The sequence below is a fragment of the Emydura macquarii genome, unplaced genomic scaffold (assembly GCF_026122565.2).
Source record: "Emydura macquarii macquarii isolate MOO-44397 ecotype Brisbane River unplaced genomic scaffold, CSIRO-AGI_Emac_v2 contig_2897, whole genome shotgun sequence".
Taxonomy (NCBI): domain Eukaryota; kingdom Metazoa; phylum Chordata; order Testudines; family Chelidae; genus Emydura; species Emydura macquarii.
The window spans coordinates 52583091-52655179 of record NW_027133034.1 but is presented as its reverse complement, the minus strand read 5'-3'; the positions used below and the strand labels follow the sequence as shown (position 1 = coordinate 52655179).

General features: G+C 40.3%; 1 long non-coding RNA gene across 1 annotated transcript; it reads left to right on the top strand.

Moving 5' to 3' along the window:
* The first annotated feature begins 32779 nt into the window (after positions 1-32779).
* Positions 32780-40873, top strand: LOC137166749 (uncharacterized). Its single transcript, XR_010923790.1, has 3 exons — positions 32780-32803; positions 32971-33030; positions 40808-40873. It is a non-coding gene; the product is annotated as an uncharacterized lncRNA (long non-coding RNA).
* Positions 40874-72089: the final 31216 nt, after the last annotated feature.

The following is a 72089-nucleotide window of genomic DNA, read 5'->3' as shown; positions in this document are numbered from 1 at the left end:
TGTACTCACAATTGTGTTGGGAAAGTTCTGCTGAATATCAGACTAATCTTCATCTGCAATTTCTTCATTGTTTGTAATGATTCTTCTTAAATAATGATGTAGTTTTATTCTTGATTACAGAACAGTATGTAAGCTTATTGTATAAATTAGAGAATTGTATAAACCAGAGAATTATTCATGCAGTCATCTTGGAAATGGTTTGTATTGAAAATCATAGATTAATGTTTACATAAAAATTCAGAAATTTGAATTATAGTAGGTATTGTATGTATATATAGGAAATGGTGTTATATGGCTTGTCCTGACATTAGGTGAGGTGGGTTGCAAAATGTAAGTGAGATAGAACATAACCACTCAGGTCTTTTTCCACCTCTTGTATGGTATTAGTGCAAAAACATAGTGGATTCTGTGTTTAAAGTATGTGAACCAAGGGCAAACAGGAACAGTGCCAAGGATCCCAGCAATGAAAGAATTGAAATATTAAATTAAAGTACAGATTCATAGCTTTTAAGTCCAGAAGGGACCATCATGATCATCTAGTCTGACCTCCTGCACTTTATAGGCCATAGAACCTGACTCACCTGCTCCTGCAATAACCTCTGGCTGAGTTACTGAAGTAATCAAATCTTGATTTAAATCTTGATCTTGATCCTGTCAAGTTGCAAAGAACCCACCATTTACTCTAGTTCAAACCAGCAATTGACCTGTGCCCCACTCTGCAGAGAAAGGTGAAAAAATCCCAGGGTCTCTGCCAATATGACCTGGAAAAAATTTCTTCCCAACTGAAAATATGGAGATCTGTTACCCTTAGCATGTGGGAAAGACCAGACAGACAGACAGACACCTGGGAAAGAATTCTCTGTAGTAACTCAGAACCCTCCCCATCTAGTATCCCACCTCCAGCCATTTGAGATATCTGCTAATAACAGACGAGGATGGGCCATGTGCCATTGTAGGCAACCTTATCCTACCTTCTACTCCATAAACTTATCAAACTCAATCTTGAAACACATTAGGTTTTTTTGCCTCCTCTACTCTCCTTGGAAGGCTGTTCTAGAACTTCACTCCTCTGATAGTTAGAAACCTTTGTCTAATTTCATGCCTAAACATGTTGATGATCAGTTTATACATATTTGTTCTTGTGCCAACATTGGCCTTTAACTTAAATAACTCCACTCCTTCCCTGGTGTTTATCCCTCTGATGTATTAATAGAGTGCAATCAGATCTCTCCTTGTTTTGTTCGGCTAAACAAGCTAAGTACACTTACTTCCAATACAGAGCACACTGGTTAATTTCAAACTGGGGCATGAGACAAACTTACTTAATTTTGTTTGCACAGCATGGAACCTTTTCACTCCTGAGAAGTGGCTGCACTCATATGAGGAGGGCGAAATGATTGTGCTGAACTAGTTTGGAAAATGCCTTGAGGTCTTGTGCAGATTCAAATTCCATTTCATTCCACTTTTTAAAAAAACATACACCAAATGTTATGTGAACCCTTTGGATGATATTCCAAACACACTTACCCACATGTACTCCTTCCTGGGCTTAAATAATAAATGGGCTGGATACCCCTAGGTTTGAAACGGACTGTTTTAACATTGCTTCAGATCACAAGATTTTTTACTGATCTGTTTTAAATGTCTAAACAAAATAAGTGCACAGCACATGCACACAAAATGACACAGGGTGCAAGTTATCCATCATTTAACAAAACAAAGATGACAGAGCTCATTATGGCACTTGGCAGTGCAAATATTTAACGGCTGCATTCAATCGTCTGTATGTAGTCCGAGTTTCTCAGCAATAAGCATCTTGGGTGAAAATCTGGCCCCACTGAAGTCTATGGCAAAACTCCCATTGACTTGAATGAGACCATGATTTCATCTTTATATTTATATGTTTGACAAACATAATTGAACTGAAGGGCAAATTTGACCTATTTTTTCCACTTAAGCATATTTTGTGCAATTGTTGGGAGCACATCTAAGTATTTTTTTAACTTATTTGGTCACAGTCAGGAAGAACATAATTAACTGCCTAGAAAACTGAGTGAAGGAAAATTCAAGTCTTTGAGCCTATGACTTGTTGAAAGAAATAAAGTTGAAAGATTTTTTAAGAGCATAAACATTAACAGTGAATGAATGAATGAATGCCTGTGAACATGTTGCAAAACAGCCTTGAATTTACTAGTTATTCCAAATTTGTCATGAATTCCTTCAGTGAATTATTCTTGGTCTGCAAATATGTTATCAGACATGTTATATGGTATTATTTCTATTATCTCAGTAGATGATTCACGTAACTTGGTACTAACTTAAAACATGTAATATGTTATAACAACGAGAGTCCTGTAGCACCTTAAAGACTAACAAATTTCTGCGGGCATAAGCTTTCGTGGGCTGCAACCCACTTCATCAGATGCATGAAGTGGAAATCGCAGATATGAAGTATATATATACATACAAGGTAAGAAACAACAATGGGGAGGGCAAGTGCTAACAAAGTCAGTTCAGTTAGAGAAGATGAGGCCTATTCACAACCGTTGATTAGAGGGTGAGAATGTGTGAACAGTGACAATTACTTCTTGTAATGAGATAACCATTCCAAGTCCCTATTCAGACCCAGTCTGATTGTTTCAAGTTTGCATAGGAGTTCCAGCTCTGCAGTTTCTCTCTGAAGTCTGTTTTTGAAGTTTTTTGTTGAAATATGGCAACTTTCAAGTCAGCTACAGAGTGTCCTGGGAGATTGAAGTGCTATCCTACTGGCTTATGGATGTTACCATTTTTTATGTCTGATTTGTGTCCATTTATTCTTTTTTCATAGTGACAGTCCGGTTTGGCCAATGTACATGGCAGAGGGGCATTGCTGGCACATGATAGCATATATTACATTAGTAGATGTGCAGGTGAATGAACTCCTGATCGTGTGGCTGATGTGGTTAGGGCCTGTGATGGTGTCACTAGAGTCGATGTGCAGGCAGAGTTGGCAATGGGGTTTGTTGGAGGGATAGGTTCCTGGGTTAGAGTTCATGTTGTATGGTGTACGGTTGCTGGTGAGTATTTGCTTCAGGTTGGGGGGGCTGTCTGTAAACAAGGATAGGCCTGCCTCCCAGGGCTTGAGCAAGTAAGGGATCATCTTCTAGGATAGGTTGTAGATCCTTAATGATGTGTTGGAGAGATTTTAGCTGGGGTCTTTAGGTGATGGCCAGTGGTGTTGTGTTGTTGTCTTTGTTGGGTCTGTCCTGTAGTAGGTGATTTCTGGGTAACTGTCTGGCTCTGTCAATTTGTTTCTTCACCTCCCCAGGTGCATACTGTAGTTTTAAGATTGTTTTATGGAGATCCTGTGGGTGTTTGTCTCTGTCTGAGGTCGGAGCAAATTCAGTTGTATCTTAGGGCTTGGATATAGACAATGTATCGTGTAATGTGTCCAGGATGGAAACTGGAGGCATGAAAGTATGTATTGCAGTCAGTTGGTTTTTGGTATAGGGTAATATTAATGTGACTTACTTCAACAAAAAAACTTCAGAAACAGACTTCAGAGAGAAACTGCAGAGCTGGAACTTATATGCAAACTTGACACAATCAGACTGGGTCTGAATAGGAACTTGGAATGGTTATCTCATTACAAGAAGTAATTGACACTGTTCACACATTCTCACCCTCTAATCAATGGTTGTGAATAGGCCTCATCTACCCTAACTGAACTGACTTTGTTAGCATTTGCCCTCCCCATTGTTGTTTCTTACCCTTGGATGTATGTATATACTTTCTATCTGTGATTTCCACTTCATGCATCTGAGGAAAGGGTTGCAGCCCACGAAAGCTTATTCCCCTCAGAAATTTGTTAGTTTTTAAGGTGCTACAGGACTCTCATTTTTGCTGTATACAGACTAACACGGCTACTCCTCTGGAACATTTCATGATGAAAGGTAATACGTTATGGGTTTCTTACATCTTCCTCTGAACCATGTGATACTGGCCACAGGATATTAGAGACAGGATATTAGATTAGATACACCTTGGATCTAATCCAGTGTGGCATTTTATTCCTATGTTCCTAATTAATCAGCAAGAAGTGAATCACAAATTATATATTTCATCAATCCTGCAAAATGCTGAACATTTGGACGCTGCCCCCCAGCAAAGACTCTCATAAACTTCAATGGGCATTGGAGCAGGCCTCTGATGAGTCATGGTTGCAGGTACAAGGACCTAGTTAGAACTAACTATAAAATGTATATCACTAAGAAACATAGCATGAACTGCAAATGAAGAATTTCAAATTATGCAGTCAAAGCTCCAATTCAGAACCTGTATTTATGCAAGATCTGCATAGTCCTCCTGGATATTGTACTTTGCTAAAATAGTAGAAAAAGTTTTGGACAATTTTCTGCAATGACATTTCACCTGTTTCGTAATATTTAAATTTTGCTTTTTTGGGTGGGATGGGAGTGAAATCTCAAAATTGGTAATTTTTTGGGGGAAAGTTTGCAAAGTCACACATTTTCACTGTGCAGCCAAGTACAAGAACAAATGGATTATATTTTACTGAGTTCATTGTACTGCATTAGGATACGGGAGAGGAGTTGTTCAGAAGTTTTGAAGTGAAGGAAAGGAAAATATTCTTAGTATTTCTCTCCCCTTCTTCTGGTCATTGAAATTTAGATTTTGTAGAGGTTTTATCATTTTTTGTCAGTTTTGACTTGTTCCTGTATCACAAACTCAGTGGACACAGTTCCTTATGGTTATTACTGTAGATATATTTGTCACTGTTTACATTTATCTGACATATCCTTAAATTGAACATTACTGAGGTTAGTTTTAGATACTGATGAATGACAATCAGAATTCAGAGCTTCCAAACAGAGGAAGACAGTGATCAATAGAACTCTTTAATATGAACTAACAGGAAATGGCTTTGTTGGAGCTAGAAGTTTATTAATGAACAGAACAAATAAAATGGATCCTATGCCTGAGGGTGGGGTGATTGCATCTCGTTTCCATAACCATACACATTTCACTCATTTTCTGACAGTTTTTCTTTTCAGCCCTTGTATGGGTAAGTTGCAGCTGCAGCATATCTCTGTTTATAAGAGATGGGAAACCATAACTCATATCAGTGGTGACCCTGCTGAGAGCAGAAATATATAGACAAGTCTTTTATATAAAAACAGGCTTGACAACTTGTCAGATGACAGGTTTTGGAAAATAATTACATGAATTATTCAGAGCCTAATTAAAATCATACAGACTAAAATTGATTGACAAACAGCTAATAGAAAATCACAACAGAATCATTCACTACATTTGTCTTCAGTGGCCGAACTGCTAAAAGCTGTTGTGAAGGTTCATTTTTGGATCTATTCCAGAAAACACTGTGCTGAAATGGTTTTTCCACCAAATAAGTCTTTTCATGAAAAGGTAACCAAGGGACACAGTACCACAGCAGACGCATCCAGGATGTCTTGTTTAATTTTGGTTCCCTCTTTTCTTCACTGCTGTACAGTGAGGCTTGGATCCAGGGATGTTACTATTTTATGTCTGTCCATGGACAAATTATTCTTAGCTCAGTCCGCTTTTTAGCAAATGTTTGATATTGGTCCTGGCTGAAAGGATTGCTATTGCTGTGTCTGCACAGGCCCTGGAGAGCAGCTAAGCTCCTGTTTGAACCATTCTTAGTTGTATTCTGAGGGTGAGATGTTCAAAAGCGCTCGGCATTGACCAATGGGAAAATTTGACCTTTGACCTTGATGGGAACAGAGTTAGGCCATTGTTGAGTGCTTTTGAGAACCCCACCCAAAATGTTTCTAAGATATGCATTTGTGTGAATTTCTGTTGACTTAATTCTGGCAGGCATTGTTCAAATGTGATATTTCACATTCAGTTGTTCATACAATGGTTGCTTCTGTGAAAGGAGATGATCGTGAGTTAAGAGGTGCTGAATTCCTCAAACTGCAAGCCTTATTTTTCTTCCCCTAAATTGACTGTGATGGGAGTTTTGCCAGAGTAAGGACTGAATAATGACTTCAGAATTAGGCCCCATATGCAGTATTCATAAGGAAGCTCAGGATGTGATTGCACCAGTTTACAATTGTTCTGAACATCTTCCAAGAGGCTTTCAGTGTAACATAATCTGGTAATGAGTTTCAAAATGCAGGTGAAAAATATGTAAACAAACAGCTTCTAATCTACAACTGCTGTCTATATTCATCAGAGACACAGGTTGTTCACTGATCGGGGAAAAGGGGTACAATGAGAGTAGCTGGAACAAGGTACCTATAATTACTCAATGTGTCTCTGATTTAAAAATGGAAAAATAGTAACAATGATCAGTGGTTAATTCCTCTGTTTTTGTTTCTCTCTCATTAGCTTTCCAAGGAATTGCGTTAAGTGGAGATAATAGGAAAAACAGGACATTTTAAAGTTGTATTTATGGTAAACGCAGAGTGAGCTGGGTCCATTGCCACATGTGCATGGTCAACAGAACTGTAATGAAGTCTAAGAGAGTTGCACCAGTATGCACCCACTGAAAGCTGTGGGATTTTGCACAGGAGTCATTGAGAGTCCCATTCGACATGCAGAACCTTATCTAAGAAGGAAAGAATCCTTTTTGACTGAGTCCCCAGGCTTAGTTTTCAGTTTTGGCAGTTCTACAAAATGCAGTTTTACTCATAAATGGAACACATTTTATCTGGAAAAAAAGAGAGCGCAAACATGGAAACCCATGGGACTGTGTGCTGGGCAGCTCTGCTGCCATGGTGCCCTATAGTCCAGAGTGCACTGTGGTGAGGTCCAGGGTGGGGGGACTCTCAATTTTGTAGTGCCTCTGGATATTCTCTTCAGTAGAGTGGTTGGCATAGCAACTGCAGGAGCTACTGCAATTCTGAAGGGTCAGTAGTGCATCCTCGCTATGGCCTCCTGACTTCTAGCCCTGTGGATTGGGTGGTGAGATATCTTTTAGCTCAGTCTCTGTGGGAATCCCCAGAGCACTTTGTGGTATATTGAGGACTGTGCTGGAATTGTAAGCTATCACCAGTTGCATATGTGTGTGTGTGTGTGTATGTGTGTATTGCGGTGGGAGCAGTCAGTCTGGTCACAGCCAGCTTAAAGCAAGGTGGAGTGAATTGTTCCTCTCTGTTTTAGGGAGCAGCCTGTTTCCTTTCTCTGTTTTGGGGGTTTTGTGTGTATTCATTCTGAATTCTAAGAAATAAAGTAGTGTTACATTGCAAACTTCCAGCCAGAGGATTTATGTTTTTAACCAACTTCTCTCTGTGTCTTTTTTTAACATAACACACTTGGGCTATGCATCATTTCCAGGAGTTGTCCTAAAATACAGGCATATATTTTGGGTGTCTAGAAGAGGATGAATGCCAGATTTGGTATCTGTCAGTAATACTTTCTCACATGTCTTATACTGAAAAGCTTTTTATTCCTTAGAGAAATGCTTTACTTTGCAAATGAAAAATGTGGAGGCTAGAAATCAGTAAATGTGGAGTTAGGTGAATATTTACAATGAAATTAGAAGTGATGGAAATTTGAATGTTGCCAGTTCAGATCTGATCTCGTTTTTGAAAAAGAAATTGAGCTAAAATGGGCTACTTTTTGACTGAAAGCACCTTCATTTCAAGAACATGCAAAAATGCATGATTCTGCATGCATGTTTTTCCCAAGGTATTAGATTCTTGATGACATTTCCAAGGCATGAGAACAGGAAAATAACATTTCAGAAAATTTCCCCAAAGAATTAGTGAAAAAAACATTGCCAGTTTTGTATAGCCTTATAAACTGGGGTGACCTGACCTGATGCTTTTAACCATCATCTGCCGCTGGATTAATGAGTAACTGCATAATTATCATTTTACCACAACTAGTAAATTATCATTGTTAGTAACTAGCTGCCATCTGTTCACCAGAGATTCATTATAAAGGCATAGAGAAATTAAAAGAGGGGAAAGCAGAATGAAAAATGCATCTCCTGATTATGGGATGCTTTGAATACAAAGCAACCACATCTGCAATTTCCATGAGAAAATGTCTCCTCAGAGTATCATGACAGGCACTGTAATGAAGAATATTTCAGTAAAGGCCCTTGCCATACCAAGTGCACAGTCCAGGGGAGTATATCTATGCTTGGCAGAATTTGATTTTTTAAATAATTTCAACAGATAATATTGATGTTTATTTTGAAGCATTTTTTTAAATTTTATCAATTTAAATTTTCACACATGCAAAATTACGGTTTTTAAGCATTTTTTCTATTTGTATTTATTTAATGCTTTACAGGAGTGGAGGTCAGACAATGGGTGGTCAATAATTATTCAATGACAGTAGACATAGTGATTCAAAAATTAAAGCTTCATTACAATTAAAAACACAAATTGTCAACATTGCATGTCAAAATGTGTATAGTAAATATCCTTAGCTCTAACTCTAATAAGTTCTCAAACAGCATTTTTCTAACTGTGCCTATCTGTAATTTTTTATCATTATTAATGGAAATATTTTTTCATGAGTTTGTGTGTGTGTAGTGAAATCAATGTTTACTGACATTTACAGATGAAAATCTAATCCTTCCAAGCATAAGTATATCACAGACAAACAGCAACCTTTTCCTCCCTGAATGTGATGTCACTGGTAAGGAGTTGGGGAGAGTGTCTAAAGTTTTCCACCAGGGTTTAACATTAATTTTGCAGAAAGACAAACATCATCTTGTAAAATATGGTTTTAGTCATTGCAACTAAGTGCCTTTACAACCTGAGACTGGCATAAAGTGACCACAGGGCATTCAAAAAATAGTTATTTAGTGCTTCCCAAACTTTTCTCTAAAATAGATGGAATCCACCTTTAGGCAGCTCTTCCCCCTCTTTCTCCTCCCCCACCTCCCCAGGTAGCATTCTCCTACCTGCTTACAGATGCTTTAATGATGTCACATAAAATATGCCCTCAAAAGGGAAACAGACGTAATGATGTGCTATCTATAAAATGAATTCATCACCTTAGGTAAAGTTTGTTTTGGTTCTATTCTGCTCAGCTATGCTTTCTATTAATAATCAGATAGGATCAAAACAAAGGTTCATACTGCCCACAAACATCACTTGTACCTAAAGAATGACATCCAAGAACATCAGCAGTTATTACTGACAATTACAATGCACCAGCAAGCCTGATTAATGAATCAGTTATTAGAGTAGAAATCAGACAGTGGTAATCTCTTTACCAGCTAGTCAGCACTTTGTCAGGCCATGGAGGGGGCAGATGCTGTTTACCTAAAACAGATTTCCCAGTTAATCTTTAGTGAAGCCGGGAACCAAAAAGTCACATTGATCTCTCTTTTATTAGGAAAAGAACCTAAAAATTTCCAGCTTTGCAACTTGTGTCTCTTTACTTTCCATTTGTATTTGTGAACAGATCTCATTTCTGACATTTTCCAGGTTTCTCTTTCTTCTATATTCTTTTTACTTTGGTTCTTTGTTTCTTTCTTTTTTTTTTAAACAAACATTTCCACAAAGACCTCTCTTTGGCCTTGTCTACACTAGATGGAGAAAGAGTTGCTACAAACTATCATTTGGAATACTGTGATCTTTCGATGCCTGTATGATGCTTTGTGCCAACACACAGCAGCTGACCCTTAGCACAGTTTGTAGGGCCATGAGGTGGCAATGTTTGGAACAAGGTCTGATTTGACTATGAAACAGGGTTTCGCCTCATTGTGGACAGGCAGCCACAGACGTGTGACTGCACCTGTTCGGTCGTTTCTCTTAAACCCATCCCATCATGCAATGCGTTGTGTCTGGAAATTACTCATCACAGCAACACTGTTGGGCACCTTGGCATAATTATGTTAGGATTCCCAGAATGCACTAGTACAATTCTGGTTAAAAGGTGTACCATTTCAGAGATTCAAAGATTCCAAGGCCAGAAGGACCCATTGTGAGCATCTAGTCTGATCTCTTGTAGAACGCAAGGCATAGAACTTCCCCAAATAATTCCTACTGTGTGTGGACATGCTAAAATGAGTTCCTGGCTGTTTTTGTGAACATGAAAGTAACCGTTGTAGAACAAGTGAAACAACCAACCACTACGTCCAGCTGAGGATGTCAATACAATGCTTTCCTTGTTTGGAGCTAGACTGTGCTGTTTCCCTAGTCTCGGGTTGTGTAGAAGCTAGTGCACAGGAGCATCAGCACAGACTGGGAATCAGGAGGCGCAATGACTCTCAGGCCTGCTCACTACTCATTACATTATACAGCGGATTGGTGCAGATTGCTCCTCTTGTTGCGCTGGCCTTGCTTCATGGGCTGGTGCATATGGGGCAGGGTCAGGATCCTGGTTCCGCCTCATGATCCCTCCCCTTTCTGGACAATCTGCTACCAAGCGGGAGCAAGGAAGGGGTAGATCTTGCCCACGGAGTTACTATTATGTTCAGTCCTTGCGCAAGTTGTAGAGAGGGGGGTGGATTTTGAGGAAGCTTTTTAAAATGGACACACAATCTTGCAAAAGGGCCAATTACAGTCTAGCTCTTAATGAAAAGACACCATCTGATTTGGAGGTGGGGCAAAATGAAAAGCAATGCTTCCTGATTGGGCAAATAATTAAAAGCAGGAATATCAGTACATTGTTTTGCTTTTGTTTTAATTAGACGAGAATTTACAAGCAGATGGCATAGAGACAATCCTCCCTCTATTATCATCCTTTCTGTCCTTTTACCCACAGGGAATTCCATTCTAGGGATATAGCCTTGCAGTCGGTCAACGCACTAAACTCCTCAGCTACGGAAATCTGAGTTTATTTATTTATTTACTCATATTACGATAGCACTCCGAGACCCCAGTCACAGTCTGGGGCCCCAGTGTGCTAGGCATTGTACTCTCACGGCTTCAAAGAGCTTACAATCTAAATAATTCATTCAAATCCTGGCTTAAATCAGGCATGAAAATGAATGTGTAGCTTGTATGTGCACGTCACAAAACTATTACTTACTTCTCTGCTTCATAAGGCCCAGGACTGGACTAGCAGCCGGGTCAACATGCAGGAGTGACTATGCCTGGCTCAAGACATTACAATTGCCCCTCAGCTTTAGAGACACTAAATTAATCCGTAAATTATTTTTTTAAAGTTCCTTAACATTTCTAATGGTGCTTTAAAGGTATTTTAATTTTGTTTGAGACACCAGAGAAATTAATGTTTAAAAATGAAACAGAGACAATATGGCCGCTAAAAGATTATCACCTGAGCAAGAGCACTGTAAACTTGCTTCTCTCTCTCTAAGCACCTATCCCCTTGGAAATGGGTACCAGAGGATTTCTACTGATTCTTTTAAAGTGATCCAATGTAGAATGAGCTGGTCTTGAATGAGACTGGTAGCAAAATATATCCAAAACTATGTATCTGTTTAGATACGAGTTAAATGGCCTTGTGAAGAGGAAAGCCACACACACATTGGCCCTAGACCAGTTTCAGTCAGCACACCTCCAGTTCAAAGGTTTAGTCAGCTGAGTCAGAGCAACTTGGGTTACAGATATTGGTGAGGCTTTTGGAATTAAGATCCTATATAAGCTTAAGACCTTCACTGTACTTAAATCCATGTACATTTCATTAAAAATAATAGCTGCATTAAGCTGTAGTCCAGAGGGAGATATAATATTGGAAAATGGAATCTTTTCCAACATGTTGCCTGTACATTTATTACTATCATTGAAACAGCGTAACCATTCAATATATTATTTTATAAACCAAAATAAAGCTATTTTATTGGAATGCATATTTAAGATTTGGCTGCTTATTTGAAGCAGTATAAACTCTTGGGTATGCAAAATATCATAACTTTCCTTTCCATTTCGAGCTGGAAAAGTCAGAGACGTGAAAAACATGGTATAATGCATGATTTGTTTTGGAGTCCGATTGTGCTGTAGTTACGAACACCAGAGTTATGAACTGACCAGTCAACCACACATCTCATTTGGAAACGGAAGTACACAATCAGGCAACAGCAGAGGGGGGAAAAAAAAAAAAGCAAATACAGTACAGTACTGTATTAAACATAAATTACTTAAAAAATAAAGGGAAAGCAATGTTTTTCTTCTGAATAGTAAAGTTTCAAAGTGGTATTAAGTCAATGTTCAGTTGTAAATTTTTTAAAGAACAACCATAACGTTTTGTTCAGAGTTACGAACATTTCAGAATTATGAACAAACCTCCTTTCCAGACATGTTCATAACTCTGAGGTTCCACTGTATCACACTCAAAAGAATGCATATGTCATATATAAAACACAGACACAGCGCCATTTATGACCAACATTTTTTTCTATTTTTTTTCAAAATTTCAGTGAAATGGCCATTTTTACATTAAATGATGTGGAATTAAGATTTTTTTCTTTCTTTCAATTCTAACCTATGTATGTCCAAAACAAACGTTAGTATTTTGTCCAAATCTAAAATTTCTAAAACATCAGGGCTTTTATTGTTTGAAAACATGACCATATTAGAGTGAAAAGCTATGCATGACTACATTCTGTGGATTTAAAAAAAAAAAATTTATTTGTGAAATTGTTTTATGAATCAAAATGTAAACAACTTCCATTGCCAAGCCACTGTAGCTTCATACTGATGTAGTTTTGTGTCACGTGTTTGTGAGTTTCTATGGGGCGCTCATCACCATGGGATCTGATAAAGAACATATTAAGTAATTACACATCCCTGTACCTTTAAGACCATTTTCCTTCTTTTGTGTACCAGATGGCACACAATGTGCTGTCTCTACAGATTTATCCATGGGAATACCCCCATCAAACTGCTGCTGGTTTGGCATGACTGTGCATACAATTCAAAGCATCCTCTCTATTCAATTTTGAATTGTCTAAGTAACAGTGTATCCATGTGAGTCAGATAATATCTATTATTGGACCGGCATCTGTCCGTGAGAGAGACAAGCTTTCGAGCCACATAGAGCTCTTCTTCAGGTGTGGGAAAAGTACTCCCAGTGTCACAGCAAAATGCAAGGTAGAACAGAGTGTTTAGTATAAGTAGTTAGCACATATTGTAAGGGATCATTCAAGGGATGTTCCAGAAATTACCTCACCCAGCTTGTCTCTCTAATATCCTGGGACCCATGCAGTGTATCCATGTATTATGAATGGATAGAAAACCATATTTTGTAGCAGTTGACCCTTTCATCCATAATATTACTGAATAATATTGGAGTTAGAGAGGGATTTAGGGATTTAGTAAATGGCAAACCCCTCTGACCTTAATTATTCTAATGCCTTCTCTAATCCTATCAGAGCTATGCAAATGAAATGCACTTCCACTATCCAGCATAAAGATTACTTTGTGATGTATAAGCTGCAACTGGGGCACATGATGTTAAAAATTCAAAAAGAATGTAATACGAGCCACCTGTTGCCCGGATACCCTGGTATCAGAGAGCACAGAGACATGGTGACCCCTATTAATCAGCCATGAAGAAGGTGGAAATACACCACATGACAAATCCATGTGTGTCCTTCTTGCTGCATTCAGAAGGAAGAGTTCTGTGAAGGGGTTGTCAAAGCGGGAAGCCTGTTATTTGACTTTTTTTGACCTACTCTCACACAAATATTCAGGGCTAACTTCACAAGCTGGTAAAGCATAAGGCAAAGGCTATGAAAAGACGACAATAATTGCACTCATCAAAGAATACAAGCTTTTGGATAGTTCAGGCTTTTCCCTTCCCTTATGCCCCCTATAGATGGGATCCCAAACATTGACTGTGTGTGTCTTTTCTTCTTTAAAAACATGTGATTATCTTTATATATAGGATGACTGAGAAGTTTACATTTGAGATTTGAAAATGACCCTGTTCTTGTTGCTATCACCTTATCTTTAATGCTGACAGAGGATCAATTAGTTGGGACTCCTGCATGGTACTGAGCATTCTGGCCCTGATCCAGCAAAGCATTTCAGTACATGCTTAACTTTAATCTTGACTTCAGTACATGTTTAACTTTAGTCTTGACCCTGACGTCAGTAGGATTATGTACATGCTTAATTTTAAGCATGTGCATAATCCTACTGACGTCAGGATCAAGACCACAATGGGACAGATTCATTCTGGCTGGCACAAGAAGTTGCAAATTGCACTTTCCTGCCCAAGAACATGTTACCAGTGCTTTCACAAAGGGGGCTCAAATTTGGTTTCCCCTTTATTCTGTGATAAACCATTCAGAAACAGGACTGCCTATGTGTGTATGAGTAGTATTAGTCAGGGACTTTAGAGCATCTTACCCTGCGACATTATATATTTTAAACACCTGGCACTTATTCAATCTAGTGCCTTCCAAAGGCAAAGCATATTGCTGTTCAGCAGTATTAAGTCCTATGGCCAAATCTTTGCTGGCAGGGAAGACTTACCTATACACAGAGCAGCAGGTGAACTTTTTGAGAGCAGAAAAATCCCCCTCAAGCCTCCCTTCAGTCTTACGCTAGAATTTTAATAAGAGTCTCAAGGAGCCCCCTAGATCCCTCTCCACCACATCACAGCATCAGCCTTGCTCTTTGAGATTCACTTTAGGGTTTCTGACAGAGGTGAGAGCTTTAATCTCCACCAGGGGCTACCAAGAAAGCGAGCCAACAGAGGCTGCAGGAGGAATACAATGAATCATCACACTACTCAGTCTCCCTAACAATGCCCCCTGCCCGACATGTGCTATTCGCTTTTGGGGGGCTGTGCTGAGCATAGTAGCAAGAACTTTGTGTGCACTTTGTGCCGTTGCATCTGTAAGATTTATCACTGCTATAGGTTGGGTGCCAGGATCTGACCTGGCTTTCATTAGACTCTGTTGTGACTCTGGCCCAATGTCTGGAAGCATTTGAAAATGAAAAGCACGACATAAATGGTAAGGCTCTCAATTATTATTTCACTTCATTGCTGATTCACCAATGTGATGATATGAGAGAGTGCTGGGACTATCTACCCATAACCCCCACATTTTGTTAAGAAAGTTTAGTCTATTATATATGAAATTACACACCAATACTTCAATCCACTCTATACATGGAAAACTGGACATGCCCTTGTCTTGTGGGCTTTTTAAGGATAAATAAATTTATTGTCCTTATGAGAAAAGAGATGAGGAAGCAGGTGGATAGAAGTAATATTTCTTTCTTGGCATACTGAGAATTTCTGGTTTATTTAAATGATAACTTCACTGCAGGAGAATGTTTATGAGGCAACAAATGTCTCCCCAGGTGCTGATTTACGGAGACACTGCAGGCCAGGGTACGTATGGACAGCAGCAGATATTTATGCTTCTTACATGCTTCTCAAAGGACATGATTATGTGAAGCTTAACAAATAAAGTGCAGCCAATAATTTATTCAATAAATGTAGCTGTGTTTCCTGGGTATGAATTGCCTGGGAACAGCTTCTGATTTTCTTGAATATATTTGTTATTCACAATTATTCATGGAATAAATCTTACAAATAATTCTTAATCTGCAGATTGTTAACAGTTCATTGAAAATATTTGAAATTTGATGTGTATTACTAACTGTTAACTAGATCCATTGATTACATAGACTAGTGTTTCTGTTCTCTGACTGTATGTGCATAATTCCTGGAACTAGGTTTCTGGTGCAAACAGGCACATTTATGAACTCAGAATTCACTTTTAATGAATATTCTGTAATATTTACTTAAAATTCACTTCCCTTCAGGGATGTGCTGCCAGTATTTGCCAGAATATTCTTGGGAAGCAAACTCTAAAGAGGTATGAATGAGGCTGAAACAAATTCAATTTTATCTACGCAAACATGGCAAATAACTGGATAAAGACTGCATTTTTCTGAGATGGATTAAATGATTTGAAACAAGATAGCATTTGGGATTAATTCAATGAAAGTACAGGAAAAGCTGACAAATCTGGGATCTGAGCTATAATATTTTGGTCACATTCTCTTAGCTGAGGATATCAAATTCTTTCCTTTAAAAGTGGCAATGATTTATAAAACTAGAGAACTGTGCTGAGCAGCAAAAGATACTAGGGACAATGATTTACCTCCCTACATTAATTCCACACTTTACAGAAATGTTGGCATCATTAGGAGATCTCCTAAAGGAAAACAGAAAATTCAATGGGATGCCCAGTAAGGCTCAGCCTTCACGGTTGTGCAGCAGCTAATTGCCTATGCATAAACATTTGCCATCTCTGATATGTGTAAAGAGGTAACATTTCAGGTCAATACATCCAAGTAAAGACTTGAATCTGTGCCACGGCAAGAAAAGGAGCCTGTGGTTTATGCATCCAAGGCTTTTACTTCCATAGAAATATAGTAAGCTTTGCACAGATCAGAAAAGAGATGGATTCACTTTTGTTGTGCTGTGAGCACTTCCCTCCATCAAGATGTGTACAGGAGGAAAGTTTCAGAGGTGACTGACCATGAATAAGCCTATGGAGGCAATCATGAAAAAACCCTTGCATCAGCACCACTGAGACTAGAAAGAATGTTGTGTAATCCTCACTCTGGTCTCTTTATGCCCAATAGAAGGACACAGCAGTATAGAGGGGCTCTAAAAGACCTGGACTGAGCTACTGGACCATTCCCCAATGCAGAAATTGAGAAAGATAACCCTAAACCTGCCTTCTGAGGACCCCCTAGCAAGTGCTGTTATAGAGGGAGGGGGTGGGCCAGGAGGGATGTGTCATGCAGATTCTTAGCCATACTGCAGCCCAGAGGTAGCCAGAGATAGGTTGCTTTAATTTTGGTAGGCCCTGTAGGGCTGTCTAAATTAGGTCAGGAGTTGCAGAACAACTGAGCCTCCTTAACCCTTCCTTCTCCCCCTGTGGGTGCTCATCCAATGTGCCTGCAAAAGTATGATATTGTGGAGAAACGCAGAGCAAGAAAGGACATACCAGTTAGTGATAGCTGAAGCAGATTGCTTCTGCAGGGCTTGACTATATGGAGAAGTAATTTGAGGCACAAGATCAGTTAAGGCATGTCCAGTGGGTCTGCGCCACACAAGAAGATGACAGGACTCGGAACTAAGAGCAGCAAGAACTAAGATGCCCAGTTACCCACATTGCTGAAAACAGTCTCTGCTGACTGGTCAAAAGAAAAGCGCTTGTGTCACCACATGACAGAGTTCGGCACATTCCATGCCAGGCTCACTGAGATTAGCAATGACAAAGATCATTCATTCGGGGCATGGCAGAGTAGAGTAGAGTAATCGTGGCTCTCCTATTCAAACAGAACCCCCATTTTGTGGTGCTTGCAATGCAAGCTATGAATGATGATAACAACAAAGGATTCTGCAGTTCGCTGCCTGTGGGTCTTTCACTAAGACCTCAAAATTGACCCTGCCCATCTTTCATGACCATTACAGTGCCCGTGGCATTTCCCATGAGAACAGTGGCCCTTCTCCCCATTCTGATGCACCGTGCTGTGCACTGGATGTGCGCCTGACTTCTGCCTTCCATCACAGAATTGGGTTTATTTCAGAGGTGGATAAAAAGACCCTTACAGGTGAAGTGCCTTGAGCTCCCTCAGGATACTCAATGCTACTCTAAATGTGTGATGTCGGTGTAGAAAATACCACACTGCGTTTCCCTACTATATTATACAGTATGTGGAATAGTGTGTGACATGCTACAATTTAGGAATGACAGGGAAAAATATAGTTGAAACAGCCACACAAATGATATAAACAGATGCGACACTGCAAAGAGGGACTGGGAGTGATCAGTGTGTAAGTATGTAACAGAGAATACTCAGCGGGACCATAATCACTACTTATAAATACCCTCTGTGAAGTGGAGAACTTAGGAGAGGGGGAATTTTCACATTAACACAAGATGGTGGAGCAGAAAGCAATGGTCTAATACCAAGGGAGGGAAAGGTTAGGTTGTAGCTGTCAAGAAAATGTCTCAATAATTGAGATAGTAGTGTGAACAATGCAGCAAGTAGACCTGCAAAGTGACAAGGGTCAGATTGCATGACTTGAGTGGTCTTTTCTGTCTGTCCTGACTATGAGTATAGCAGTTATATTTAAAGAAAAAAACCATCTCAGCTATCCCTTCCCTTATTAGCAGTGCTGGAAAAACAGCACCTCGCAAGCATACTACTGTCTGGGGCACTGTGCATTCTCATCTGTAAGAGGAGGCATGTGATTTTGGCATGCTGCTCTCATTCATGCTAAAGGGAGTTCCAGCACACACACAGATGGCCTGCAGATTGAAGGGAGGAGAGAAAAGTACATTTATTTTGCTACAGAGCATATGTCGCATATATCCTCATTAAAACATACTTCAAATGCATTTATGTTTGGGCTGGCTCACCCTCTCCCTTTGTCCCCATCGAAGGACAAGGGAGACTGGTTTGAGGTGCTGCTGGCTCCTCTTCTGGCATCAACTGCTCCTCTCTTCCAGTGCCTATGAAGGATATGGGCCGAATGGGGCAAATGCCACAGTCATACTACTCTTTTCCCAGTGCCAGCTGCTCTTTTCCCATTTGCCAGGGAGGCTGGTGCAGGGAGCTGCTACTCTGGAGTTCCCTTTCTTCCAGTGACAGCTGTTCCTTCTCCTTTTTGCCAGGGAAGCTGGCACAGGTCCCTCTATGTGAGCAGGAATGTTAACAAGTGGCAGTCATTGCTCTGGTTAGTGGGTGGTAGCAATAAAACTAGGGTTGTGCCAATGCCTCAGTAGTCAGTGTTAAATGATGTTCAGATTCCAGAGGGCTACTATTCAGATCCTGTTTGGGACTCGTTGGATGCATTTAAATATGGAACAAATAGTGCTAAAATTTGAGCTATGATGGGCAGGGGCTTTTGGGCAGCAGCAATATCACAATAAGCGTGGAGGACAGAACTAACAATCTGTTCACTTTCATATATTACAAAGAGAAGAGGCAGCAATAAGGCAGTACCCAAAAGATATAGGACACCAAGGATGGGCAGAGCACAGTACAGAGCCATTGGATGGCACATAAAAGAAGACAAGCAGAACTGAACTCATGGGAGGCCATCAGGAGTTCCGTGTGCATGCATGCATGCACACACAAACACAAACTCTCTCTCTCCAGTATTGTTTGGTTGTTACTTGCTAGAGAATAGACACCGCTGTGGATTGGGGACCTGCTATTTGGTACTTAACCAACTAAGTGCTGGGATTTGGTTTTAATTGCCTGCACATTTTGCACCCATACAGGAAAACCAGGCAGGGGCCCAGCCAAAACTGAATCTATATACAGTGTAAATCATCATTTCCCAATCAGCCGTAATTGACTATGAAGATGAGCCTTCTGGACTCATTTAGAAAACGCTCCAGAAAAACAAAACTGAAGCACTAACACACTGCAAACATCTAAAACCGTCATGAGGTAGCAGAACAATTTATTCTTTACCAGCCAATCAATGCTGTAAATCCCCAGCCATGCTGAAATAAAGGCCTGATTTTGCGACACTTACTCTTGTTTTCAGTGCGACTATACAGTACTTGGAGTGATACATGACTCATTCTGAGTGAGGAGGGCAGAATCTGCCCCAGAATGTGGGGAAATCAACAATGGATGCAAGCCTGGGTTTTTCTGAAACTCTTGCCAATGGTTCAGGAAGTTCTTTAGCTAATTCCCTCTATACTCTGTGTGTATCATCCGATTTGCTGATTTTTATATATTTAATTATTCCAAATATTTCTTTACTTGCCTTTTTATTCAATACCTCTTTGGGCTTGGGGGGGACACAAATCTAGACCTTTCTGCTTTTGCCCTTCAAATGAGCATAATTTTGCACTTATTATGCCTGACTGCAGATGTGCCCATAACAGGCTGAGTCTGTCAGCCTTCACGATGAGCTGCAAGGCCCACTTTTTATCCCTGGCCCAGGAGGATATGGGGGTTAGATTGGGTGGGGCAGGTGGGGATCTGTGGAGATTGAAGAATCATAGAATATTAGATTTGGAAGGGACCTCAGGAGGTCATCTAGCCCAACCCCTGCTCAAAGCAGGACTAACCTCAGCTAAATCATCCCAGCCAGGGCTTTGTCAAGCCGCAGCTTAAAAACCTCTAAAGATGGAGATTCCATCACCTCCCGAGGTAACTCATTCCAGTGCTTCACCACCCTCCCAGGGAAAAACTTTTTCCTAATGTCCAACCTAGACCTCCCCCACTGCAACTTGAGATCATTGCTCCTTGTTTTGTCATCTACTACCATTGAGAACAGTCTAGTTCCATCCTCCCTGGAACCCCCTTTCATGTAGTTAAAGACTGCTATCAAATCCCCCCTCTTCTTTCTCTTCTGCAGACTAAACAAGTCTAGTTCCCTCAGCTTCTCCTCACAAGTCTTGTGCTCCAGCCCCCTAATCATTTTTGTTGCCCTCCAACTTGTCCACATCCTTTCTGTAGTGGGGGGCCCAAAACTGGACACAATATTCTAAATGCGGCCTCACCAATGCCGAATAGACCGGAATAATCATGTCCCTCGATCAGCTGGCAATGCTCCTACTAATGCAGTCCAATATGCTACTAGCCTTCTTGGCACTTAGGGCACACTGTTGACTCATATCCAGCTTCTTATCCACTATAACCCCCAGGTACTTTTCTGCAGAACTGCTGCCTAGCTCATCGGTCCCCAGTCTGTAGCTGTGCATGGGACTCTTCCATCCTAAGTGGAGGACTCTGCACTTGTCCTTGTTGAACCTCATCAGATTTCTTTTGGCCCAATCCTCCAATTTGTCTAGGTCCCTCTGTATCCTATCCCGACCTTCTAGGGTATCTACCACTCCCCCTAGCTTAGTGTCATCTGCAAACTTGCTGAGGGTGCAATCTACCCCATCCTCCAGATCATTAATGAAGATGTTGAACAAAAGCGGCCCAGGACTGACGCCGGGGGCACTCCGCTTGTGACCATTGTGTGTATGGTCAGTTAATTTCAATTGTACGGATGTTATTGCTGTGTATTTGAGTTGATCTGAGGGAACTAATGAGTCTGTTTATTTTAGTGAATTAAAAAAAATTGTTAAGGGCACCCAGAGCTCTGTATGTGAGCTTTTTTATTGTAGGGTATGTCTTCACTGACAGCAGCAAATTCACTACCGTCAGATCGATTTATCCAGATCGATTGAGCCATCAGTGCCATTGAGCTGCTCAATCGATCCAGAAGACGCGTTAAAACCACCCCCGCAAATGGTGTAGCGCTGCGTCGATGGGAACACATTTCCTGTCGGCACAGTGCAGTGAAGACACCGCATAGAAGAGGAGTTAAGAAGTCAATGGGAGTTACGCAAGCTACTCTGTGTAGCTTGCGTAACTCCCGTCAACTGCCGCGGAATTTCAAGGTAAGTGTAGACCAGGCCCTAGTCTCTACACATCTGAATAAATAATGATAAAATCAATGGGAGTTGGTGCCTAATCTGCTTAGTTTTTTGTAAATCTCACTAGGCACCTATCTGCATCTTTGCGCACATAAATACCTTTGAAAATCTGGCCCCTAGGAACCCTGGTCATTTTTTAAAATGGGGCTTGTCCTTCTAAGTCACTGAGATGCTTTTGAAAATTTTACCCATGTACCATATTGCCTGGCCCAAAGCATCTCCAGTGGCACCTGGGAGCTGTGGAGAATCTGTGTGGGGCCTGCAGAGTCCAGAAACTGAATGAAACAATCATACTCACTGTTCTGGTCTTTCCAGTGGGTTTTCTCATTTAAGTGTAAAAGCCTGAATTTGGTCATGGTCTTTATTAGTCCTGAAATGTCCTTATCTCTGTCTTCCTTCATTTCAAAAGGAAGAGAGAGATTATTTAATTATATGCAATAAATGAAACCAAATTTTCTAATGAACGCCACACCAGTAGCAACTCTCACTTTATTACAGTTAACTAACTATTTTAATAATACTCACAGAGCTGTGTGTTCAGGATGAGAAGGAAGCAGCTTACAGAAATATCTCCATCCAACTGTTATGTATGTGTGTTCATTTTATTGCACTTCAAGGGGAAAATATGGGTTACAATTAAAATGAAATAGGAGTTTATTCATTCATTTTCTACATATATATTTGCGTTTTACACTAATAATCGTTTCATGGTTCATTTTAAAGAGTTAGCCCCCCTTTTAATTTTAAAAGTGGACAGAAGTCCTGTTTGAATTAAAGTAATGCAATTCTTCCTCACATACATTAAAAAGAGATGATGCTCTCAAAGTGGATGGCTGGGTAATTGATAAGCTAGTGCACTATGGATTTATTAATAACTTATTCATTTTATGATGACCTGCTTTGAGACAATAATCTGTTCTTAATGCACATTTTAAAAGCATTTTTTCACTGATTTATGATCATGTTTGTATGTTTATTCTGACAATCTCTCAAACAGGGAAGAAAAGACTATAATATGTGGCCTCTATGATGTTACAAAGCAGTGAGAGACACCATAATAACTGATCTTCCCAGAGATGGGTTCACAAGCACAAGACAATGTTAAATAGGCTAGCATGTCAGCACGCAAAATTCCTGGAGTCATAGCACCTGAAGCCACGGCGAAATTTATTCCTGAGGTAACTTGGTCAAAGTCAGTGGAATTAGAACAAGCTGAAGTGCATGAAAGGGAAAGAAATACTATACTTGACATTGGCTATTGCCTTCCACACACCTAGTACAATGACTCATAGTGATGACCGAAAACGTGACCATGTTTATCTTTGTGAATATGAATAATATTGAGCCTGCTTCCTCATTGCCCTTCACCTTGTCATTTACAGCTGTGCAAAGTAGGTGTAGAAAGCTCCCACCCTGCTTTGGAAGTGTGTTTCATTCACTTTGCACTGATCTACAGACAACACAAGGATGAAGGTAAAATAGGCCCAATGTATGTCACTCTTGACTTTGGGCTGGATTCTATAGTCTGGCTCAGCTGTGTACATCCCAGGACCAGGTTGGGAGGCAAAAACGGCTTTTAGGTTGGATGAAGTTTGCGGATGACACTAAGCTGGGGGGAGTGGTAGATACCCTGGAAGGTAGGGATAGGATACAGAAGGACCTAAACAAACTGGAGGATTGGGCCAAAAGAAATCTAATGAGGTTCAACAAAGACAAGTGCAGAGTCCTCCACTTAGGAAGGAAGAATCCCATGCACAGCTATAGACTGGGGACCGACGAGCTAGGCAGCAGTTCTGCAGAAAAGGACCTGGGGGTTACAGTGGATAAAAAGCTGGATATGAGTCAGCAGTGTGCCCTGGTTGTCAAGAAGGCTAATAGCATATTGGGCTGCATTAGGAGGAGCATTGCCAGCAGGTGATTATTCCCCTCTATTCAGCATTGGTAAGGCCGCATTTAGAGTATTGTGTCCAGTTTTGGGCCCCCCACTACAAAAAGGTTGTAGACAAGTTGGAGAGAGTCCAGAGGAGGGCAACAAAAATGATTAGGGGGCTGGAACACGGGACTTACGAGGAGAGGCTAAGGAAACTGGGCTTGTTTAGTTTGCAAAAGAGAAGAATGAGGGGGGATTTGATAGAAACCTTTAACTACCTGAAAGGGGGTTCCAGGGAGGATGGGGCTATGCTGTTCTCGGTGATGTCAGACGACAGAACAAGGAGCAACGGTCTCAAGTTGCAGTTGGGGAGGTCTAGGTTGGACATTGGGAAAAAGTTTTTCACTAGGAGGGTTGTGAAGCACTGGAATAGGTTACCTAGGGAGGTGGTGGAATCTCCATCTTTAGAGGTTTTTAAGCTGAGGCTTGATAAAGCCCTGGCTAGGATAATATAGCTGAGGTTAGTCCTACTTTTAGCAGGGGGTTGGACTAGATGACCTCTGAGGTCCCTTCCAACTCTAGTATTCTATGATTCTAATGTGTGCATACAACTTTTGGCTTGGTAATTAGTTTTAGGGGCTTGGACTTGTGAATGGGCTAATCAACAGAGCACACAGTAGCTGAGTTGGTATCTAAACTAACCCCTTCCTGGAGTCTGGATTTTTTGGTAATGTAAAAACACAACACATCCCTCAGTGTAAGCGTTCTCCCTGGGCTTGACTATTGTAAGACTTCCTCTGAGTTAGTATCTTCAACCTGCCTTAGCCAAACTGCAGCCCCCCTTTATATCCTGGTTGGAGCTAATTACCCACCTCGCAGCAGTGAACACCCTGAATCCTAATACAGATGGCTGGCTCCAGAGTTTAAGCTAACTCAACACATGAGCTCTGCATTTTCTCATACAGGGATTTACTGTCTGTCACCCTGTTACCCAGCCCTGTTGAGGTCCGAAGCCACAGTCCCTTTGAGTTTACTAGGCTGATTACTAGTTTTCTTTGAACGATAGGACTCTGTTTCCCCCATTTGTGCTGTGTCCCTTCCTCTAATTTGTATTCCTCATCTTATAAACACAAACACACAATCACACACTAAGGTCAAATCCTGCAACTAGTCTTTTCGATGCTGAGCAGTACACAGTACATAATAGCCTTGTGGTCAGAGGCACTCAATAGAAATAAAACCAAACTACCCAGTATATTCTGCCTCAATAGCGGTACTATCCAGCTTGTCATGATGCGACAACATCTGCAGAATCAAAGAGCAGTGAAGGAAGGAAGCCATCATTTAAAACACATAAAGGAATAAAAGATGCCCAAGATAAGACTAATCTTTTCAAGACTGAATGATGCTCTGCTTTTCTAGCAGGATTCTTCAGCCGAGCACAACGGCTGTAACCAAGACATCTGGTTAAACTCTGCAGTGCTGACAACACTGACTCCCCAAAGGGAATACAGTACATAATCCTCTCAAATTCCCTGTGTAGAAGTGACTTCAATCGTACCTCATGGTAAGTAAGGCTGGCAAAATCAATCTAGCTCTTAGGTTGCACTAATGCCCGAAATATGCTCCGCACTTTCTAAACACAGAGAAATTCAAAGTTCCCCCTTGAAGAGTGCACAGTCATGGCACTTAAAAGGCATTGGGGGCTAACAGTGCAAATTCATTGTTTGCCTTAGTTAGGGGATGGCAGGCTACGGCCCCACCCCAGGAACAGACATTCTTAGTCACAATTCCCTCCTTGACCCACTCATGTTTCAGTGGAGAGTAATCTGCTATTGATCTATTCCTATACCAGTAAACGCCGCTCTCTGCTGACTCTGTTTTACTGGCCTGTGCTTTTTTTGGGGGGTGGAAGCAAGGCCTCTGCCCATTCCCTATCCTACCTAGCCTACTTTCATGGGAGGTTGAGTAGCAGCTCTCTGGGCACTTCTATGCCCATGTAATGTGAGTAGCTTGGGCCTGCTGTTCCCCAACTCCCTTGAACCATGTAGCACAGGCAGGTCAGATTCTTGCCATTGGTTAGGAAGCTTATCAGAATGATCCAGAACTATCCAAATGTCTGGGAAGTGGGCGGGAAATCTCACAAGATCTATTGCAGTTCTTACTTCTCCTGGGCTGGAGTCACTGTGACAAGAGTCTCTCTCTGACATTTGACACTCCCACTTCTTCGTGCGAAATCTAGGGATTGGTAAAAATTAAAACAAATCAATACAAAAATTAAACCTTCCAAAAATACTCAGTTCAGGTTTGGGTACAACTTTGGTATCAGGGGAATGTATCTGATCTTATTGTATCTGATCCTTATTGCTCATCCCTAGACAACACAGGATGTTTTCTGTTTTATTTTGCACTTTCCAGGCTAGTCACTAGAGCTGGTTGGGAAATGATTTTTTTCGTGCCACAAATATTGACAAAAATAGTTTTAATTAAACATTTTCTTTGCACTTTGGCAGGTTTTCATAAAAAACTATTTTAAACAGAAAAAAAAGGTTGGGTTTTGATTTCTTGATGAAACCCTGAACATTTTTAATGAAAACAGATTTTTTTTCATCCAAAAAGCCATTTTCTGTTGAAAAATGTTTTACCAGAAAATTTTGGACCAGCTGTATTGGCTACATATTTAAAGTTAGGCTTTGACGTTGCAACATGAGCTGCTAATACAGACTGCTGCATCCCATTGACTTCATTGGGAGTCTGCAATGAGTACAGGGGTCTGCCACGCAGAATTAGGGTCTTAATTCATTTCATGCTGGCTGTCCCGCAGGGAGAGGGAATTGCTGCCTTTGACAGACACTGCTTTGGCATGTCCACATGTGCTGCTTTGCTGGCCCTACTTGGTAGTGCTTACAATCACATTGCGTGCTGATAGGTCACACTCACCTCTCCCAGGCAGCACTATCTAATGTTACACAAACACGCAGGGGCATGCTGCCTAGCCAGAAAGTTGCACGACTCCCTGCAAGTAACTATAAACTAACTCTTGGGAATTTATTCTTGGGAAGTAACTCTTGGGAATTTATTTTCAACCCCATTCTATGGTTTTTCATTCGCAGATCTAAAATGTCTGCCTCCTTCTGTAGTGGGCTGCGCATGGACACAAATACAATCTTCTCCAGGCTTAGATCAAGACTGTGGTTCATCCTACTCCCTGAACAGGAGAGTGTATTGCACCACCTTACTCCGCTGCACATTACTTGCACCATGAGTCCCAGTGTCGAGGGGAGAGAAGGATCCAGAAGTCACTACTCCACCATTCATGTAGATGGGCAGGTTTGGGTGGGAGTCTTGATTCTGTGCCTGCCAATGTTCCAGCCAGCTCCGTGGGCCAATATGAAGGGGGAAGAAATCCATGTTGGCAAAGGGCCAGGACAGATTACTTTTCCTCACAGAACCTGGGAAGAACCACAGATCAGAATGTGTCTCTGAATTATAATACAGTCCCTAGTCTTCCCCAGGGGCAATGAAACTATGTGCGGCCTCTGACTCAGGGCTAGGGATAAATCCACAGTCTAGTCCTTAGTGAGTCCAGAGAACTGAGATGAAGTAAACCAGATGTGTGATTTTCTGAATCTTTGCCATAAGCCGTGTACATAAGGGCTGTTCCTGAAGACAGTGAATGTTATATTATCACTGAAGAGAATTGTTTGTTTTATTATAGCACAGCTTCGGATGCAGCACATGAGCTATCATGTATCACAACATGCAGAAACACTAAAGGACAGTTAAATCCCCCAGACTAGAGAAGGGCCAGGTGCAGAGTGAAGGCTCAGGGTGGGCAGGAAAAGAGAGGCCTTTTCATTGTGTGAAGGCTGATGATAAGTGAGAATGGGGTTTAGGGGTGAGACAGTTTCACAGTGAGAGGGCAAAGTGGCAGAAGACTCTGTCACCACCAGTGGAGAACAGTAAATGCTGGGAATTGAGTCATTCAGCGGCTGAACCAGATATATGGACTGGAGCAACAAGTAGTGAGAACAGAGAAAAATAGGGTGGAATGAGATGGTACACCGTGCTCGTCATGCGAGGGCACAAAGTGCTGAGCGCAGGACTCTAAACCATTCTAAGAATTATTATGAAGCACTTCCCCGTAATGAGCTATTCTCATTATTCACTTGGCATTATATTCCTAATCCTAACATACCTGCTGCCCCAAAAGTATACCTATTTGAATTATAGTGTGCTTTATGGAAAAAAGTGGGGCACTGAGCTGGCATATCCTGGTGCATTAAATATCTTGCCACACCAGCTACCCTGTAAAAGAGAAATAACCTCGTTATACCCACTTGTTGATTCCTGTCTTAATTAGACTGTAACTCTTTGGTTAGATTCCTCTTGTCTGTTTGTTCACAGCAGAGCATGACATAGTAGGGCCCTGGTTCTGAATGGGGCCTTTTGAGGTGGCTTTAATACAAATAATAAATCAGTTATTAGTATTAATAATCATTAACATGCTTTGATAAACGGTACTATATTTTCACACAAAGCCGCCTCCAGAATACTACTCTAATCTAGTGCAATCTACCCAGCCTCCATCCTTTCCTCCTTATATTCCTCTTTATGGGCTCAGTCCTGCAAAGTGCAGAGTTATCCAGCCATAATCCAGTAAAACAAGCTGTGCTTAACTTTAAGCACGTGAGTAGTCCCAGTGAAGTTGAGGGGACTACTGGCTTGTTTAAAGTTAGCCACAGGCTTAAGTATCTTGCTGGATCAAGGCCAGAGTGCTCTGCAACTTGCAGGATCAAGCCTTACAACATATGTTTTCTAAAAGGCGTTGTAAACCCAATCCAATCAGGAATGTTTACAAAACACATAGTCAAACAAAACCAAATGGTAGAGCAAACGATACATGCAAAACATTCAGTCAAAGTGTTGCCCTTTCAACCACACCATCCCCTTCTTGCTTTATAGATTGTCTTCTTTGATTGTAAACTCTTTGGAGCAGAGACCTTGGACCAGATTCTTTTCTCAGTTTCCCCAGTGTAAATCTGGAATAACAGCATTGAAGTCAGTGGAGTTATTCCAGATTTACACCAGTGTAAATGAGAAGAGAATCAGGCCCTTACTTCTCAAACCTGTCTGTCAAGCATTTAGGACTAGATTATAGTTAATCTAGCATGGGTGCACAATGGGGACAGAGAGGGCTCAAGGAGCCTTCTCTCCCATTTCTCTCCTGCTTCCTTCTCTCTACACAGGGGTCAACTATAATTTCAGTCCCTGTGCCCTTTGTGCTGAACTGATGCACAACACCTCATGGCGCAAACCTTGGATGCAACTCTGCCCTCCTCCACACTGCAGGTCTGGTTCTTAGTAGCACAGTTTGTCCCTCAGCACTCTGTTGGTGGTATAAAAGTGAATAATGAAATAACAATCATAGAGAGTTTTTACAGGGTTGTTTGTGTGTGGGTTGGTTTATTTTGCTTTGCACACGTGTCATCCAGTAATTTTAATTGATAAAAATGGTTGGTTGACTTTGACATTCCAAACAACTTCAAAGCAAAGGAACCAACATGTTATCCTGCCTGACTCTTACACAAATTTTTTGTAACTCCACTGTCTTCAGTGGAGGGGAAGCAGGTCCTATGCGCTTCCCACATGTATCCAGTTAAAGGATACATTCTGCAGTCCTTTCTCAGGCAAAACTTCCACTGACGTCAAAAGGTCAAATCCTGAGGCTCTTTTTCAGTTTTTAATTTTCTTCCCTTCATTCCTTACTAGGACAAATTCCCATTATGTTCATTGGGATTTTGCAAGCTACATCTACCATCGATGGGAATTCATCTGAATAAGGAAAGCAGGATAATGACTTTTGCTTTTAAAACAAGCCAAGGCAAATTATTTTTTTTTTGTATTATGCATAAATCATTTGTAATTTCGGGAAATGTTCAGATATCATGGTGATTGCTCCCATAAAAGAACATAGACAAACAGACAGACAGACAGTGTTCTTAAAAGGAAGCATTATTTACTGAAAAATAAATTCTTTATGATACTGTCTTTGGCTGGGTTGAAAGATCAAATAAGCAAACAAATACACTTTTGCTTACTTGTTTGATTTGGTTTAACCCAGTGGTGCTATATAGCATCAATCAGCTTCAAGTTGCTGTTAGCAAAACTAAGTACATCTTTCATGTGCTTTCAATTATCACCATGTATCTATCATTATGTTATAGTGGAAAAGCCAGTTTGGCAGGAGTTGCTGAAGTGGCATTGATGTGCCATTCTGCATGATGGTTATTCAAAACTCTCATTTCAGAGGCTCAAAAAATGAGTTAGTTGTCTTGAAGCTGAATTTCAGCTTTTATTTCAGATGAAACATCCACGTGAGGATTTTATTTCCAAGTTATATTTTCAGGTGTTCATTACTGTACTTGGATAGGGAACTTCCAGTAAATTAATTCAATATTAAAATGTAAGCTTCTTTGAGATCAAATTTTGCTACTTTTACCACTTTGGCATCCTAGAACAACTTATAACTTTAGCATAACATAGAATAGAGCTGGTTGATTAATAAAAAAGGGATTTGCAAATATTTTTACTAATAAATGCAGTGAATTTGATGCACAGTTATTTGTTTGATCATGTTATTCATTCTTTGTATTAGGACAGCCACCAACTATTTATGAAAATGTTACCTTATCCTGAAAGTTTCACAGATTTTAGCACAAATTATTATTCATGTGAAAATTTCTTTCAGAAGTGTGTTGTTTGGCTTTTGCTATTATCGCTCATCCATCTCCTTTTAATCTTCAGGTCATCCAGATAGGGAGTAATAACAATACAATAGGATGTAGATAACCAGTTACACAATGTGAATAATAAATAGGGGACAGTTACAGTGAACAGTTCATGAAGACTCCCCCCAGGCTGAAATTTGTCCTCATAATCTATTGGCAAAAGCAGTATTTATGAAGGAAGAGATTTCACAATGAATAATTTGATTAACTTCAGTCTTGATAACTGAACAGTCTGTAGACTCAATTTTGACACCTCTCAGTCAGTGCTGGCCTCCAAACTTTGTAGGTTAAACAATGCTACTTTTCAAATAATTATATATTTTACCAAAGACAAAGAGTCCCTCACCACCTGTATCCTGCAACAAAGCACTAGATCCTATTATACCTGTTTCAGTGAGATCAGAATCTGGCCTAAAATGAAGGAGCAAATAAAAAGAGATGAGGAACCTCAGATGATAGGAACAAACCAGTGCCTCTCCAAACTATGGTCTTCCTTCAGGGAAGTGCTTAAGCCCATGCTTAAATCCATCTCTCTTCAGGACAGTAAGTGTTTAAGTGCTGTCCTGAACAGGATGCTTTTCTGAAATGAGGCCTACTAGAACTTTTGGGGTGAGTGAACAAAATAGTGGATAAAGGAGATCCAGTGGTTACAATTTATTTTGATTTTCAAGAACCCTTACAATGCATCTTACAAGAAGCTGTTAGGAAAGCTAAGTAATTATTGTTGGATAAATACTATTTGGTTACAGATTAGAGGCTAAGAAACAGAACAGAAAAAGTAGGAATAAACGGTAAATTGTAAATATGACAAAAGCCTAATAATAGGGTGCACCACTGTATTAGAACCAGCTGGAAAAGGGGTGCCAACATTTGCAGGTAACACAAATTATTTTTAAGATTGTCATGACTGGAGGAGGACTATGTGATACTCCAGAGAGATGAATGGGCAGCATACAATGTAATGTTGACAAATGCCAGTTAATGCACACTGGAAAAAATAATTTGATCAGACACATTCTGGGTTTAAAATTAACTGTAATTGCTCAAGAAGTAGTCCTGGATGTCAGTATAGAGAACTCAGTAAAAACTGAATGCTCCTGTATTGCATCTGGTACTGACTACTGTCAGAGACACAGACTAAACTAGATAGACCATTGTCGGCCTGATCTAGCATGCAGTTCATATACTCATAAAAAACATTCTGATTGTAATTCTGATAAATGCACATTTTTAACTGTTTCCGTAGAAGAGCTGGTTGAATTATTCATTGCAAGTACTATTTTTTGTGAGTTTAGACGTTTTTTCTATTCACAAACCCATATTGATCACTACTACTCTGTTTATTATTTGTAATAATATTGTGGAAAAGTTTATATGAACAGCTTTCAGCTTACGAGTTCTTTTTGCCAACTGTCACTTTAACTATTCCCTGTTCCTTGTTCATTACATCGTTTCACATGTATCAGGCCCCAGTACGGACATTATCAGTTGCTGTTTGGTAAACGTAATTCTGATACTGAGTACTCATGATAGAAGTGTGTATTCTAGAATAAAGCTTACTGATAGAACCATTTGTTGTGGAACCTTAGTAAAAACGTAAAGTAAATGTTTAGGCTCTGATCTTCCACTGAGCTCTGTGTGGGTGAATCTGTGGGCTCACACAAAGCCCCATTGACATCAATGGGGCTCCATGCTAGTGCAAGGATCTGCCAACATAGAACTTGTTGCATTATTGGGGGCCAAAGTTGTATATACTCAAAATATTCCTCATAACCCTTATCTTCTCTGTTCTACAACCAGTATTGGCCCAAATCCAGAGATCCCTAAGTGGTGTAACTTGGGGCCTGATCCAATTACATTGACGTCAATGCAAAGATTCCCATTGACTTCAAAGAGCAATGGTTCAGACTTTCTGTCCTCATTCAGGCAAACTGCCCATATTCTATACAAAATATTTCACAACATTTGTCAAATAAGTGGTCGAGTCATGACTCTATTATTCGACGCCACATATGCAAATTATTTTTCCAAGTTTGCAATGAAAAAAAAATTCAAATAATTTGATGTGAAATTTGTCAAATGAATTAGTTGTCATCTATTAGTCAACCTATTGTAAAACTGAGTAAAGTCCTCTGGATTTGGTTCAATATTTAGAAAAAAAAGAAGAACTTCTATTAGAATAGAACAATGTTTGATGCCAACACAGAAACATGCATATCATGAAAATATTCTTTACTTTAGCATCGTAACTCCTTTCTGTGTTACCTCTTCTGTACATTTCCATTAACGTGCAGGCCTAATAAGACACAATTCTCTTGAACTAGAGCTTGCTGCCAAATGCCTGTCATTTTTGTCTTTCCTTCATTTGGGCTTCTCTTTTGACTGTTTCACTTTAGCCAATTTAGCAAAAAAGATAGTGCTTCATTTCTACTAATAAGTCTCATGGAGTCCCTGCCAGTTGGCTGAAGGTCTGAGGATGTGGAAAATACATATATAATTTGAATCTGGCTGAGGTCCCCATCTGGCTAAAGTATCAAAGGTCAGCTCCAATTGAAAAAGCACACACTGTCACCAATGTTGTTTTATACATAGCACAGAGTGTACACCTCTTAAAAGGTCTCATCCTCAGATATATTCAAAAGCTCCACAAGAATCAAAATGTTAGTAAAGGGGAACATTTATTTCTATGGCCTGTTCATCAAATATACATCGTTCTACCGGTGTAAGATGCAGAGAAAGTGGTCTCTATCTTTCAGCCTATTCCCAAGCTAAGATCTACAATCCTCTACAATTGAGGTAAGAAAATGTAGAAAACAGCAGGTTTAAAATGCATCCCTGCTCCCATGCCATGGATTTTGAAGATATTCAGCAATGAGTGCCTAAATATCATAGATTAGAATCAAGACTAACCTTGCTTTATAATTGCAAAGAAACCACTAAGAGCCTCCATGTGTTTTCTCCAGCAGTGAAGGAGGCCAGAGTTCAAGAATATAAAACTATGAATTGGGGGAATTGTGGTTAAGGTAAGGAAGTTGTCCAGGGATTATATATTATAAAATCCTTCTACGCCCCTGTCACTTTAGTTCCAAGATGTGTTACTAACCAAGTACTGAAGAATCAAAGTCTTGTTCGCTTCCTTAAGACAACTTTACTGTTTGTTTTAATGCTGCCTCCCCCACTTTTGGTGAAAGAATTCTATAGTTCACAGGAGTTTTGTATAAAATACAGTCAATATTAATGTTTAGATTTCCAAGATGAAAGATTGCTGGGTAAAAAAGGGCATCTGCTGGGTTTGTGGGTTGTACAGCCAATGCTTAGTAAATGTTTCTTTTTTTCTTTGTTGGAATACAGACAGGTGCTGTGGTTAAAAAATATTCCTTTCCTTTGGTTACTGGAAAAAAAAAAGAAAATTGCAAAAGTTGAGGCAGGCAAAGCAAGAATGGGTGAATACATTCTAAAATGTTAGTCCTTAGTCAGTCAAATATAAAAAAATGTATTATTAAATATTCTTAATGTTGGAATTATTAGTTGTTTGGATGCCCTGAAAGCATAGTCTAAGCTTGCAAATGGCAGATCGCATGCACATTTTCTTTTGGTATTGACCAAAGTTCAAACCCACAAAGGACTGTTCCTCCCGTCTCCTCAATGATACATTTAAGAGACATATGGCAAGCTGCAATTTAAGTAGCACTAACCCTACAAAAAGCATTTTGGTCCCAACAAGTACGACACAACATATACTGAGTTAGAAAAAAATACTGTTGATCCAATCCGAATAAAAAAAAATCATTTCAGGTTGATGTGAAACAAAAATGTTTTCGTTTTCTTGGTGAAACAAAAAACCAAACAGAAGTTTGTTTTGTTTTCAGGCAATCTCTCATATGGAAGCCATTCCACTTGGCATAAAATGCTCAACTAGTCTTTGGAACAGAGACTTGAAATAGAGTTGTTCACATTGCACGTGAGTGCCCTGACCACTAGACTACAGGGTATAAAGCAGGAAGGTCTGGTGGGAGGGAGAGGCCATCACTGCTGCTGCTGCTACCACTTCCTCCTCTTCCTTCTCTAGTGGCTTTGTGAATGGTTTCTAAATCCCTTTGCAACACTAGCCCAATATTTTTTTTCATTTCAAATTTGCAAATAGTTTTGGCCAAGCTGAAACTGCATTTTTTGTTGAATAAACTATTTGTCGAAAAAATTTCACCCAGCTCTGCTAATGACAGCATTCTCATTATTCTTGAGAGGTCATATTAGTTACCTTGTTCCCTTTAACCACTATTCAGCTATCTTCTTTTTGGTTTTGGACTCTTTTCTCAATGGAAACCCGTGCACAAACCTTACAAATGAGCAACCAACACCTAAGGGTATTATTGGTTCTCTTGCATTAAAAGTCTTCATATCTACTGTGCTATATGTTGCTATGGTTGTTGGTCATGTAGCTGCTTTCATTACCAGAGGCTTGGTCTGACAGGGACTGACTTTTGTTACTCTAAAACTGAGTGAGGAGGGTGTATCTAGCTAGTTATCATTCCAGTTTGTCTTTTTAAAACAAGGCTATCTTGAAAAGGTACTGGAAAAGTCCAGACAGGTCTTGTGCTGTCAGCTGAGTTGTACATTTTGATCTGGCAGTCTTCATGCTGTCCATGAAGTAATTTGGCATGTTTCCAGTTAGCGTCTAGTTAGTGCTACTTTATGAGTAGCAATGGAGCAAGGGCCACATACATTTCAGATGGAGCAAATGTGTTGATGATATTGTAGGTTGCAGTTGTTTCCAAGAGCTGAACCAAGAACCTGGATGATCAAGAAAGAATAAATCACAGCAAGCGGGTGACATTTTTTGACCAAAACTTTTTTTCAGTAAAAAATGAAGACTTGGCAACACCGAAACTTTCGCAAATTTGTGTCAGTGATTTTGCCAACTTGTTTTGATGGGAAAAAACAATCTTAAAAAAAAAAAAAAAAGAAAGAAAAGAAAAGAAATGAAAGCCCCAAAACATTTAAACATTTCAGTGTTTCAATTTTCTGATTCAAAACAACATTTCATTTAAAAATGTCCTTTAATTTTATTTTAAAAAATTAATTTTTTTAAAAAAATGCTTGAAATCAAAAGAAACCATTGTATACAGGTCATGTTTTGTTTGACCCAAAACAATTTTTTATTTTTTTACTTTTCAATGTGCTGTAAGTTTTAAAAATTCTTTGCAGTTCAACCCAAATTAATTCTTTTTTAGTGGGGGATATTTTTTGGAATTACTGGAGAACAATAAATAAATAAATAATCCATCATTTGAAAAATCAACCATTTGCACAGCTTTAATCATAGTAAACCATGTAAGTTCTAGAAGTAAATTCTGAAGAAGACCGCCGAGCTATTCGTGGCACTTTGCACTGTCATGGGGGAAACCTTGGTTCTCTTTCTAGACTCAGTTTCTCACATCCCAAGCTGACAAGGGTTGGTAGTCTTAGGGAGAGGGCATGCTCCGTCTCTGAGGAGTACAGTCCTGATCCAAAGCCCATTGAAGTCAATGGCCATCTATCTGGATCCGTCCTTAGGTGCGTACCCCCGTAGCCAATTATGAAGCATGCATTAACAAACTCCAAAAGGAGTCTTGCTCAGTCTTCCTTGGTTAAACAGCTGGTCAGTGGCAATGTTACTTTGATCGAATGAGAAAAAGAGCAGATTTTCAAGGTTTATTTAGAGACAGGAAAGTAACTTTTCCCCAAGGCAAAAATGTGCTTGTACTTTCTTAAACCTGCCAATAGGCAGATAGCCTCTTAATGTACATGTCTTGATTTCCTTGAAAATGAGGATTAAAATGCACCGTCTTCCAGCCACATAATGAAAAATTGCATATTTCTCTCTGGCGTGCCTAAGCTTGTCTTAAGCTCTGTGAACAGAGCTTGTATAAACATAAGCAGAAATGGTATGAGAAATTCCAGTATTTGAGCTGCAAAGGACAAGTAGCAGCAATGTTTGCAAATGTGTGTGTGTGTGTATGTGTAAATTTTGTTAGACTGGGGAGATCTGGAGTTTGAAAGAGCTTGTGACCCGCTCCCCCTGAACATCTTATTCCCTATGATTGAATGGTTTGCAAATCATCCAGGGTCTGAGATGTTCTTGGGTGTGTGCATAGCCCTGCTTTCAATTTTCATATGACATTTTATATATTTGAAGGCTATAATTAGACTTTAAAAATAAAAAAACATGTTTTAATTCAAACAAGAAATAAACCATCCTTTTGCCTTGAGCTGTCTCTTACTGCATCTTTCTCCTTGTTTATTTTTAGGGGTTTTTTTGTCTTAGAGAAACACAAGAAAAACAGTGGAAAAACTTTGCATCTGTTTTTTTAAAGTTAACATTGATTTAAAAAGAATTACCATTGGTGGGATGGTGACAGTGTTGGGATTGCAGCATCAGAGGCAACTCAAAAAGTTCTTCCATTTTGAAGGATTTGGTTTCTTTGCTAGAGAGGATGGATGGTCTAGAGTAGCGGCTCTCAAACTTCATTGCGCTGCGACCCCCTTCGGACAACAAAAATTATTACATGACTCTGGGAGGGAGAACCGCAGGCTGAGCCCGTATCCGAGCCCCGCCATGCTGGTGAAGGGGCCAAAGCTGAAGTCTGAGGTCTTCAGCCACGGGTGTGGTGGCTTTAACCTGAGCCCCGCCACCCAGGGATGAAGTCAAAGCCTGAGGTCCACTGCCCAGAGTTGAACTCTTGGGCTTTGGCTTCCACCTTGGGCAGTGGGTCTCTGGCTTCAGCTTCAACCCCAGGCCCTAGCAAGTCTAACACCACCTTTGGTGACCCCATTAAAATGGGGTTGCAACCCACTTTGGGGTCCCGACCCACAGTTTGAGAACTCCAGAGGGGTAGCCATGTTAGTCTGTATACAACAAAAACAACGAGAGTTCTGTAGCACTTTAAAGACTAACAAATTTCATCTCAGCAGTCATAAGCTTTCGTGGGCTTCATCCCACTTCCTCAGATGCAGTTGGTAGAAATAATACAGCAAATATTGGCAACATATATAGGAGGCAACATATACATATCCAAAGGCATTGACAACAATGGGGTAGGTAGATGAAAGCCGAGTACTTGAGGCCTAATGACAACCATTGAGTAGGAGGTGAGAATGGCTGATCAGAGCAAATTACTTCTTTTAATGAGATAGTCATTCCAAATCCCTGTTTAAACCAATTTGAATGTGTCAAGTTTGCAGATAATTGCTAACTCAGCAGTTTCTCTTTGAAGTCTGTTTTTGAAGCTTTTTTGTAGAAGTATAGCAACTTTCAGGTCAGAGACAGAGTGTCCTGAGAGATTGAAGTGTTCTCCGACTGGTTTATGGATGTTATTATTTTTTATGTCTGATTTGTGTCCATTTATTCTTTTGTGAAGTGATAGTCCAGTTTGGCCAATGTACATGGCAGAGGGGCATTGCTGGCACATGATGGCGTATATAACATTAGTGGATGTGCAGGTGAATGAGCCCCTTATGGTGTGATTGATGTGGTTAGGACCGGTGATGCTGTCACTAGAGTCGATGTGTGGGCAGAGCTGGCAACGGGGTTTGTTGCAGGGATAGATTCCTGGATTTTCTGGGAGATCCATTGGTGATCTCCCAGAAAATACTATCCTAGTCACTATGGATGTAGAAGCTCTCTACACCAACATTCCACACAAAGATGGACTTCAAGCCATCAAGAACATTTTCCCTGATGATGATATGTCACACCTGACAGCTGAACTTTGTGACTTTGTCCTGACCCACAACTACTTCAGATTTGGAGCCAATCTATACCTCCAAGTCAGTGGCACGGCTATGGGCACCCACATGGCCCCACAGTATGCCAACATTTTTATGGCTGATCTAGAACAATGCTGCCTCAAAACTCGTCCCCAAACACCTCTTCTTTATCTATGCTACATTGATAACATTTTCATCATCTGGACCCACGGAAAAGAGTCCCTCGAAGAATTTCACCGGGATTTCAATAATTTCCATCCCACTATCAACCTCAGCCTGGACCAGTCCACACAAGAAATCCACTTCCTGGACACTACAATAAAAATAAAGGATGGTCATATTAATACCACCCTGTACCGAAAACCAATTGATCGCAATACGTATCTTCATGCCTCCGGCTTTCACTCTGGACACATTACACGATCCATTGTCTACAGCCAAGACTTAAGATTCAACCGGATTTGCTCCAACCCTCAGACAGAGACAAACACCTACAGGATCTCTATGAAACATTCTTAAAACTACAATACCCACCTGGAGAAGTGAAGAAACAAATTGACAGAGCCAGACGGGTACCCAGAAGTCACCTACTACAGGACAGACCCAACAAAGATAACAACAGAACACCACTGGTCATCACCTACAGTCCCCAGCTAAAATCTCTCCAACACATCATTAAAGATCTACAACCTATCCTAGCAGATGATCCGTCTCTCGCTCAGGCAGTGGGCTGTGACAGACCCAGCCTGGCTTACAGACAGCCTCCCAACCTGAAGCAAATACTCACCAGCAACCATACACCCTACAAGAAGTCCAATCCAGGAACCTATCCCTGCAACAGACCCCATTGCCAGCTGAAATTAAATTTGTTAGTCTTTAAAGTGCTACAGAACTCTCATAGTTTGAGAACTGCTGATCTAGTGATTAATGCACTAACTTGGGAGACCAGCCTTCAATCCGTGTCTCTACCACAAATTTCCTGTATGACCTTAGCCTCTTTGTGCTGCAGTTCCTCATCTGTAAAATGGGATAATGGTACTCCCGTACCTCACAGAGGCGTTCTGAGTATAGCTACATTAAAGAGTGTGAGGTACTTAGAGACTACAGTAATGGGAATCACATAAATACTGTAGGTAGATAACTTCTGATTTGAGATATCCCTGTGCATAAAATGAGGAGCACTACTGAAGCGAGTTTGATCTAATTTCAGTTGGGTTTAGTGTGGGGGTGCTGAGTGGTGTAGACTAGATGATCTGGTGGTCCCTTCTGGCCTTAAACTCTGATAATGTAGCAAGCAATAGCTGTCAAAATGCAAGAAACATTTTAATGATACCATTATCACTCAGCAAAGGCAGGACAGTACATTGGAACGGCTTCTATCGGTCAGCTAGTAATTGTTGTGCTATTTTGCAAAGCTTTCTATTCATACCCTGCAAGTGAAGGGTAAACTAGAAATGAGAAACACTCAGTGTTTCTGCTCAGAATCATGGGGATAAAAAGAAAACCTGTACTGGAAATGGCACAGGGGACAGGCAACTAACCTAACAAGAGTATTCAATCAGTAAAGGCTTGCAGAGAAAAAATTAGATTAGGAAAAAAAGAAAGAATTAATGACAGTTCAAGTGGATTAACAAGGATTTTTACAAGCATAGCAAGGGGGAAAAGAAGTACTAGGGAGAAATTAGTCGCTTTAGTAAGAGAGGAGAAGAAGGAGATAGTGATCTTAGAAAAGACATTTAAATTCTCACGGCCTCATTTTCTTCATCTGCAAACTATTATTAGAATAATTATTTTGTATTATGGTAGTGCTTAGCAGCTCCAAGCGAGATCAGGGCTCCATTGTGCTAGGCTCCATGGAAAAACAAAGTAAGAGACTGTTCCTGCCTGTCGGAGCTTACTCTTTGAATGGACAAGACAGACAACGAGTGTAAGGGAAACTGAGGCACAGAGAGGTGACGTGACTTGCCCCAGGTGACACAGCAGTTCAGTGGTTAATCTAGAAATAGAACCCAAATCTCCTGACTCCCAGTCTAATGCACTACCCACTAGACTGTGCCACCTCCCCTAACTGGGAATTAAGATACTAAGCCAACCTTTGTAAAGTGCTCCAAACACTGCAGATAAATAGGCTGTCTAGATGTGCCAAGCATTTTCCCTGTCTAGGCTGAAATGAGGGTTTTGAAGATGGTTTTAAAACTTGTTATCCCTGCTCACGCTGATCAGCCAAACGGTATTTGAAACTGGCTTAGCAGGAAACATGTACAGTGGAGTCATGTAGTTCATACAGAGTTTTCAAATATGGTTTATGACCTACTGCAGCCAAGTCTGTAGATGTAACAAATATTGTGTAGCTATGCTGAAATAATTCTGACCATATAACTTCCAAAAAGTCAGTGAATCTATACAGTGGGACTCCATTTGCCAAGTTTTCAAAGGCAACAGTACTTTCGTTGCAACAGACTTCATGAAAGAATTTCGTTGCAACAGACTTCATGCCAGTATGCAACTTGTTCATTTTATGTTTTGAACATAACATTGTCCACATGGACTTCACAGTTGGCGGCTGCCAGCAGCTGTTTTTCTTTATTCACCAGCTGGCATACTGGTGTGTACTCTGCTATCATTTACTTTTTCATTATCAGTCGTGAACGCGGATGCAATTTTGTAGGCTGCATTTGCATTCAGTTAAATAATTCGTAATCGATATTGCAATAGAAAAGCCATCCTTCTCAGGATTTCTATAGAAAAGAACTCATTCCTACATTCAGCTGCCATGTGTAGCAAATTTATGGAGAGGAAGGGTTTTGTATCTATCTTTATTTAATGGATTCATGGCTACGCTGTATGGTGCATAAAGGAACTAATACTTTCTTTACATATTGGTGTGCTATACTTATGATAAACTAGAAAGTCTATAATGTCAGTTAGTTATAAAAAGCTAGAGTAATTGTTATGGTCTGATATCAGATGACATAATACAGGGATGTCAGTCTCTTCTGAACTTGTTATTACATTACTGTTCTTACTTGTTTCATTGTTACTTCCATCTTACAGATGCCAGTGCCAACATATGATGATTCCCAATGCCAACATCGCTCATACATTTGCCTCACTACTGTGATTTTCTGTGCCCACAACAGATGTGTTGAATGCATGATTCTGGATTTCTAGCACCAGTGAATGCTTGAAGGAGCTACATTTAAAAAACATGTCTCCAAACATACAATTTTACAAACGTTTTAAGTCAATGAATGCATTTCAAATGCATACACAGTCCAAATAGGTTTGAAAAATGACAGACGTTCTCTATACAGCTGTCTATAAACCCTTCCAAAGTTCTGTTCAAAACAGAGTAATACATTTTCTGTGTGTCAAAATTTGCCTGCAGCCTCTGAAATTCAAAAAGTTCCAGGTTTGCCTGATCCTCATTTTCCTATGGCAGTACCTCACTGCAAGCTCAGAAGCTTGTAGTTTGACATGTATGGTCACTTTTGCATAGATTTGCATGGAATCAAATGCTAGACTTGTGGCCATGTTGGAAAACATACCACGTGGCCTGCCCACCATTGCTCTTACCAGAGAACATAGTCAGAACTCACAATTCAACTGTGAACAGGAGCATCAAGACATTTGTGGATATTCATATATTATTATTTGTATTTCAAGCACTCAGAAATGTAGTAGGTGCTTCACATAAACAAGTTAAAACAAGTACCATGACCCAAAGAGTGTTCTGTCAAAAGTGAGCATGAATAGGCAGAAAACACAAAAGACAAAAGTGACAATAGTAAAATCATGGGATTACTAAGGATGTTTGACATATGCCCATCTTGGTGGTTCTGTTACATTTTTTTAGTTTGTTACTTTTCTTCCTCTTCACTTCTCATTCTACAAGAGTTATCTTTGTGTTCTGGAGGCATGCGCTAGAGATATGGTTTTTGGATAAGAGATTAATAGAAAGATACCAGCAAAGAGAAAATCAAATACAAATATTTTGAATAATATTCACATTATATACAGGAGACATTTTCCATGTCTCAAATATTAAGACACTTCCACTAGCTGAGGGAATTACAGGAATATATTTGGACCACTGTTCAGGAATAATACACTTGTTGTCCGCAGTATTATGGTACCAGAAATCAGTGAAAAAAATTAGTTTGCCCTTGTAAATCTGGGAAGAATGTCAGGCAAAAATATAATTGATAATAACATTAAACCACTTCCCACTAAGTGAGTGGGTTGTTGAAGGAATATGTATTGTGTATTCAATACGTTCAAAGTAGTACACTGTAGGCCTCTATGTGATGGCACAACAAAACTTAGATAGCTGTGAAACAAATCCATTTACTTTTGTAAAATTGGGATATACTTATATCAGTGAAATAGAAAATGAAAATGAGAGCTCCCAAAGGAATTACAGAAAGAAAGAAATTTACTAGGCCACTGTCTGCCAGAGTCAGAGCACCGTGGTGACTGGGAGGAGGATACATGTTTTTCCTGGATTTTTCCAGCTCAATCAGGTTACTTCACTAAAATACAACTTCTCTCTCAGAGGAACCAGCTGAAAATGGCTTTTGCTGAGCTAGGCTGATACTCTTCATTGCCTGGGGTTGGCTCGGCCAATTGGGGGTCACGGGAGAAATGCCATGTGATTTGCAGTATGTGACTTGCCCTGTCACATACCTCAGTGAACCGGGCTCTGACTTGAAATATTTTGTGCATAGCCTGAAAAACGTTAGTGGGTATCCAGAGAAAGCAACATTTGCTAAATTTCCATTTGTGGAGAATTTGCACTAACAAATCAAGTTCTGATATACTAATTCAGGAGCCTGGGTTTAATGTCAAACTAGTGCTGATTTGGAATATTTTTGCAGTCAAGTCAGAGTTCAAACAGCACTAAGAAGCACCCACAACACAAAATCATGCATAAATGATCAAATCAGGAATTGATATTAAAGGGATCTTCAGTATAGCAGACAAAGGTATAACAAGATCCAATGGCTGGAAGCTGAAGCTAGACAAATTCAGACTAGAAGTAAGATGTAAATTTTTAACAGTGAGGGTAACTAAACTTTAGGACAACTTACCAAGGTGGGTGGTAGATTCTCCGTCACAGGCAATTTATAAATCAAGATTGGATGTTTTTCTTAGATGTATGCTTTTGTTCCAACAGGAGTTAATTCAGAGAAATCCTAAAACCTGTGTTATACAGAAGGTCAGTTCAGATGATCACAGTGATCCCTTCTGGCCTTATAAACTAAGAATAAATAAAAACAGTCACTTTTGCAATCTTCTGAGAAAACTGTTTGTCACAACAGGTCACATTTCATCTGTCTCCCATCTCCAGCGCTTGTCTAATCTTCCTTTGGAAGTCTAATAATGCTAATTTGGAATAAACAGAATGCAAGTCTTAGAAATGTTGATCCACTTCCATGATAATGATATCCTTATCTACCATGGCAATTAGAAAAGGAATAGGTGAACTGGTTTGATTATAACAAGAATAGTTCCTAAATTTTACTCATCTCTTAAATTAATCCAGGACTGAATCTTGTCAGGGAGTCACAGCTTTCATTTTGCTCAGCACCCCAAACAAGACAGAATGAGAAGTAGGTTGACCAAAGTGTTCCCAAATAAAGCGGAGGAGACTTGCCAGGTGCTGGGATTCTCTTCTAAGAAAAAATTACAACAGCACAGCAGGGAAAAAAACAACAACAGGAGATAGAGGCTTGAGACTCATCATTTGCATAAACTTCAGCTAGGCATCCAGATTTTCCCTTTAAACACTGTTTTACAGCCCTGTATGCAAGAAGATACATAGATGAACAAATATACGTATATTAGAAGAGGCCGAGATTCACTGAACTTAAGCACCAGCATATTTTAGGTTAACTCGTCTCTAATTCAGGCTACATCAAACAAAACACTCCTATCTATGATTTCTTTTGATTATACAGGTTAAAATATACCCTAACTGAATCTGAATTCATATTAAACTTGTACAGATAACCTGCAGTTTGCTCATACTTTGGAAATTACTTATTTGTATAACCTTTTCACCTGTGACAGTGATAGGTAAATGCCAGAGTGGAGTAAAGTTTCTTGCCTGGTTTAAATGTCTTCTGATTACACCCTCCTTAGCCACTATCACTTTTCTCATACTTTTAGCCCATCTGCTATGAGGTGTTCAAAACTAAATTACACAAACCAAATAGACAATAGTTGACTGAAAAATTATGAAAAATCCATGTCATCAGGCATCCTCGAATTGGACTGGCATCCTGATAGCCACAGGTGTAGTGCAGCCATGGAAAATTACCCCAGAAACCATTGGTTTTATCATGAAAGGGGTGAGGCATTATTGCTCTTTCAATAATTGAGGTTTCCTGAAAGACCAGTTCTTTGATGGCAGCAACTCAGGAGATAATTATATTGCTGCTCAAGATAGCAGTGTGTATGTGTGGAATTCTGTTTGTTCTCAGAAGTTACAGTAGTGACACCAGTTATTTACATAGTTATTGTCAAATATGCCATCAGGTATTTTGTGGGAACTCAGAGGTGAACACGAGACCTTCAGGAGGAACAACAGGAACTGTGCAGTACAAACACGTTATCTTAATTTTTTAAGAATAGGTACATCTGCCTTTTAAATCCAGATAGAGTCTTCACTTCCTAAATAATGGTTTGAAAAGCCCAATCCGTAAGGCTGACTTTGTCTCCCTTCTCCAGTTCCGAGCTGGACTCGACAAAAGACAATAATGTCTAGGAAATAATCTTCTCTTCATATTTACAACAGGAAAACAAAACCGGTATGTAAATGTAAGACATATCTGAGAAACAAACATATATAAAAAATGCACATAAACAGAAGATACTTCTCTCCTGAACCAGTGTAAAGCATTTGTTAAAATGAGTAGAATCATAATAGGTACCAAAGGCTCTTCTGACTGGGGAGATAGGACAGAGAAAATGTAATACACGTTCCTCACAAGTATTAGAATATGGCTATGGATCCTGGTTATCCAGTGCCACAGTCTGATTGGCTGCTTGAGCCTTTTTGATATTGCACAGCTGTTCACCAGCTGAAAATGGTGCCTTGCTGGGAGCTCATCACTGGAAGACACACAAAATACATCCACTCATTATGCCAACTGGGGTAGAGGGGCAGCTTTGATGGGAGGGAGAACAAAAGATACTAAGACATCATGTGGGGTGAAGAAAGATAATTTGGAGGAGCAGTGAGGAGTCAAAGGGGGAAATAGTTGTATCATTAACTGACACTTATTTTATTTCTCTGAATGTATGCAAACCCTGACAAGACAACATCACAACTAATGCCCCAACAGAACCAAAGTATAGCAGAACAATCCACCAGCAGAAAATCAGAAACCTTCAATGCTCAGATCACCTTTACCCACACTACTCTCCACCCTTACAGTCCCTCTTTCCCCACTGCCCCATTTTCAGATATCTGGGGGAATAGATGAACTTTGCACTGTTCCTTGAAGTTCAGCTGATTCAGGCTATTTCAGACTAACATGGTGAAGAGAGAACTCTGCCAACTGCCCCTTATTGTTTATAGCAGCAGGGCCTCTGCTATTTTCAGCTGTAGCAATAGGGCACATTTGTAATGGATTCCCTTTAGGTCAGGGAATAGCTAGTGTAAATACAGTAGAATTTACCAAGAAACATCCAACTCTTAAGTTTTGAGAAGCGAAGACCTATGTCTTTTATTTACCAAGAAACCCAAAGTGGTCCATAAATATACACATAGCCATAGCCATGGTTCTGAAATTGCTGTTGTTACAATCTTGTCTAGCTCAATGTTTTTTACTCCTAGGGATTTTAAGAGTTGAATTCCTGATTTATTTCCATGGAAAATATCCTCAGGGTGACACACAACTCAAACCCGTCACTGTACATTAGCACAGGAAACCTCAGTATTGACGGATGAGGCAGGATATGATCCACTAAAATCTATGTCTAGTGGGAAGGAGGAGCAGTCCAGAAGACATTCCAGAAGACAGTTAAACAAATGTCAGAAGAGAGGAACAAAGTAAGCCCTATATAGAATTCCCTATTGGTAATCTGGGTGCTAAAAATTTGTCTTGACTGACCAGATCCAGCGAAGCATTTAAGCACATGCTTAATGTTAAGCGCCTGTGGAGTCCCATTGACTTCAGTGGGGCAGCTGCTGTGTTTAAGGGCTTTGCTGTCTTGGGGTCTTAGCGTGCACAGGGATTGTGAGAAATTAACTGGTTTTATTTCCAATGAATAAAGTCGCTCATGTCTCCAGTACTTCATTTCCTTTGGCTAAATAGTGTGGGAAAATGTATTCTGTTAGGGTATCCTCAGACTTTAAAAAAAACAATTTTCTTCCCCCCCTTCTAACATAAATTTAAATTTCATGACAGAGGTATAACACTTAAGTAAACAGTCAAAATGAGAAGCAGTAACATAATGAAAGGCCTTATTAATAAGAATCCAAGGTTTGGCCTCTAATAACTGGTAACATGGGGGAGTTGCTGAAAAGAACAGCAAGAAATGTATAGTTGTATTAAATGTATACAGCTGGATGCAATGATTCCCAGTCAGAATTCCCCCTTAAAATAACCGGATCTTTTCTGCATACCATTTTTCATACAGGAAAGAGAAGAGATAGCCCTGGGAGTGGGGGGAGAGGAGGGTTTTTTTTAACCTAATCCTGAAAGGAGTAGAGCATGTGGACTGAATACAATAAAAGTTGCAGGTGCTCTGCTCCTCTCAAGATGGTGCCTTTAGAGAGCACAAAAGAAAAAAAATCAAAACCAGGAAGTTAGTTTTCAGTGTGGAAAACTGACATTTAGCTTCTTTTGGCAACTTTCTTTCGGCAGCTGACTGGTAAAGGTCAGTGCTGTAAGAGGCAGGGTAAAGGTGTTCTTCCTTTTTTTCTCTGACATAAAGATATTCTGACATTATAGCATAAAAGAGACCAAGATTCCTGATGAAAATCCAGAAAAAGTACATTAAAAAATGAACCTGACATGGTCAAACTAGAGCATCTGGTCATGTGTTATTCAGTGACACAAATGCCTCTTTGTTTTTGCACACATACACCGTAGTTCTTTGCCAATCATAATCAGCATTTCGGTTCAGCTGCAATGGGTTCTAGTTTCTTTCTCTCTAGTCCTTTATTATAGCAACAGCTGAGGCAGTGGATGAAAGGCAAAGCTCTCTATGATCTTAAGACTAGCTATACTTTCATGAGGAAGGGTGTGAAGGCAGGAAAAAAGTCATCAAGACTAATAAACGAGCAGGAATCCCAGAACTGTTGCAGGCAAGACTCTACTGACCAGCACATTGACCCATTGTGGCAAAAGTCTATGTTTCTTTGATGTTGTCATGCAGAATTCACAGGAAGTTACTAAAAAGAGACTGTAATTTATTTTTTCAGTATTATTCTCAGGTTTTTTTATACTTACTATAATTTGTAGTTGCACTGAAGGAAGATCTTTGAGGTGAGAAAGGCATGTTCAGTTTATTTCTACACATTTTCAAATGAAAGGGATCCCTTAACATTGCATCCGTTTTGTCCACTCCATAAAATGGGGCTGGATGCTTGACAGAATTTTCAGGCTCTCTCTATCATTCTGGGCTCATCTTTTCTGAATCTCAGTTCTTCCCTGTGGCTCTTTAACGTTTGTAGCTGTCGGTACGGTGCAGGCACTGAAGAACTGGAATGGATAGTTCTGCAAATAATTTACAATATTCACCAGAAGTATCTAAAACATAGGTATGGTAAAGTTCAGGGCTCAGTTTAGGCCAATACAGTGCACTAGAACCTCTCCTAAACCATCGGCTTGTGCTCCAGAATCTCACCTTAAAAAAAACAATGTATAAAAAAGGCAAGTGTCTAGCTCAGGGGTGGCCAACCAGTCAGAGACAAAGAGCCGCAAAGAGCCACATTTACCTTTTCAGTTTCCCCTCGTCTCTTACCCTCCTCCGAAACTTCTTGCTGATCCCTCAATTTCCGCTGCAGCTTGTCAATTTCACTTGTCAGTTTCCCCTCCTCTCTTACCCTCCCCTGAAAAGCTTGTCAATTTCAAAGAGTGGCAAAGAACAAACAGCAAAGGGCCCCATGCAAAGAGCCACAGAGCTGCATTTGTATGACCAAAGAGCTGCATGCGGCTGGCGAGCCACGGGTTGGCCACCCCTGGTCTAGCTGTTATAGCTGCATCTTGATAATGTGAAAAGGGTGTAATTGATGCAGCTGTGTCTGCCTGAGTCTGGAACAAAAGCCCATTTTAATATTATTGGGTTTTCACCTCTTCTGACACTGTCAGTGTCCATCTTTTCTTTGCTTTATTTTGATGGCATCTAGATTAGAAATAGGTGCAACCTGCCAAATTCATATTTGAGTTTTGCTTCTGAACCCTCATAATATTGAGGTGTTCATATAAACAGGGTTTATTTCAACTTATTATAGTTATGTGCCAACCATGAAACTTGGATCTGGATTCAGGCTCAGGTTGCAAACCAGGGGGTGTGCAGACAAGGGTTATTGACAAATTTTACATTGAACTGTTTTAAATGGAAAATTCGGTTTTCAATAGAACCAGGTTTTTTTGTGAAGAGTATTTACTGAAATGTTTCACAGAAAGCATTTTGTTGGGGAAAAAAAATGAACTCCTGGAAACAAAAAAATGTGGGGGGGGGGCTGGACAAAATCATTTTTTCAGTATTAGCTGAACAGTGGACATTTTCCATGGAAGATTTTAACAAAAAATGTTCCTGTTGAAAATTTCCATGGAGAAATAACCTATTTTTCCACTAGTTCTAGCTCAGACCCAGTGCTTTGGTTTAGGCCCACCTTTAATATAAATATTAGCTATCAGTGATGTAGGGATGGAAAAGCAAGTGTTTCAAAACTTGCTGGCAAGGCTTAGTCCACGGGCAGCCATAAGTAACAATTTATGGCTTGATCCTCAGAATCTGAGTTACCCATAATTGTACACAGAAGTTAAGGGGCAGTTAAATGTATAGCCATTTACATGCATAGTCACAGTAGTTCCATGCCCAAATCAGGCATGCAGTTAGGAAAATCTGTCTCTCAGAGTCTGATGGAAAGTTATTAGCTGGATATACCGGACTATATGAGATTTGACTGTGATGTTGCTTTTTCTTGTTAGCAAAATTAGCCATAAGCTTTAGCCAGCCAGTTAGAAAAATTGCACAAATCTTTGGGGTGTACATGAGCAGCTGAGTAGTGAAAAAAGAAAACAAAAACAAGACAAACAACCCCCCCTCAATAATTATAATAATACTTAGCACTTTTGTAATGGGATAGATGGAATCGGCTAGAAACTACACAAAATATTCTCTAGGCTGAATGAAGCTGCTGTTGACAAGAGCTGCTAGGAGGTCTCATCCTTAGCAGTGGTGCCAAAAGAAGCTTCTCTCAAGGTATGTTTACACTGACAGTGGCAAATTCGCCGCCATCAGATTGATTTATCTGGATTGATTGAGCAGAAGTGAAGACCCGTTCAATCAATCCAGAAGTCTATTCAATAGAACCCCCTCCCCAAGAAGCATTACGCCATTTCCCGTCGGTGCAGCACAATGGAGGCGGCATGCAAAAGAGAAGTTATGAAGTCGATGGGAGTTACACAAGCTACTCCGTAGTAGCTTGCGTAACTCCCATCGACTGCTGCTGAATTTTGCTGGCAGTATAGACCAGACCACAGCCACATAGAGTTCCCATTGCTGTTCCAGGGAAAATCAGAGAGGGAGGAAGAGTGGGATTCATGTGCAGTCAGTTTGCTGTTCAGATCTCTTTTGCCTGTCTGAGGGCAATGTCGGGTTGTGCTGCAGGCTGAGCCAGAGAGAGAAAATCTAAATCGCCTTCCCTAACGTCTGTTGCTTTCCTTTGTGTCTCCCTTGCCCACAGTTCTGCACAGGTTATCCTGGCTCAGCTCTGTTTTCGCTGCCTCACGCTGAGGTTAGCCCAGATTCTCATCTCAGAAACACAAGGTTTTATATACATTGTTGCATCTCAGAAATTGCTTCCACTTCTAGTGGATCTTTTACAATAAGCTTTTCTGTTCACTACATTTCTCAGAATAGATCTCAGTTGTGTTACCAACCATTTCATGAAGATAAGAGTTGTTTTGCGTTAAGTAAATACCAAAGGATTATTAAAATATTATTTTTGAGGTTTAAACAGCTCCTCCGTATAACGTACTTCTGACATAGCAGATGGAGTTATTTAATGCGTCACCAAGTTGAGTTATTTGCTATCTTATCTAATCTGTCTTCAGGCCTGCTTGCCATTAACAGATAAACCAGTATGGTGAATAATTTTAATAAAGGACACATAAGAAACAGCATCTGCTTCTTCTGCCATTAAACTAAGAGTTCCCTCCATGATTTAATGGGAATGGGACAGGGTTTAAAAAACACTAATTATATACCAAGATGTAGTTACTGCCACTCTCTGCTTTAGTGAATTAATTACAACCTGTTCTGAATGCCCTGGATTTGACCATTGGATCAAGAGGCTTTACTGTGACTGTAAATCCTTTCCCCCCTCTTCTAATTTCTGGGCCTCACAAAACTGTCCAAGATAGTTTGTGTTCCCTGAGTGTGACAAACACTTGAAAATTACATTGTCAGTCTTTGTGTGTTCAATTAGTAACCACTCAGTGCATCCTTGTATAGGCACAGGACTCCCATAGTAATCTTTTCCCAAATTCCTTCCGTCCCAATTTTGGGAACTAGGGAAATGTAGTCTTTCTACTATAGCAGCCTTGGATACAGTTGGTTACTAAGTGCAGCATTGTCTTTGGTTTACCATTATTTTGATTGTTCTTCAATAGTGTTTTTTTGCCAACAAGAGAAAATCTGCTTTGCTCCCTTCTTGGGAACCATACCCCCAGGATGTTCTTTTTACTTGTTGTCATAATAAAAAAAGATTTATTTATTCCTGGTTAACTTATAAAACTATTTTAAATACATTATTATGCTGTATTTGTTTTACCCAGTACCAAATTATTGCCTGTGTGTGTATTTGTAGAGTATACTTTCTATTTTGAAAGACAAAATAATTCCTAACAAACATTACAATGTTATAAACATTAAGCAATTGATTAAGCCTCATCATACCTCTGTGGTATTTAAGTACTATTATCCACACTTTACAGATGGGAAACTGGAACTGAGAGGTTAAGTGACTTGCCTAAGGACACAAAAGAGAAAGTGTCAAAGCTTGGGATAGAATTCAGAGAGTATCTGGCTGCTAGTCCAAAGTTCAGATCCCTTTACTGCATGTTTCTATCAAAAAAGGCATTAGGACTGTCAAATGTGCATCTGAATCAGCGAAACAGATGTTTACTAGTGTCTAAGCATATGCTCTTTTGATGTCTCTCCATTCTTTGTGAGTCCAACATGGTGCTTTACCACAATTCTGTGGTATGCTGCTGAGTTTCACAGCTGTGGGATCTAAGAATACCATGAGGGAGGGGAGAATTTGGAAGATCCCTACTGAGGCTGTTGGTTAATTCTTATTGAGCCACCCAAGCCCTTCACTTCCTTGGCAGAGGGAGACTCCTCCCCTCCAATTGTTGTATATTGCAATTAGACATCAGGAATGTTGTTCAGCACGTGTATAGCCTGCTTGATATTTTGGAAGAGATGTGTTCATTCTGTACTGACTGACTGTCAGAAATGGGAGATTAAATGGGGCACATTGGCTCAAAACAGTCTCCTTTTGGATAGCTCTGAAGTGTCAGACAGGGAGTAAAGTCTTAGTGTTATCTAAGGAAGGGAGTCCTGGCCTAAGAAACTGCCACAGCCACTTACAGAATCATAGAAATGTGGATCTGGAAGAGACCTCAGGTCCATCCTTGAGTCCATCCCTGACGCTGAGGCAGGACCAAGTAAACCTAGATCATCCCTGATAGGTATTTGTCCAACCTATTCTTAAAAGCCCCCGATGATGGGGATTCCACAACCTCCCTTGGAATCATATTCCAGTACTTAACTATCCATATAGTTAGAAAGATTTTCTTAATATTTAAGCTAAATATCCCTTGCTGCAGATTAAGCCACTTACTTCTTGTTCTACCTTCAATAGACATGGACAACAGTTGATCACTATCCTCTTTATAACGGCCTTTAACAAATTTGAAGACTTATCAGGACCCCTCTCAGTCTTCTTTTCTCAAGACTAAACATGCCCAGTTATCTTGCTGTCCTCTGGACTCTCTCCAATTTGTCCACCTCTTTCTTAAACTTCACCCAAAATTGGATACAATACTCTAGCTAAGCTTCATCAGTGCCGAATAGAGCGGGACAATAACCTCCCGTGTCTTATGTACGACGCTCCCATTAATACATCCCAGAATGATATTTGCCCTTTTCAGAACTGAATCACATTGCTAGTTCACATTAAACTTGTTATAACCATTATAACCCCCAGATCCTTTTCTTCAGTGCTACTGCCTAGCCAGGAATTTCCCATTTTGCATTTGCTCATTTGATTTTTCCTTCGTAAGTGCAGAGCTTTGTACTTGTCCTTATTGAATTCATCTTGTTGATTTCAGACCAGTTCTCCAATTTATCGAGGACCCTTTGAATTCTTATCCTGTCTGTCAAAATACGTGCAACCACGCTCAGCTTGGTGTCACCCACCCATTTTATAAGTCTATTCTCCAATCAGTTAGCCAAGTTATTAATGAAAATATTAAATAGTACTGGATCCAGGTACTCCTTGTAGTCAGGTGTACTGGCTTTTTAAGCCTATGGGGTGGAGCAAGAGGTGAAGACGTCATCCCAGGAAAGTTGGCATAAGTACAGTCTCAGGAAAAGGCCAAAATGGGAAGAAATGAGGTGGTTCCAGGGAGTTAGCAGTGGGAGGGGAAGATCCCAGGAAACTGCTTGAGGGCCCGGGGTCAGGAGCCCTGTAGTGCAGGTTGAGGCAGGACTCCCCTCTCTTCTGGGTAATCAGGAGGAGCTCGCAGATGAAGAGGAATATCTTCCCTCTCAGAACAGGCACATACTGGCAGAGGAAGGTAGGCAAAGCTAGGAGGCTAGGCTTCTACTGGACAGAATAAAGGCTCCATGGTCAACAAGAGCAATGGAGATGTGTACGAACTACAGGGCTGCTATGATGGATTTTGTGTTTGGGAGACTGAAGGCTATTTTGCATTATTTTGGCTACTGGCCCATTTTCAGGAGAGGGCTGATGATTACACTGAGAAAGAGTATATGGAACTCCTAAGGGGCTCTGAAGAGAAGGGGCAGATCAAGTACACTATGGAAACACCTCTGGCCACAAGAGGGAGCCATGCGAATAGTATCCCCATCATAAACTGGTGTCAATGGCAGGATTGGACCACAACTGCCAGGGAGTAAGGTGGAGGAAGGGTGGGAAGGGGAGACAAGAGTCGGGGGATGGGAGGGAAACTGAGAGCGAACTTCTACTCTGGTGGGAAAGTGAATGTTTCCTGCTGGACTGCAGGAATAATTTTACTCCAGTCCACCTCGATGGATGAACTACCTCTGGTCTGGTGGACTCAGGATCTGGCCAGATATTGATCCAGGGAGACCTAGTACTGGAGAAGCAGCTGCAGAACTCCAGCCCAGTGTTATTTCATGCAGTCACGGAGATGTAAAACCCTGCCTGTAGGAGGAGGCAAGACTATCTGGGTCCCCTTCCAGGTTCCACTGTCCATCATTTTCCCTCTCTACACCCCCAGACAATAAGCCCTTAAGTCTTGGGCTAGAGATTCTATGGCCCATTGGGCTGGCCATAGTTCTGTTAACGGAGAGCTTAACAGACCTATAGAAACAACAAGCCGGTGAACTGATAGAGACCTTTCAGGATATATTTTCAGGAACACCAGGAAAAACTCATGTTATTACCATCATATTCTTACTGACCTGGAGGTAAAGCAAATAAGAAGGACGTACTGGAATCCCGAGAAGATGAAAGACATGGTTATATGGGAAATCTGAGACATGCTCGGCTTAGGGGTGACTGAGGAGTCACGAAGTGCAGCCCCATCATGTTGATGCCTAAACTGGATGGGACCATCCATTTTTGTGTCAACTTCTGAGGAGTCAATTCCATCTCACATCTAGATGTTTACCCAATGCCTTATACTGATGAATTATTAGAACAGCTGGGGAAGGCCAAATATCTGACTACATTAAATATAACAAAAGACCTCTGGCAAATTCCCCTAACATTGGTGTCTAAGGAAAAGACTGCTTTTGCCACTCACCTGGGCTTGTTTCATTTCACCATGATGCTGTTTGTACCCCATGAAGCCCCTGCTACTTTCCAGAGGTTTATGGATTACCTATTGTTAGGTCATTGGCAATATGCCTCTGCATATATAGATGATGTTGTAATCTTCAGCACTGACTAGAAAGCGCACCTAGAACATGTCAAGGCAGCTCCCCAATTGTTAAGCGAGGCAGGACTTATGGCTATCCTAACTAAGTGTGAACTGGGCACTTAGGAAATGAAATATATAGGCTACATGGTAGGGATTGGATATGTTCGGCCTCTGAGGGATAAAAATCAATGCCCTGTGGAAGAGACTGGTGCCTGCTACAAAGAAATAGGTGCAAACATTTTTGGGGTTGGCTGGGTACTATTCACAGTTTGTGGCCTGCTTCACAACAGTAGCTGCTCCATTCACTAAGCTAACAAAATGGTTGGCCCCAAACTGGGTGCAGTGGTCTCATCAGTTTGACACAGCTTTCAAAACACTAAAGGATCTCTTATGTTCTCTAGTCATACTATGGAGCTCTGACTTTGAATGACCATTTATATTACAAACTGATGCCTCTAGCATAGGGCTCAAAGCAGTGTTGTTGCAGGAGTTTGAGAAAGAGGAGCTCCCCATGGTATTCCTAAACCTAACTTTTACCTTGTGAGGCTCATTACTCAACCATTGAGAAGGAATGTCTGACAATTCATTGGGTGGTGATAATACCTTGCAGTAATATCTAGCTGGAAACCCCTTAGTATGTTCTGTAACCAGCGTAATGGTTCAAAGCGATGAAGGACACAAACCACTAAATCCCCCACTGGTACATGGCTTTATAACCCTTCACCTTTAAGTTTCCACATAGGCCAGGGAAATGGCTTAATTAGACAGATTTTTTTACTAGGTTGACCTCACTCTTGCAGAGCCCAAACAACGGGCGCTGGGTCTGTTCTGAGGGAATAGGAGATGTAATGGGGTGTTCTGGCCCTTTAAGCCTAAGGGGAGCCAGAAGACCCCACCCCAGGGATGTTGGTGTGAGCACAGCCTCAGGAAAAGGTCAAAATGAGAAGAGATGAGGTAGTCCCAGAGAGTTAAAAGTGAGATGGGAAGATCCCAGTACACTGTCACTTCAAGGTCCTGGGATCATGTTGGGGCATGACTTCCCTCTCTCTCTGCCAAACAGGAAGGTACCTCAGAAGGAGATGCATATATAAGCTACCTTCCCTCTCAGAACAGGTTGCATGCTGTCAGAGGAAGGATGGCAGAGCTGGAAGGCTAGGCTTCTACTGGGCAGAATAAAAGCTCTGTGGTCGAAAGGATCACTGGAAATAGGTCTGAACTGTGGGGTTCATATGATGGACTTCATGTTTGGGAGACTGAGGACTATTTTGAATCACTTTCGGCTACTTAACCAGCTTCAGGGGAGGGCTGATGATAACCTTGAAAGAGACTATATGGCACTATATGCATCCCTGCTTCACCCCTGCAGGACCCTACTAGAGGTATCCTGGCAGCTTGACTGCAAACCATTGATAATTACTCTGAGTACATTTTTTCAACTACCTTTGCATTCACTTTATAATAATTTCATCTAGATCACATTTCCATAGTTTGCTTATAAGACTATCATATCAGACTATGTCCAAACCTTTACTAAAATCAAGATAAATCACATCAGCTGCTTATCTACTAGGCTATTAACCCAGGAAATGAAAGAAATTCAGTTAGTTTGGCATGATTTGTTCTTGACAAATCCATGTTTGCTATTACTTATCACCCTATTATCCTCTAGGTGCTTACAAATAGCTTGTTTAATAATTTGTTCCGGTATCTTTCTAGGTATCGAATTTAGGCTGACTGGTCTATAAATCTCCAGGTCCTCTTTATTTCTTTTTTTAAAGATAATTACAATGCCCTTCTTCAGGCCGTTAGGACTTCACCCATCCTGTATGAGCTCTCATAGATACTTGCTAATGGTTCCAAGATTGTTTCAACTAGTTCCTTAAGTACCCCGTGGTGAATTTCATCAGGCCCTGGCAACTTGAATACATCTAATTTATCTAAATATTCTTTAATCGGTTCTTTCCCTATTCTGGTTTTTATTCCTTCACCCTTATTGTTAATATTAACTGTTTTAAGCATCTGGTCAAAGTTGACTCTTTTTGTGAAGTGTGAAGCAAATTAGCCATTAAACACCTCAACCTTCTTGATGTCATCCATTATTCGCTCTCCTTCCCTGCTAAGTACAGCACCTACATTTTCCTTCGTCTTTCTCTTGCTCCTAATATGTTTATTAAATTTCTTCTTATTGCCTCTTATGTCCTTTACCTGGTGTCACTCATCTTGTGCCTTAGCTTTTCTGATTTTGTCCCTACATGCTTGTGCTATTCATTTATACTCATCCATAGCAATTGGTCCATATTTCCACTTTCTGTAGGATTCCTTTTTGATTTTCAGCTCATTAAAGAATTCCTCTAAAAGCAAATATTTTAAAGGCTAGGGAAGCTGCCTTGTCTCCACAAGAGCTACTGGAATAGCCTGATGCATATCTCTCTCCCCCCCCTCTCTCTGTGACTGGAATAACCCCCAGGACACAAGCAATGAGGGGTGAAAGTTGGGATATGTACATTGCTTGGGGCTGGGGTCAGAAAGCTCATTTATATGAGTCGCCTGGTCTTTGAGCAGTTACACGCTTCCTGACTGAAGGATGGTTGCTGTGCACTGAGACTGACTGTCTCCAGGACTGATTTGTGCAGTGCACAGCCAGCTTACAGGGACTGCTGAGGCTTAGCATCAGCCACACTGCAGTGTAAAGTGGCCTCAGGATTTGAGCTTTTATTAGTGCAGTGATGTTTTCTTAACCACCCCACGGTATTTTCAAACCGTGGGGGTGGGGTGGGAGGAAGCATGAAGGCCCTTGCGATTTACATTTTATTTGACTCATTGGAAGTAAAGTTTTCAGGGGCGTGTTTACTCCAGCACAACGTGTTTGCAGCTTTGTGTGTATTAAGTTCCTTTTTCTGATTGCTTTTCATAACCTCTCTTATGTATAGCAGAATGGGGGAAATAAATTTGGCCTTGAAGAGCTGAAAAATGAAAAAGGCCTGGAAATGTTTTCAGAAGGGAACAATATAAGTGAGGGTTGTCTGTGTAATTTTCAAATTATCCACTGATGTCCAAACTTGAGACTATCCAAACTATAAAGACACTGAGATATGCAAGCTCCCCATCTGTGGTCTCCCACTCTACTCTAAGGGGAATGATATGCAAGCAGCTATAGTTAAGCTAATGAGAAACAGCATTTCAGTATTCTGGAAGATGTAGAAAAGGTGGAGTCTAGAAAAAACATTTATTGTGCCAAAACAACATTCAGAATGAGGAACATTATTTTCCATCTGCTTTTTTTCTTCTTACTCACAATATGATGCAGTAGCACATTTAAAAAAACAACAACCTATAAAACTTCTCTCAAAAACAGCAAGCAAAGTACTTTCAGCAAAGCTCTATCTAGAAAATAAGGAGGTTAAAGGCAATCTGGCTGTGAGGATCAGGATCTGCATTCTATTTAAAGCAGCAGTTTCATTACTAGGCATAAGAAGTTGCATGAGAATCAAGCCGGTATGATCACACAACATGCTGAGTGGGTTGACATTTTAATAAATAAAAACTCCTCCATTTAAACAACCTGGAAGTATCCTTTGTAGTTATAAACACAAAAACATTGAACTGAGATTGTGTTTTAGATCGTTTTACAAACAGGAAACCCATGAGGTAGCTGAGATCCAGAATGAAAATGACTTGGGAAATCAAAAGGATGAAAAGATCATCACAGTTTATTGATCAGGTCTGACAGTTCATAAAGTCTCCCCAGCTCTATGGATTGGAGAGGCAGGCTTATAGAGTGCCACAGCTAGAGACAGTGAGATAGCTAGAAGCAAGTAGTACATTTAAAAAAAAATGATTTTCTAGTAAATAAACATATTCTACAATCCAGCTACTATTATATTTTCTGCTCTCTAGTGCTTTATATCAGTAAATAGGCGACAGGAAATCTGAGCACCGTCATATTACAGCCATACATTTCTTTGTATAAAGTGGGCAATCAAAACAGGCTGGAGAACAGGCACAAAACAAATATTCTTATGAGAGTTAGAAGCTTGGAAAGACCTGTATTCTCATGGAGTTTTGCAGCCATTCAGGGTAGCTCTGTAGTCTCCTAAATGCAAAAGCTAAATTCCATGTAACCCTTAAAAACCCAGAATATGTAGTGATTTATGAGGTACTCAAGGTTTTCCTGTGGAGATATACACCATACACAGACACACACACTCACTATCTGGCACATCGGGTATAAATCAGCATCTATATATTGACTTCATTCCAGCTGAGGCACTGGACCGTGTATGTTTATTTAGGTTTAGTAAACACCGATAGTAGAAGCATCCAGCCCAAGCTCTCAGTTCTTTCCAAAACTTGGAATTTGCAATACACCAACCTAAGAACTGATATATCATATTACACTCCAGCCAATAGTCCAATAGCCTCTCCTTGACATTGGCCAGTACCAGATATTTCAGACAAAGTGCAAGAAACCAAGGAACGGACAATTAGGGAATAACCTGTCTATCGAGGGAAGTTTCTTTTACACTTCATCCGCAGGTTTATACCCTGAAGCATAAAGGTTCTGTCTTTTTTTTAAAAAACAAATAATTAAAAAAAAAAATTACATGAAGCCACTTAATTTAACTGTCACAATCAATCAGATCTAGCCCCAGAATGTAGTTATCCCGTGGCATCCAACACTCATCCACCTGCCTCCAGATGCCAGAGAAAAAAAGATGAGCCAGGAGGTTAACAAAGTAGGGCCTTGGCAGATCCAGGGAGGGGGAGAACATTTTCCAAAGTCAAGGAGCTGTCATGGAGAATACATATGGCAGAATCTTGCTAATAAGCTCTAATTCCTGGAAGACCCATTGCAAAGTCCCTGAATATTAGCAAAGAAATAAACAAATAATTGAAAAAGCAGGGATAACACATCACATTTATGTTGATAGATTAGTGTATAACACTTTATAGCATACTTAGCATTGCACTACAGTATATTATGTAAGGGCTCAGAAACATTTCAGCCCTTGTGGTCTGGAGATCTTTGTGGGAGTGGCACTGCTAGCAGCCATGGATTCTCTTTCATGTACCTCAGGACTCTCTGGTTATGACAAAACCATGAAATAAAATTAAAGTTTGAAACACAACCACAGCAGCTACTCTTATGGTATTTCTGGTAGGAACTGGGAAGTACTAGAAGCTTTTGCCTGGCTCCCACGGTTGTCCATCCTTGGCCCCTCCTCTTCTCCCTTCACACATCCTCTCTCTGGATGATCTCATCTGCCCGCATGGCTTCAGCTTCCGTCTTTTTGCCAATGACTCACAGATCTACCTTCCCACTCCTGACCAATCTCCCTCCATCCAACATCATCTGTGTCTCTAACATTTCCTCCAGGATATCTTACTCTCACAGTTTATGCTTATCTGGGCCAAAATTGAACTCCTAGACTCTCCTCTCATCTGTCAATTCTTCCTCTATTCTGTGATCTGCCCTTTTATTTCTGTCCAGATAGCCAACACACCCACCCAGGCCCTCATCGTTCTCTTTCTTTACTACTCTAAACTCCTGATCTTTGGTCTTCTTGACACTCACCTTCCTCTGTTCAAAACCCAGCCAGTAAAATCTTCCTTTGCCCATGATTCTGACTGCATCACCCCCCTCTTGGAATCCCTCTAATAGCTCCCCTCATTCTACTGCATTAAGTTCAAGCCTTTTGTCTTCACCTTCAAGATCTTTCACAGCTCTTACCCATCTTGTCACTTACTGCCTTATCTGCTGCAACCTGCCATTGACACCAACCTCATTCACCTCTTTGCCATCTTTCCTCTCAAACAGCTCCTTGTCTCCTTCCACACTGTCCCTTATGCATGAGATTCTCTCTCTAAGATGCTTTGTAAGGCTAGTAGCCAATTTTCCGTCATATCCCTCCTGAACACCCACCTCTACCTTGCTGTCCCCAACACTAATCCAAACGTATGTATGTTTGTCAAATTAGTGTATATTTGATTGTACCCTTTTCCCTTACCCTGCTGCTTTTCTTAGATTCTGAGCAACTCAGGGCAGGGACCACATCTTTGTGCACAGTAGGGCCTCTTGACATTTCTGCTATATAAATATTAATAGCCCACTAGAATGAGGTTTCCAGTCCAATTTCTAGGTCAAAGAGATCTGGGATAATGTTGGACAAGGGTGAGAGGTCTATTTCCTCTGCCTATCGCTGCAGCCTCTGACTTATTACTGCTGGTTAATAGACAACATGACCATTCTCATGGCAGAGCTCAGATGAGTCTGTCATAGGTGAGTCACACTTGCTTTCCCCTTCTGCTTGATCCAGGTACCATCCTGAGCCTGATGTCAGAGACAGAGCTCTTATGTAACAGAGTTAATTAATGCATTGTGCGTTGTGCATAGAGGTATACAAAATAATTAATGCCATCCCAACCTGCTGCAGCTCAGTATCTGAATGGGAGTGTAACAGGAAAAGTGTAAGAAAATAAAAACAAAAAGCAGCCATTCTGGTTCTTTTTGCAGCCCACATACATCCCTGGGCATGCTGCTCTTAACGCCATGTGAGAACAGTGAAGGGAAGAGGCAGCTGTGCTCTGCTGGAAGTAGTATCAGCCTGGCAGGCAGTCCTTTGGGAAAGAACAGAGCATCTACAGTACACTCAAACAAATAGAAATTGTGAACAAACCAACAGAGCAAACGAAAAAACAAGGAACATAGACACAAGAACACACGGAAATACAGACCCTTCCGGGAGCTAAGGGAGAAGTGAAAAGAGAGTGGCGCAAGCATCAGAGGGAAAGATGTGAGGCTAACCAAAATATTTAGTGTGAAAGACGTGATGAACAAGCAGAATCAAACCACAGGAACAGGAGTGCTGAGGGTGCCACCAGTCAGCCTCGAGATAGTTGAAACAACCTATTGCCTCAAACCTTCAAGCATAAGAGAGAATTATTTGAGGTGGGTTTCTAAACTTTAGGTGTGTAGGAGAAATAAAGTGTATGGCTCTTTAGAAATTGAAAGCTAAGGGTCACTAAAAGATGATATTAAAGCCCACTGGGCCAGATTTGGAAGTGACTCAAATCGTGATATAATTTACCCATCTGCAGATTGGTGTAAGGAAGTATTAGGTACAGCTGTTTGTACCAATTTACCATGGTTTAGAACCTCTCTCGATTTAACCTTTAGCATTCCCCAGGTGGTCACTCTGGCAGGAGGAGGCTAGGAAGCTTTCTGTCTAGGAAGGCTGTGTGACAAAGAGCTCTTGATCTTTCTAGTGTGATCTGGAGTCACACACTGCTTCATTGTTGATATTGAACTTTTAATATTTTTTAATGTATTTTATAGCGTGTGCAAAGGGATCTAGGTGCTAAAACCTTTAACTTTAATATGCAGTCTCAGTCTCAGGGCTCATATAAATTCCTGGTGTATGCAAACACATACATATATAATGGTCATATGATTTCTGACGCCAAAACATACAGAAGGTTTATAGACTGCCATTTAAGAATACAGAGACTGAGCCTTTCGCGGTGGTTGCTATCACTTTATAGCTCTCCTGGATTTTTATTGGCAAATCAAAATAGCCCACCCAGAAAACTATTTCCTACATTTTGTGCAATTCTATAACTCCTTGTGCAAACTGTCATTCTGTGCTCCTAGACTGCACAGAGAAGCCCTCTCCTGCTGGGCGGCGGTCAGGAGAACTTCATGCCAAGCATCAAAGAGTTGGGCATGCAGAATTCTTTAAGTAGCTTCTGTGGGGCTCAGGGACTGGCCTGAAGCACTCCTAATTCCATATGCAGGCAGGCCGAGATGCCATCTTCTGCAAATCTCCTCCTGCATTCTTGCTGGGGCAGTCCAGGAGGGCTGTCTACACAATCACCCTCTCTTTGCTCCCATGTTCCTTTTTAGAAGCAGGAAACACACAGACATGGAAAAAGGCAGTCAAAAGGGCGGCTGGTTAAGATGAGGACTAGAAGGTGGCAGGAAGTTAGCTATTTTTCCAGATCTTGGAGGCTCAATCAGATTGGTGTGACATCTTGCAAACAAAAAGGTAAATTTGACTGCTGGAAGGGTGGCTGCATAAGGGCTCTGGATGTGTGCCTTCACTCAGCCCATGTGAATTCCCGTGTATGAGGCTACCAGTTTTTCCTGCAGCTGCTGCCTCACGTGTGTTTGGATAAGTGCAGGCACCTTTGGATGTTAGGAGTCAAGAGGATAAGGGACTAGTTTTCACTTCTGTTATTCTTTAGTTTAGAATATAGTCTATAACGTTCTGCTTTGCTGCATAGTTTTCTTGCTGAACGAGGGCAGTTCCTCAGATGATGTGAATTGGCATAGTTCCATGTCTGCAATGGAGCTCCCTGTATGGCTATTTACAACAGCTAAGGATTAGGCTCCTAATTATTTCCATCTTCCATGTGTGTGCACATCTCAGATACACAGTCAGCAATATCCTGAGTCTGGGTTCATGGGAAGACACCCTTCTGGGATCCTCCATGCAGCCTAACCATTGCCACCCTCTCAAACAGCATGGATAGAGCTATTGAGGGTGGAAGCATTTACAAACTGGCTCAGAGCTCGTTCAATCCTACAAGTGCTAGGAACACTTACGAAATGTTAGGAGCACTCGTGTGAGTGGACATGAAAGCAGCCCAGGTGTTTTGATAGTGGTGTAAATGCCAAAATCCGCTTGGGCTGACAGACACCTTCAAATGCCAAAACTCGCTTGGGCCGATAGACATCTTTAGTGTGTTCACTTTTGTGAACCACTACCAGACATGACTAAACCAAGCAGAAGGATGATATGGTCAATAACATAGCAGTCATTTTTATCAGCTCCTCCAGTACAGTAATAGCATTGTGGTCTTTGCCAAAACAAACACATAAGCAGCCTATATACCAAAAATCTGTGGCTTATGGGGTTTGGATGAACAAAGGGGCAACCTTTAGCTAGTAACTGTCATATTGTCCTATCACTAGTGCCTGTGTTGGATATGAATTTGGGACACTGTATGTGGCTTCTATAGCCACCTATAGTCTCAGTCTGACACTAATGGTCACCTGCCAATATTCCACTGCTGAAGCAATGAGCTGGTGATGTCACTTGTATTCAAGTTAATCCGTAGTGATTTGCTGATAACAAATGACTCCAGAAGAGAAGGAATGCAGATGTAATGCTATTTGTCTTATTTATCTGTGGTGAAACTGTTAGTTGTCTGATTACCTACTTATGGAAGATAAATAGAAGAGAAATCACAGGAGGATAACTGAATTCCTTATTCTACAAGGAATATAGCTGTGCTAGCAGTAGATACGGAACCCTTGTATATTGGTATTGTACCTGGAGAGCTAAAAAACCAGATTCTTTATGGGTCTTTGGATGACCAAAGATATAGATCAAATTCTGCTCTTGGCTATGCTGGAACAAAACTGCTGGAGTCCCTGCTGGAGTCAGTAGCAGATTTCTCTGCTATATCTTACTAAAATTCCACTTTTTCCCCCCCTGAAGATATGGAGATAAAGCTGCGGGTGCCTGCCTCTTCTCAGCACATTATTGCAAAGAATGCTCATAAAGTTATATTTGAGTTTAAGAACACAATGCCTAAGGTCAGCCTTCATCTACACATCAAATCCTCATTGAATAAAACTGAAGCGCCATATATGGACGGAATGTAATACGTGATCTTTATGCAGGTCTCTTGTGGCCCGAGGGAAATAGTTTCACATGTACAATACACACCTAATGCTCTTTTAAAATTACACCCCACTTTCACTTTCCAGAAAAAAGCAGAGGACAGTCATCATCCCCTTGGCACTGCTTTATGGTCCAACCTTTTCATGAGCCTGGCAGTCACTGAGGTCCCTTTTTTAAATTTCACCCCAAGGACTTTTCCATAAAATCATGACCAGCTGCAGTTACTTCATCACTTCATCTCTATCCATCTCAGCCAAGAGGCGCTCACTCATAACTAATGAACAACATTCATTAATAGAAAAACTGTCACTCATGATCTATGCTGCAGGTGCAATTTGAGGGGTGAGACTGTACGCGATCATTCTTCCCCTTTCACTGTGGGTTCTGTCTCTGGTTAATTTGGTTTTTACTTATGACTGTGCATAGTGCAGCCCAACTTCCATTTGTAGAATAGTGCCCTGGCTGGGTTTTTATTTTGGTGCCTGTTCTTTCTGGTGATAAGCCACTTTTTCTTTTTTTACTGTTCTTGTACAGGGTTTTAGTTCTTAATTGCTTAAAATGGCCCATGAGGGTTTTTCTTAATACAGTTTTCGGGGGAAATTTTTTCCCAGACCTATCCTCTCTTCCTGAAAGAAAAAAAAAAAAAACACCAAAAAATGAGACATCCTAGTCCAAGCTTAATAGCCCCCTTTTCCTCATGTCTATTGTGTCTTTCCTACTATCTGAATAACTGACAATAGGTTGCAGTGATAACTCAAAAGATAGTTCAAGCACACAGTCTATTATGTTTTTGCTGTTATGTATTAATTCCACTAAATAACATCTTTAAGTTCAACATATCTGTGTACGATGCTATTTTGCTGTTTGCACCACGGCAATCCATCTATATTATTCCTTCCTTAGATACCATAGAGCCAGATACTAAAGTGTTGGGAGACCATATAAATAAGCAGATGGCATAACTGAAACTGTATCTAAGGTAAATCTTTTCAAAATCTTTTATTTTGGCTATACACCTTTTGTCCTTTTTTATAGTACTTAAAAGCTTGCGTGAAATGCACACTGCACAGGTGTTTACACAAGACAGGAATCCAAATCTCCATCTAAATCCAGGTCAGAGGTGAATCTAAATCCAAAGCCGGATCCAAAGCTCTAAATTTAATTCAGTATACTAGTAAATGCTCTCAAGAGCTCAGACATCCTGTATTTGGTACTGTATGTGATTGCAGATTTTAGCTGTAGACCATGAAGCTGCTTTTCTACACAGCTCTTCCACAATAATAATCATAGTAAATTACAAATAACAGATGCAATATTGTTTCCTTTGTCCTGTTTTCATAGTCAATTATTCCTTTGAAGAATGAGGTTTTGGTGTGATTGGTATTCTTAGCTTTTAGAGACTTCAGATTTGTTCAGTATGCAATGACTTATAAAGGGGGAAGAGATGGTGAAAATGGCATAAAAAACAAAACAAAATGAAGTAGTGTCTGGTACCAATAAAGGTTGGATAACTAAACTGCAGCATTTAAATTAGCCTTGAAAGAAACTTTTAGCTGGAGGTCTAAGCTCTGGTAGACAATCCCTTCATGCTTTCTCCAGGTTGTTTGCTATTCAGCTGTTAGGTATTGAAAGTTCTGCCAGAAAGCTGCAAGAAAAAAATTAAACTGAAATATACTTCAGAGCCAAGAAAGCTGTTACAGTCATATGGGAATATTCATGATGAGATGACTGGATGATTCAGGAAATTCATAATGGATTATGGAGCCTTTCACTTCTAGGTCACTCGTTTAAATCCAGCTCAGTGTAAAACTTTGCTTTTGAATTTTTTTTGCTTGGAATTTTCATAAGTGAAAACCAAGATTTTGGCAGCATTGCATATTGCAGCTTGGACAAAGAGTTCTGAGCAGGGAGATAGTGCACTCTGATCTTCCATCACATAGAAATGTGAGTGGTACCCAACCAGGATGATCTCACTTACAGACAGAACTGTGACACCGTCCCCCCCCCCCCCAAAATAAAAAAGGGGGATCCATGAGATCCTATCAGGAGTTCTTCCCATGATGAGGATGGCAAATGATACCTTAAGTATGAGAAATCTGGACTGCAGGAGGAGTAATTTCAAAGTGCTTGTATGCCTAGCATTGTGCTTTTTTGCTATGGAGATCCATTACTGTAACAAAGCAGCATATTGTTGGGGTTGCACTGAAGTGGCACATCACCTTTCCACCACTACTAAACTCACTATTAGAGCTGGCGAAAAATCAGAATTCTACAACAGTGGAAATTGATATTTAGAAAATAATTTTCATTCCAAATTGGGATGAAAAGTAAAAATATTTAAATCTTTCATAGAACAGAAAGTTCAGAAAAATATTGATTCAGAAACGTCAAAATATTTCCTTTCAACATTTCTGATCTCAACTAAACATTTTGAGGTTCCTTTCAGCCGCCTCCATGCCTCATGGGAGTTATAGTTTGGATACCTCATGCCCTCATTCTTTTTTATCAGCTTGGCTCCCCAGCCAGACTGTATCTCCGATGATGTGCCATGGTCCTGGAACTCACTTTATGCACTGTGGAGGTTCAACCATAGAATATTAGGGTTGAAAGGGACCTCACGAGGTCATCTAGTCCAATCCCCTGCTCAAAGCAGGACCAACCAAACCATCCTAGCCAGGGCTTTGTCAAGCTGGGCCTTAAAAAAATCTCTCAGGATGGAGATTCCAGAAATGAGACATCAGTGCATCATAGGAGGAGCAAGCCTGACCCATAAAGAAGAATGGGGACATGAGGCACCTGAGGTATGGCTCCATGATGAAACACTGCAGCTCAAGCAGACTGATTAATGTTGAACTGATCCAAAATTAAACGTTTTGATTTGGCCTGACAAACTGAAATGTTCCAGTTCAGGTTGACCCAATTCATTTAGTTTTTCCTAATGGAAAAATGTCTGCAAAATCAGATTTTTCCTGCAGAAAATTTCAGTTTTGTGGAAACTGCATTTTCCATCAAAAATGACATTTTGGTGGAAAATCCCTGGCCAGCTCCAGTATTTAAATTTTAGACTCCAAAGGATGGGAGAACCACAGATGGGAGGTTATGCCAATCTGTATTTGAACTAAGGATGGATGATGAACACAAAGGTTCTCCTCAAATTTCTGTCCAAGGTCTCAGTGATTGTTCAGCTTATAATTAAGAACACAAACAATTTATCTTTCCAACAGGCATAATTCAACTATTGTAACACTAAATGTGCTTTCTTGTTTAATTTCCATTTATATGCTTTAGATAACTCCCTAATGCGATTATTTTTCTTTAGTGCGGTATTTGTGCTTTTTTTCTTGTCATTAAAGCAACAAGCAAATGTGCAACAGTCTTTCAGTTTTTATAAGGCTAAGCAATACTGCCTGCAGAAAAAATATTGTCACATATGATTATTCCTTTATTGTTTTATATAAGTTTTTTTTCTTTCACTCATTTCTTCAGAGCTATCTGTCATCTCTTGATTCTGCTGTTTCCAGCAGAAGATCTAGTGGGGGACTTCATTAAAGTTAAATATTTATATTACATTGAATCTGAGTAGGAAGAAAAAGGAAATCACAGAGAGACAAATGTAAAGATACAATAAATGCGTCCGAAGGGGAAGGCAGCAAAGCCGAGAGTTAATGATTCAAATCACTGTGCTCATTTGTGCACTTCCAAAAGGTTGTAAGTAGCTATGGTTTTTATCACACAACAACATCTAGCACCCTCTATCTACGATGAAATGGGCAAATAGATAAGACACTACAGGCTGTGAAATGCCTACTAATGAAAACCAACCAGAATACAAGAGAGTCATCTTTAGCTATACTGGAGCACAGACTTATTCAGCTCACAAAAATTAATTTTAATCCAGTTGATTGTGATTATAATGTAAGCAATTATATTTCCACACTGGATTATGTTTGTTCTTAGCAGGAATTTACAATATCTTTGACCACACCTTGGAGTTTTGTTGCCAGAGTCCACACAAAAACAAAACGACTGACGATTATGTTATCTTTTTCTGGACATGATGTAAAATCACATGAGAGAAGAAGTCTATAAAATATTTGTTATGGTTATGAAGTTAATATTCAATCATGGTCAGAAGTTAAATAGCAATGTTTTGAAATATCATATTTGGTTAGACCATATTTTAAATCTATGGTAATTCCATGTGTAATAGTTTCTTTTAGTTCTATTAGAAGGGAGCAAAAATACTACTGAGAATAGCTGGCACTATTGCAGATTGTTTTGCTGGTTCTGTTTATCTCAGTGTATAGGGAAATGCTTATTGTTAGTTGTGAAGTAGTTCTTTTTAGAAGCTGAATATAACACCAATAAAGTCTTTTCTGCCTGAATCTCTCTAAGAATCATTTTCTTAGGTATAGTTGCTGCCTATAGATTTTAACTACGCAACCTTTGCAGTAATAGCTTTTTCATTATTCATTATTACTATTATATGTATTATTATTGTGTTATGGTAGCACTCAAAGGTGAAGTAAGTGATGAGTTACCTCTGATGTCACAATGCTACTCTATCTGTAGCATCAAATGGGCACTGAGTGGAAAGCAGACTTTTCCAGTGTTCTGGTTTTCTCACTGTCACCAAAATCAATCATTTGCAGGCCAGTTTCTTGTGGCACATATGAAAATCTCCACATTTGTGAAGAACCAGGGAAATGACATCATGAAACCCTGTGTGAGCAACCTGGGGGATAAAGAACGAGCAGTTGGCCACCACACTATTCTGGGATCTTCTCTAAAATGAATATATCTATGCAGCCATTTTAAAGCAACCAGCCACCTCAAAGCAAGCACTGTGTCACAATGATGATGATGCAGACCTGGAAGTGGGGATCTGAGCAGGACTCCGAGTTGAGGACGCCAACAAGAGAGAAAGTATTCTCTGAAAAGAGATCTATATAACAAATGCTCCAAGAACAGTGTGTGTATGGTTTAAGTTTAAAACCAGAGCAGATTTACATTAAGATATCAATCAGTAGGAAAGTCCATTTTGCAACACTATCCAGTGAGTAAGCATGTTAATTGAATACAGAGTAAGAGAGCATGGGTGGCCCTTTTCCTCTTTTATCTGAAACAGGAGGTTCACAGTGACTATAGATTCTCCTAATGCCAAATTAAGTGCATTTAATCTCCCCTCACACACACACACACACACACACACACACATTGATTGTTAAGAGTTTTAACTGAGTGTGTGCCACATTTTTGTAATCAATTTGTTCACTTCTAGGCAGAGCTCAGCAGTGTGCTGCTAAAAGCACAGATTGTTCTATTCACCACTACATAACTACTCACTATAGATAGTATAATATATGCATTGCCTGTCCCCTTACCCCGTCCTCATTCAGGAATCAAATGGTCATTATGGAACTAGAACAGATGTGGTTAAGTGCAGCGCACAATATCACATGCGCCCAAAATAAACTTGCTTACATAACATGTAAAATCATCCAATCTTTCCCCTAGGTTCTGTTGGCAGAAAAGCTCAGAGGAAATCTTTGGTTAGTGCAGATAAAAGGCTTGTTTTACTCTGCTCCTGATAATGCATAGTTGTTTAATCTCAAGCACATATTTCAGCTCCATTGGGAAGGTAGCAGCAGGCACTGTTGCTGAGCAAAGAAGCTTTCCCAAGAGAGGCAATTTTAGTTCATCTGTTTTTGTAACCAGAATCAAGAGAATCGTGCTCAAAAGCTGAGTATTTGTCAAAAGACAAAGCCACTCAGCAGAGAGGGCCAGCCCTAAATATAGCCGAAATGATATGATGACACATGCATAGCGGATGGAATGTAGGATTTTTAAAGACATTTCTTCTCTAAACTGATCCATTGGCTGAAGTAACCTCCACAGCCACTCCCTTTTCCATGGTGGAGGGTGATATCATCCTCATGGTCTAGTGATATGAGGTCACTAGATTAGAAAAATCTGCCCCTTGATTCTGAAATTATGCATCCAATGCTGTTCAACTTGGTCCCACCGATCAGTCATCATGGTCTGAGCCCAAAAACTGTGCTTGGCTTGCAGGAGTGTATGTGCATGTAGAGCATTTAGCCATCTACTCAAGCAGTGGTAGGTTGATGACCAGTGCAGCATGAACTCCATAAACTGCTGGTCTGACTCTCTGGATCGATGCAGGTTTTGTTTAAACACCCTGTGTTGCCTTGCTGCAGCTGCCTCGTGTGCTTTGTGACTATTCTTCAAAACCTTTCTTGCCGAGCTAGTAGTGGGAGCTGAGCATTTACGCTGGCTTGCATTTTGAGAAAAGGACTTGAAAATAAACAGCATCAATAACAGGGGAACCAGGAGAGTTCACCCTCAGAATTACAGGAATTACATTCACGGTATTCTGAGAATTTGGTCCATTCTCTGACACTTCCCCTAGGCTTCCAGAAGGTCTTCTTAAGTTCCCAAGAACTTTTTGCATCAGCAAGTTGTGTCAGGAACTGCGTGATTGTACCCTGAGGGCAGTGCAACTGCAATTGTGTAATAAAGCACTAGGGAATGTGCCAGGCAAAACTGCAGGGTACTAGCACCCAAACCAGCAGGGTGAGTGTGGAAACATTGCATCATTAATATGTACATACACCTGTGCTACCCAATGGGTTCTAATAACAACAAATTCTATTCTCTAGTGTAGGCAAAGGCTGAAGGGGAACAGCTAGACCCCTATACAGGGAAGCTCTGTAAGGCAGTTTCTCAAGCTGATATATGTGTCATAATTACTTATCGTTAGTTAAAACCTGCTACTCTGTAGTTATCTGGAAGCCAGTGGTTAAAGATTGTTTTTAATTCCCCTGTCATATAAATTCTAAGTTAGAACCATGTGATACACCCACCACAAAGGAAGAGGAAAATGCTGAGAGCAATGCTGCCTCGTGCTTATGTCCACAAATTCTTAGGCTTCCTAAATAACTTAAAATAAATGGAGTCCTCTTTGTCCACCTAAGAGTTCTACATCCCTTTTCAACAGTGATTACTGAGGGAGGCTGAGAACTTAAACTATAATATAAAAGAGCCATTGTATTCTTAACAGAGACATGAAAGTAAAATGAAGCTTTAGAAACTTCACCTGTAGGTTCAACTAAAGAATGTAGTTTTGCAGACTGAATAGTAAAAGAAGAAAAATATCCATCCCCAAAATGGTGCTTGCTCTGCTTTGAAATGGCAAAAGTTATTTCAATAACAGGTTATAGAGACTGTTACTTCCAAGTCCTGAAGTCAATGGAGTTTTGGAAGCAATTGCTGCAATTTGTATCCAAAAATGATTTAACTTCCCCAGTAAGTGATGTGTACAAATGGCACACACCACTAAACCACATACGCACGCAATGGATGAATTCCCACATTCTTCACTTCCCATTCCAGCTTTAACATTTTTTCCAGTGCTAGAAGAAATGAATCAGGCTTGCAATAGGATGTGTGTACAAGTGCCAAAGAAAAAAATTAAAATCAGCTGTTATTTTAAATTACAGAGCCTGCAGAGCTTTGTTTAGATGCTTAATGCCCACAAATCCTTTCTACCACTGTGGGTAACCAGCTAAAGGTGGAGCTCCATACAGCAAAGCAATTCTGGATTTTGTTTGCTTTCTTTTGGTAGTTTGACCATTTATTATGACCCTGATAGTGATAAAATTATCAGTATCAGCCAGGCAAAATGTTCTCTTGTGAACTAATTTCCTTTTAGTGTTGTAACTCATCCATTTTAATGCCTTTTCATCATTTGGAGTTTCTGCTACTGAGAAGAAAAGTTTTGCAGTCAAAAGGTTTTCTGGAATGCATCATTCTTCATATATTGGCTTGGTTTTTTCATCTTGATGGAGAGATTTATTGAGAACATATAGAAACTGAAAGGCAATACTTTGCAGCATTTTTTGTCTTGTTTCATCACTGCTGTAGATCCAGATGCTATAAGCCAATGGTTCTCAACCAGGGGTGTGTGTACCCCTGGGGTATGCAGAGGTCTTCCAGGCAGGACATCAACTCATTTAGATATTTGCCTAGTTTTACTACAGGCTAGTTATATTCCAATTGATTTATTTTATAAATATATGGTAAAAATGAGGAAGTAAGCAATTTTTCAGTAATAGTGTGCTGTGACACTTTTGTATTTTTAGGTCTGATTTTGTAAGCAAGTCGTTTTTAAGTGAGGTGAAACTTGGGGGGGGGGTACTCAAGACAAATCAGACTCCTGAAAGGGGTACACTAGTCTGGAAAGGT